Genomic DNA, 72,089 nt, shown 5'->3' on the forward strand with positions numbered 1-72,089 from the left:
TTCTAATAAATTATGGATACGCACCACGCTGCGCTTTGGTCCTCCTCTCCTTCTACCGACGAAAGCCATTACAATTACCAGGATGCCACCCAGGACACAAACACTTTGGTGGAAAGCTGCTGCCATCCCATGTGACAAAGCAGCATTGTGGCATCTCTACAAGAAATTCGATGACAACACTTGGTATGTAAAGCATAAACAACACGTTTTGATTATTTAATGGACCTCCAACATGATTGGCTCTACTTTTATTGATCTCACATTATTTTTGTGTTTTCCAGAGGCACGTGGAGCCGGGCTCTGTGTTATTAACTTCCAGTTTCCAAGATGATGTTTTTGTATGCAGTGCTGCTGCTCTGCACATTTGTAGGTAAGTGCAACTTACTTGATAATGATGCATTAAAAAATGATATTACGTTTTACGTTACATTTTCTTTTCATTAACTTGTCTTAATGTTATTTTGTTGTTTGCAGGTGCACTATCCTTCTGACCCTATGCAGCCAGGTTCCATCTAGTTTTTAACTCCTCTCAACTGCAGTGGCCAAAATAAGAACAAGTTTGTGCTCTGGTATTGTGCCTGGCGGACCATGCACAAGCTCCACTACAATCTGGACCTTCACTTCCTGATCACAGGCCACACCAAGTTTGCCCCCGACTGGTGCTTCAGCCTCATCAAGCAGTGCATCAGAAAGACCAGAGTGAACATTTTGTCTGAGATTGATGGTGTTGTGAAAGACAGCACTGTGACAGGGGTCACCATCCAACAGCTGGTTGGACTGGAAGATGGTACAGTGCTGGTAGAAAGCTATGGCTGGCAACAACACCTGACTCCGTACTTCAGGCCGCTGCCACAGTTCAAGCAGTACCAGCACTTAAGGTGAATATAATTTTCATTGCATTGTATGAGGTTATTCTTCTTATCTAAATTGATGTTGAATTGAATTGATGTTGTGCAAGGTTGTAATGTCTTCTCAATTTTTTTTGTTATTTCCTGTTTTACAGCTTTGATGCTCTGGAGCCTGGTGTTGTCGCCGCCAAGGAGTGTTCGGACTCAGTCGGGACCAGGTTTTTGCTGCGCAACGCTGACATCCTTCCTCCCATAGATGGTCTGCCTGTACAAGCACCACCTGGACTGAACACAGCTAGACAAATGTATGTTTTTGAGAAGATCAGGGAGTTTTGTGATGAAGAGGCTATAGACATCACATGCCCTGCACCAAGGTCAAGGGCAAGACAGAAACAGGCTCTCCAAATATAGATTCCCTTGTTGATGCGTGTTTCGCATGGACCAGTCATCAACACTATCTGCAGTGCCTCTATTCAAATGACTCTCTCCAAACACACGTTGCCGCTACTATTGTTAAATCCTGCTGTTCAGCCACTTTACCCCTGCTTGTATGCATATAACTTCCTCATCTACCACTGCTATTGTTATTGATATTGTTCTTGTACATACTGTATATTATTTTATTTATATTGACACTATCTATTTCTGATATTGCTACTATGCAAGTAACCATTTGGCTGTACCATTTACACCTTCTGTAGAGACCCATCCACATGGCAAGATGTGGCTGGGGGTTTTAGCATTTCTTTCACATGACCCATCAATTTAGACAAGTGTGTCTGGGTAAGCGTCATCTAATATTTATTAAATATTTTTTATCTGGACACTTTCTGTTTACCTGGAATTTGTCCTTATTGTAGGCTACTACTTTTTCCACTTTTAGTCTTAATCTTTACTACACTACTCAGCACATGACCTCACATCTGAATCCTTAAGGAGATGGGTGGGGCTGGCTTTGAAGAGGGTGTGAACAATGCTGAATGGGTGTAGACAAAGGAGAGCACTCCAGTAGGTACCAAAACATTTAAAGGCCATTTTCTCAAAAGTGAGTTTACAAGTTGATCAACTTTCAAAGCAGAATTACTTTCCCATTGTTCCTCAAAAATGCAGTGTATGATATACCATTTTGTAGCTTATGTAGTCTCTACTTTTATCCAATGTAAAAATCACAATTACAAATTTTGCTACATAAGACCGATTTGAGCCGGTTGGTCACATTTGTGTAATTTCTTTCCTTAACGTGTTTGAGCCAATCAGTTGTGTTATGACAAGGTACAGTAGGTAGTCACCTGGAATGCATTTCAATTAACAGGTGTGCCTTAAGTTAATTTGTGGATTTTCTTTCCTTCTTAATGCATTTGAGCATACCAGTTGTGATGTGACAAGGTAGGGGTGGTATACAGAAGATAGCCCTATTTGGTAAAAGACCAAGTCCATATTATGGCAAGAACAGATCAAATAAGCAAAGAGAAATGACAGTCCATTACTTTAATTACATTTTTCATAAACATTTTATATTTATTTCATTTTTATTTCACCTTTATTTAACCAGGTAGGCCAGTTGAGAACATTTTCTCATTTACAACTGCGACCTGGACAAGATAAAGCAAAGCAGTGCGACAAAAACAACACAGAGTTACACATAAACAAACATACAGTCAATAACACAATAGAAAAATCAATGTACAGTGTGTGCCAATGTGTAAGAGTAGGGAAGTTAGGCAAAAAATAGGCCATAGAGGCGAAATAATTACAATTTAGCATTAACACTGGAGTGATAGATGTGAGGAAGATGATGTGCAAGTAGAGATACTGGGGTGCAAAAGAGCATGAGGATAAATAACAATATGGGGATGAGGTAGTTGGGTGTGCTATTTACAGATGGGCTGTGTACAGGTACAGTGATCGGTAAGCTGCTCTGACAGCTGATGCTTAATGTTAGAGAGGGAGATATAAGATTCCAGCTTCAGTGATTTTTGCAATTGGTTCAAGTCATTGGCAGCAGAGAACTGGAAGGAAAGGCAGCCAAAGAGGAGTTGGCTTTGGGGATGACCAGTGAAATATACATGCTGGAGCGCGTGCTACGCGTGCGTGTTGCTATGGTGACCAGTGAGCTGAGATAAGGTGGGGCTTTACCTAGCAAAGACTTAAGATGACCTGGAGCCAGTGGGTTTGGCGACAAATATGTTGTGAGGGCCAGCCAACGAGAGCATACAGGTCGCAGTGTTGGGTAGTATATGGGGCTTTGGTGACAAAACGGATGGCACTGTGATAGACTACATCCAGTTTGCTGAGTAGAGTGTTGGAGGCTATCAAGGATCGGTAGGATAGTCAGTTTTACGAGGGTATGTTTGGCAGCATGAGTGAAGGAGGCTTTGTTGTGAAATAGGAAGCCGATTCTAGATTTAATTTTGGATTGGAGATGCTTAATGTGAGTCTGGAAGGAGACTTTACAGTCTAACCAGACATCTAGGTATTGTAGTTGTCCACATATTCTAAGTCAGAACCGTCCAGAGTAATGATGCTAGTCGGGCGGGCGGGTGAGGGCAACAATCGGTTGATGAGCCTCCATGTAGTTTTACAAGCATTTAAGAGCAGTTGGAGTCCACGGAAGTAGTGTTGTATGGCATTGAAGCTCTTTTGGAGGTTTGTTAACACAGTGTCCAAAGACGGACAGATGTAAACAGAATGGTGTCGTCTGCGTAGAGGTGGATCAGAGAATCCCCAGCAGCAAGAGCGACATCATTGATATATACAGAGAAGAGAGTCGGCCCGAGAATTGAACCCTGTGGCAGCCCCATAGAGACTGCCAGAGGTCCGGACAACAGGCCCTCTGATTTGACACACTGAATTCTATCTGAGAAGTAGTTGAGAAACCAAGGCTATTGAGTCTGCCGATAAGAATGCGGTAATTGACAGAGTTGAAAGCCTTGGCCAGGTCGATGAAGGCGGCTGCACAGTACTGTCTTTTATTGATGGCGGTTATGATATCGTTTAGGACCTTTAGCGTGGCTGAGGTGCACCCATGACCAGCTCGGAAACCAGATTGCATAGTAGAGAAGGTACGGGTGGGATTCGAAACGGTCGGTGATCTGTTTGTTATCTTGGCTGTCGAAGATTTCGGGGCAGGATGGAAATAGGTCTATAACCATTATGGATAGAGGTCTATGTAAGACATGAAGGTCAGTCAATCTGGAAAATTTTAAGAACTTTGAAAGTTTCTTTAAGTGCAGTCGCAAAAACCATCAAGCGCTATGATGAAACCTTCTCTCAGGAGGAATGCCACAGGAAAGGAAGACCCAGAGTTACCTCTGCTGCAGAGGATAACTTCATTAGAGTTACCAGTCTCAGAAATTGCAGCCCAAATAAATGCTTCACAGAGTTCAAGTAACAGACACATCTCAACATCAACTGTTCAGAGACTGCGTGAATCAGGCCTTCATGGTCAAATTGCTGCAAAGAAACCACTACTAAAGGACACCAATAAAAATAAAATACTTGCTTGGGTCAAGAAATACGAGCAGTGGACTGATGGAAATCTGTCCTTTGGTCTGCTGAGTGCAAATGTTAGATTTTTTGGTTCCATCCACCGGGTCTTTGTGAGACGCAGAGTAAGTGAACTGATGATCTCCACATGTGTAGTTCCCACCGTGAAGCATGGAAGAGGAGGTGTGATGTGTGGGGGTGCTTTTCTTGTGACACTGTCAGTGATTTATTTAGAATTCAAGGCACACTTAACCAGCATGGCTACCACAGCATTCTGCAGAAATACGCCATCCCATCTGGTTTGCGCTTAGTGGGACTATCATTTGTTTTTCAACAGGACAATGACCCAAGACACCTCTAGGCTGTGTAAGAGTTATTTGACCAAGAAGGAGAGTGATGGAGTGCTGCATCAGATGACCTGGCCTCCACAATCACCCGACCTCAACCCAGTTGAGATGGTTTGGGATGTGTTGGACCACAGAGTGAAGGAAAAGCAGCCAAAAAGTGCTCAGCATATGTGGGAACTCCTTCAAGACTGTTGGAAAATCATTCCAGGTGAAGCTGGTTGAGAGAATGCCAAGAGTGTGCAAAGCTGTCATCAAGGCAAAGGGTGGCTACTTTGAAGAATCTCACATATAAAATATATTTCAATTTGTTTAACACTTTTTTGGTTACTACATGATTCCACATGTGTTAATTCATAGTTTTGATATCTTCACTATTATTCTACAATGTAGAAAATAATAAAAATAAAGAAAAACCCTTCAATGACTAGGTGTGTCCAAACCTTTGGTCTGGGTGGGTTGGGAGGGAGACTAGGTCTGCATAGACTCTATGCCATAGAGAGACAAAGTCCCATGATTTGTGAATTTGTTTGAAACAGACAGCTAGAGCGACAGTTGAAATGGCTTTGCAAAAATATGATTTAAGCTATTTGGGAAAAGTATCTAAACAAATAAATACATTATGTCATTTACTAATCATGATCTATTTAATGTGGATTTACTGTTAATCGTATTTAATCCCGGCCCTAGTAAAACCCTGCTGTCAATAAACAGTGAAATCAATCTCCAATACTACCATCGGGAGGAGCCCTAGGGCCACAGTGGATGATTAGTACACATTGACAGGTACTCAGAGGATGCCCCAAAAAATTACCCAAGATTATATGTATTTTCAACCCCTTAAAATTTACACTGAGTGTACAAAACATTAGGAACACTTGCGCTTTCCATTACATTGACTGACCAGGTGAATCTAGGTGAAATATATGATCCCTTATTGATGTCACCTGTTAAATCCACTTCAATCAGTGTAGATGAAGGGGAGGAGACAGGTTAAAGAAGGACTTTCAAGCCTTTAGAAAATTGAAACATGGATTGTGTATGTGTGCCATTCAGAGGGTGAATGTGCAAGACAAAATATTTTAGTGCCTTTGAACGGCATATGGTAGTAGGTGCCAGGCGCACCGGTTTGATTGTGTCAAGAACTGCAACACTGCTGGGTTTTTCCACACTCCACAGTTTCCTGTGTATCAAGAATGGTCCACCACCCAAAGGACATCTAGCCAACTTAACACAACTTTAGGGAAGCATTGAGTCAACATGGGCCAGCATCCCTGTAGAACGCTTTTAACAATCTTGTAGTCCATGCCCCGACTAATTAAGGCTGTTCTGGGGGCAAAAGGGGGTGAAATGTAATATTAGGAAGGTGTTCCTAATGTTTTGTACATTCAGTGTATGTTAGAATTTAAGGAAGAGTCATCTGATCCTAGATCTGTTGTTGAAGGCAACTTCTACCCAGCTGGCTTGTTTTAATAGGATTAGGGGTATAGAATAGAAAGTGCTGACAGAGCAGGAGAGAGGGTTAAAGCCGGCCCCTACTGAGACTAAATCCTACTCCACTGTCTGTTCCCCACTGTTCAGGGACTCAAGGTGAGCTAACCAACACACAGGTGTGGTATAGTAACAGGCATGTTAAAGCAACCCAACCGTCTGGTTGGTATCATTTGTAAAGCCTGTGGTTTAATCTCAATACTTTTGTGTCCTCCTCTTAACTCCTTTCCTTCATCTGCCCTAAAATGAACTGGGAGAGCGAAAAGCACAGGCTCCTCGACGGTATCCGACACACAGATTTACCCTCTGTGTTTTCAAACAAAGGAAATAGGGCGGGGATAGGAAGCCACTTTAGACTATTGTGATGCCCCTTTGTGTATCAGCAGCAATCCCAGAGTTTCAAAACGTCACACCCCCACTGATGTTTTATTATGACAGCGTGAGAAGCTGTGAAAGGGAAGATCAATTTCTGTGTTTTGTGTATTGTATTGCTGGATGGATGAGGCAACTTGATGTATTTTATTATTTATTGTCAAATAAAATGCATTCATTCTGGAGTGGTGCCGCAAAGGGCTCTAAACATAGAAAGGGAGTGGAGGAGGGTGACCGCCCTGAGACTTTTCCACCACAGCCACTTTCATCCATCTCCATAATCCTCAAATCCCACTCAGGGTCAGGAGGACTCAATGACACCACTACTGCACCATGCTTATTTTGTATCCATTCATCAAATTAGCTGTATATCGGTGTGATATATAACTTGATAGGCTGTTTATCTATATTTACATTACACTTGGATTAAGTGTCTGTGTGGAGTGGGTACTATAGGACTGCTTATCTTGAGGTCTGTGATGACTATGGACAGTGCACTATGCTGACTAGACGTCAAGGTAAGGCTACATGAAACTGAATGTAGTATTTTATTCAGTAAACAAAGTTGTGGTCCTTGTAACTGGGATATTTTTTCATCTGTTGTCAAGATAAAACCATAACAACATTAGCAGTAATATATGGATGTCTAGTATGACTCTATAATTCACTTTAAAAAAAAAATCTACTTTGTTGTCAATATGTAAACCATGTTGTATTGAATACATTCATTATATGCAGTTTTACAATGCAAGAACATTAATGTTTTTGGCATAAGGACAATATGTCTCCATTTGCTTTGTGTTTGATAGGCTACCCAGATTGGCTGCCATGATCAGCACATCAAGCACTCGTCCGTTCCTGGCGGTTGCGCCTCGCATTTCTCCAAACATGGCCACAGACACAGAGGAGGACAGTGAGGATGAAATGTAAACAATACATACAGTTGAAGTCAGAAGTTCACATACACGTTAGCCAAATACATTTAAACTCAGTTTTTCACAATTCCTGACATTTAATCCTAGTAAAAATTCCCTGTCTTAGGTCAGTTAGGATCCCCACTTTATTTTAAGAATGTGAAATGTTAGAATAATAGTAGAGAGAATGATTTATTTCAGCTTTTATTTCTGTCATCACATTCCCAGTGGGTCAGAAGTTTGTATACACTCAATTAGTATTTGGTAGCATTGCCTTTAAATTGTTTAACTTGGGTCAAATGTTTTGGGTAGCCTTCCACAAGCTTGGGTGAATGTGGGCGCATTCCTCCTGACAGAGCTGGTGTAACTGAGTCATGTTTGTAGGCCTCCTTGCTCACACACGCTTTTTCATGTCTGCCCACAAATTTTCTATGGGATTGAGGTCAGGGCTTTGTGATGGCCACTCCAATACCTTGACTTTGTTGCCCTTAAGCCATTTTGCCACAACTTTGGAAGTATGCTTGGGGTCATTGTCCATTTGGAAGACCCATTTGCGACCAAGCTTTAACTTCCTGACTGATGTCTTGAGATGTTGCTGATGTCTTGAGATGTTGCTTCAAAATATCCACATAATTTTACTTCCTCATGACGCCATCTATTTTGAGAAGTGCACCAGTCCCTCCTGCCGCAAAGCACCCCCAGAACATGATGCTGCCACCCCCGCCGTTCTTCATGGTTGGGATGGGGTTCTTCGGCTTGCAGGCATCCCCCTTTATCCTCCAAACATAACGATGGTCATTATGGCCAAACAGTTCTATTTTTGTTTCATCAGACCAGAGGACATTTCTCCAAAAAGTACAATCTTTGTCCCCATGTGCAGTTACAAACCGTAGTCTGGCTTTTTTTAATGGCGGTTTTGGAGCAGTGGCTTCTTCTTTAATGAGTGGCCTTTCAGGTTATGTTGATATAGGACTCGTTTTACTGTGGATGTAGATACTTTTGTACCTGTTTCCTCCAGCATCTTCACAAGGTCCTTTGCTGTTGCTCTGGGATTGATTTGCACTTTTCGCACTAAAGTATGTTCATCTCTGGGAGACAGAACGCGTCTCCTTCCTAAACAGTAGGACAGCTGCGTGGTCCCATGGTGTTTATACTTGCGTACTATTGTTTGTACAGATGAATGTGGTACCTTCAGGCGTTTGGAAATTGCTCCCAAAGATGAACCAGTCTTGTGTAGGTCTACAATTTTGTGGCTGATTTCTTTTGATTTTCCCATGATGTCAAGAAAAGAGGCACTGAGTTTGAAGGTAGGCCTTGAAATACATCCACATGTACACCTCCAAATTGACTCAAATGATGCCAATTAGCCTATCAGAAGCTTCTAAAGCCATGACATCATTTTCTGGAATTTTCCAAGCTGTTTAAAGGCACACTCAACTTAGTATATGTACATTTCTGACCCACTGGAATTGTGAAACGGTGAATTATAAGTGAAATAAAAATGACTTGTGTCATGCACAAAGTAGATGTCCTAACCGACTTGCCAAAACTATAGTTTGTTAACAAAAAATTTGTGGAGTGGTTGAAAAACGAGTTTCAATGAACTTCCAACTTCTGTATAACTGTATATCTGTATACTTGTTGGTCCAATTGTAGTTTGATACTGAACTTTATTGATGTCGCCGTGTTTTTATTGGCTGTATTTAAAAAAATTGTTTGTTGTTTCCAGAGATGAAACTTCTCCTGGCCCAGGGCGTCTGTTCAATGTGAACAACAGTAACAACAATGAGGAGTGAGTCAGTCCACATATACTGTGTGTGTGTGTGTTGTGTGTGTGTGTAGTAGTGGTAGTAGTAGTTTTATTACATTACATGTTGGCCATAAATGGCAACTAAAAGCTAAATTCGTACCCAGCACGTACAAGTAAGCAAAAACAGTAAAAAAAATCAGGAAGTTTATTTATTATTTTACCTTTGTTTAACTAGGCAAGTCAGTAAAGAACAAATTCTTATTTACAATGACAGCCTATGAACAGTGGGTTAACTGCCTTGTTCAGGGACAGAAAGACAGATTTTCACCTTGTCAGCTCGGGGATTTGAGCTTGCAACCTTTTGGTTAATAGTCCAACGCTCTAACCACTAGTCTACCTGCCGCCCCAAAGTTAGGATGGGAGCTGAAGCAGTTTGTTTTTTAGCATCAATGTCCTCCTGAGTGGTGGGAGGCAGCATCACGGTCACAGGGATGAAGCATGGCGGTCACAGCCAGGGGGGAGTCGTCGGGACAGGATCAGATAGGTCCAGAGTCATTAAGCAGCGCACCCCGTAGCGTAGCCACTTGACTTTGGCAGCTACTCCTCCACTACCAAAAAGTAGCACCCACCTGGGTGATGTCGCTGGCGTCAGGAAGCTCACCCCTTATCAGTAGTGCAAAGTAGGCTATTACAGTCCTCAAGCCTCTGCCATCACCGCAAGCCATCTCAACTGTCCTTCCGCTTCGGACTTCTCCTCAACCTCAAGCCACGGCATTTAAAAATATAACACTGCTATTTAGTCAGTTTGCAAGCTAGTAGCTACCTGGCAAACTTCCACAATGGCACGATGTGGGTGAAAATATTGTCTCCGCGTAGGCTACCCACATTGGACATATGCGCCTTTGCTTATCGGCTCCACATTGGCCCCACAGCAGGTGGCCCCAAGGGCAGCCCTCACTTTGCCTGAAATAAGCCCACCCTTTTGGATCTCCTGCCTGTTACAATGTATCAGAAATTATTTACAGAGAGACAGCAGCACAGTCTGGTAGCCATTACGGCTGCCATGGCAACTCTCAGTGTGTGTGTGTGTGTGTGTGTCTGTGTGTGTGTGTCATAAGATGTGTCCTTTACCCCAGGGAGGAGAAGAAAAAGAAGAAAAAGGAGAAGAAAGAAAAGAAAGAGAAAAAAGAGTAAGCACCTAATTTGTCGCTCATTTCCATGAATACTGCATAGTTAGATATAACAGAGGTTACATGCACAAAAGCTTCAAAAACTTGTATTTGTTTTCTCAGGAAAAAGAAAGAAAAGAAGAAGCACAAAGAGCAGGAGGAGAAAGAAAAGGAGGAAAAAGAAAAGGAGGAGAAAGAAAAGGAGGAGAAAGAAAAAAAGGAAAAAGAGGAAAAGGAGAAAAAGGAGAAAGAGAAAAAGGAGGGGTGTGTATGATAGTAATATCTCACCCGAAGCGATATACTGATATCAGCATTGATATCTGTATATGACTATGTTTAAATGAAATATGAAGTATATTATTATCATTAGGTATAATGTATTAAGTATTAAGTATTAAATTAACTTCTCCATCTTCCTTTCCTTGCAGGCCCAAAGAAGTGTTTTTCATCAATCCAGCGGGCAGTCTGTACTACAACTGGCTGTTCATTATCACAATACCAGTCATGTACAATTGGACCATGATAATAGCCAGGTAAAAATGTACTGTTTAAAATATATAGTTTGTTTAAAATATATAGTTAGTTAGTAGCATGGAATGGATTCTGAGGTTATAAAACAATTCTGAGGTTATAAAACAAGTTTTTAAGTTCTTTTTTTACAAAGTTTCCCCTTTTATACAGTACCAGTCAAATGTTTGGACACACCTACTCATTCAAGGGGTTTTCTTTATTTTTACTATTTTCTACATTGTAGAATAATAATGAAGACATCAACACCATGAAATAACACATATGAAATCATGTAGTAACCAAAAAAGGGTTAAACAAATTGAAAAATATTTTATATGTGAGATTCTTCAAAGTAGCCACCCTTTGCCTTGATGACAGCTTTGCACACTCTTGGCATTCTCTCAACCAGCTTCTCCTGGAATGCTTTTCCAACAGTCTTGAAGGAGTTCCCACATATGCTGAGCACTTTTTGGCTGCTTTTGTATCACTCTGCGATCCATATCATTCCAAACCATCTCATTTGGCTTGAGGTCGGGTGATTGTGGAGGCCAGGGGCCTCATTTATAAAACTGTGCGTAGGTTTCACGTCAAAAGGTGGCGTACGGACGAAACACAAATTGCTTACACACAAAAATACTCTGATTGATAACAGCACACACACACGTCCCACGCTGGTTTCCCTTTATAAATCATAATCAACTCGAAATTTGGCGCAAGCGAGCGAGCGTCTTGTCCCACCTTTTTAACTCCCATAGTTGCCTATAAATAGTCAGTGAAACACCCCTAATTAATATTCATCCATACTGACTGCATGACGACAATGACGGCAAATCCCGACAGAAAGGCTAAAAAAAGAAATTTCACCCAGTGTGAAATGGAAGTTCTTGTAGGGGAAGTTGAACCAAGAAAAATTATATTGTTTGGTGTGGGCATTACAAATGCCAAAAATGCATTAGAGTTGTAGCATGTGGCGGGTGCTGTGAATGTTGCTGGCTCAGAAGGTCGGATCCTCTCAGAAATAAGAAGTGGTCCGACATAAAAGTGGAGGCCAAAAGGCCTTACACAGACAAAGTGTTTGTGCCACAGGTGGGGGAAAGAGGACACCGGAGCTCAACCCCCTTAATGAGCGACTTGCTGGTATTATACGGGAATCCCTCCTGGGTGGAGTAGTGACTGAGGTGGAGGGGGACATGGGCATGCAAGATACGCAAGATGCACCGGATGATCCAGGTATGTAATTAGTATTCTCTTGTTTGTATAGAGTAAACCAAATGCATTGAAGTTGGTGTTTAAACATTTATTTACACAAACAATTGCCTTTTTTTTTTTTTTTTGTCACTGCGTGTTCCAGTGGTGCTGGTGGTGCTGCAGCTGAGCAGGAGCTGAGTGCGCCCAGCCTAGGTGTCTCCACTGCACCTCGTGCGTCACAACCCTCCAGCGGCCGTGTCCTCGCAGATGCAGTCCTGCAAACGCAAAGAGACACCATCGACGCTATTAATGAGGTTGCCAAAGAGTTGAAGTGGGACAGGCGCGGCTTGGTTTCTGCAGGTCCTTCTCTGTAAAGCTGGGCCCACTACAGCACAGAGATCCAAGAGAACAGCGCTTGGTAATCGGAAATGGCTCATAAGCCACTCATCATCATTGGCCAGTTAATCTTAGTCTCTGGAAATTCGCTCTCTCAGAGTTCTTCCATTCGCCAAATCTTCCAACAGTGCCAAAACAGCCATTGTGCGTCATTACGCATTGTAATTGCATGCCTTTTTAATACCCACTCATTTGATTGTCAAAGCTACCCAATTGCGTAACACCTTCAGGTGTGGTAATTACCCTGATTGTAACTGACAATGACAGGGCCATTATCACATTGACAGTTCTGCGCAACAAACATGTGAAAACAATATGAAACTGTGCACTCGTATCTGCCCGCCTGAGGCATCGAAAACGGCATCAGTTTAAACTTAATCTGTCCTACTGTTCACCTTATTATTTATTAGAATACATTTCATAACATACAAGTATTGTTTAATAATTACATATCCAATTAGTTATGAATCCCGATTAAACTGTACAACATATTAGGGGTTATTTTGCAAAAACATATCTCCGTTTGTATGTATTATCCTAAATCATGTTTTTTTTGTGCACTCCAGGGAACTCTTCATATATAATATGTGAGAGGTAACATTTAGATTTTTTTTACACAATGGTATCAAATTCAAAGCGTTTCTCGAGTTTCATTCTCCTGGCCTCAGAGTCGCAGTTTCTCATTTCTCCAGTATGGGTCAAAGTGTCCGTGAAGGACCGCACATTCTCTGTGTAAGGGTCAAATAGCCCTTACACAGCCTAGAGGCGTGTTGGGTCATTGTCCTGTTGAAAAATAAATGATAGTCCCACTAAGCGCAAACCAGATGGGATGGCGTATCGCTGAAGAATGCTGTGGTAGCCATGCTGGTTAAGTCACCAGCAAAGCACCCTCACAACATCAGACATCCTCCTCCATGCTCCACTGTGGGAACCACACATGCAGAGATCATCCGTTCACCTACTCTGCGTCTCACAAAGACACAGTGTTCGGAACCAAAAATCTCAAATTTGGACCAAAGGACAGATTTACGCTGGTCTAATGTCCATTACTCATGTTTCTTGGCCCAAGCAAGTCTCTTCTTCTTTTTGGTGTCCTTTAGTAGTATTTTCTTTGCAGCAATTCGACCATGAAGGCCTGATTCACACAGTCTCCTCTGAACAGTTGATGTTGAGATGTGTCTGTTACTTGAACTCTGTGAAGCATTTATTTGGGCTGCAATCTGATGTGCAGTTAACTCTAATGAACGTATCCTCTGCAGCACAGGTAACTCTGGGTCTTCCTTTCCTGTGGCGGTCCTCATGAGAGCCAGTTTCATCATAGCGCTTGAAGGTTTTTTGCGACTGCACTTAAAGAAACTTTAAAAGTTCTTAACATTTTCCGCATTGACTGATCTTCATGTCTTAAAGTAATGATGGACTGTCATTTCCCTTTAATTATATGAGATGTTCTTGCCATAATATGGACTTGGTCTTTTACCAAATAGGGCTATATTCTGTATACCACTCCTACATTGTCACACCGCAACTGATATGCTCAAATGCATTAAGTTCCCCAAATTAATGCAAAATTCCCCAAATTAACTTTTAACAAGGCACACCTGTTAATTGAAATGCATTCATGAACCTGGTTGAGAGAATGCCAAGAGTGTGCAAAGCTGTCATCAAGGCAAAGGGTGGCAACTTTGAAGAATCTCAAATATAAAATATATTTCAATTTGTTTAACACTGTTTTGGTTACTACATGATTCCAAATGTGTTATTTCATAGTTTTGATGTCTTCACTATAATTTCACAATATAGAAAATAGTAAATATAAAGCTTTTCCAGTAAATTCTTTTTTTGTGTAACTTCATATTATCTTCTTACTCACCTGCAAGTAAATTCCCACTTGAAGTACTGAGTGCATTTCCTTTTAAAGACTGTCACAATTTGTTTGAGATGCTTGTATTAAAGCATGGTTGAGCATCTAACAGTTTTCTCTGCTCTGTCTCCTGTGTGTCAGGGCCTGCTTTGAGGAGCTGCAGCATAATCACCTAGTCACCTGGATGATTCTGGACTACATCTCTGATGTCCTCTACCTGGCTGACATGGCCTTCAGGACCAGGACAGGTGTGTGTGTGTGTATGAGTGTGTTTTAATTTCCTTTCATTTTATGTTTTATGTCCGCTCTTTCAAATTTATACATCGCATGTCGCAGTTCTATTATTACGCATGATACTTTTATTATTTCTTACAATATATTTTCTCAGCCTACCTGGAGCAAGGCCTGCTGGTCAAAGACAAGAAGCTGCTGTGGGAGCGTTATATCAGCAGCCTCCAGTTCAAGCTGGACGCCGTCTCCATGCTGCCCACCGATGTGTTTTACATCTACCTGGGGATCAACTACCCCGAGATCCGCCTCAACAAGCTCCTCCGAATCACGCGTATGATGGAGTTCTTCACCCGCACCGAGACCAAGACCAATTACACCAACCTTTTCCGCATCTCCAACCTGGTCATGTACATCATCATCATCATCCACTGGAACGCCTGCCTCTACTACTCCTTCTCTAAGGTCTTTGAGTTTCTCAGCTGCTGGATGTATTTATTGTGATGTCGATATCTGCTCATCATATGCATTTCTTAGACCTGTTTTGTCCTATGCCCAATAATACTTGTTTAATGCTTTCATTTCTTTGTGCTTTTATGGTGTACATTTATTATACAAAAATCGGGTAATCAATTAATCAATGAATCTAGTCCATCGGCTTCGGCTCTGACCCCTGGGTCTACCCGGACCTGAATGACCCAGAAGAGCCAGAGTTCGGCGAACTGGGGAGGAAGTACTCCTTCAGTCTCTACTGGTCCACGCTGACGCTGACCACCATCGGCGAGACGCCATCCCCGGAGCTGGACTCAGAGTTCTTCTTCCATGTGCTGGACTTCCTTGTGGGTGTGCTTATCTTCGCCACCCTGGTGGGCAACATCAGCTCCATGATCTCCAACATCAGCGCCGCGCGGGTCGAGTTTCAGGCACGCATCGACAACATCAAGCAGTACATGCAGGTGCGTGTGTGGGGTTCGTAATGGAGCCATCAAAGTACTGAGGATTTGTTGACTCAAATGTTGGTGCACTATTACACTTTATAGAAATTATGTTAGCGCCCATTGTGGGGTTGGAAGGGCAAGTGGTGCGTCACAACTGTAGGTAGTTGTCTTATATATCATGAATACGAGTCAATTTCTCCCTATAACACCTCTACAGAAGTGGAAGGTGGACAAGGAACTGGAGCTGCGAGTCATCACGTGGTTCGACTACCTGTGGACCAACGACAAGGCTCAGGACGAAAGGGAGACGCTGCGGTACCTGCCCGATAAGCTCAGGGCCGAAATTGCCATTAACGTCCACCTGGATACTCTCAAGAAGGTCCGCATCTTCGCTGACTGTGAAGCGGGCCTGCTAATTGAGCTGGTGCTCAAGTTGCAGCCCCAGGTCTTCAGTCCTGGCGACTACATCTGTAAGAAGGGCGACATCGGCCGTGAGATGTATATTGTCAAGGAGGGCAAGCTGGCGGTGGTGGCTGATGATGGCGTCAAGCAGTTCTGCGTGCTGGGAGACGGCAGCTACTTTGGGGAGATCAGTATCCTAGCGATAAAGGGTTCTAAGGCAGGGAACCGGAGGACGGCCAACATCCGCAGCATTGGCTACTCAGATCTCTTCTGCCTGTCCAAGGATGACCTGATGGAGTCATTGAACGAGTACCCGGAAGCCAAGGGCATGCTGGAGGAGAAAGGTCGTCAGATCTTGCTGAAGGACGGCCTGCTGGAACTGGACCCTTCCAAAATTATCCCCGAAACCACAGAAATCGAGGAAAAGGTTGGAACTTTTAAAACTTGCCTTAAAAAATATTTGCTTTACGTAACTGCCTTTTTGTAGAGTTCTCTGTTTCTTGTTTTTAGTATTTTAATGCACAAACTGTAGGACTTTAAAAATGTTGTACAACGTAAAGTGCATTCTAAATGTGACATTTTATTATTATTATTTTTATTTAAGGTGAACCGCATGTACAGCAACCTGGAGTTGATGCAGACCAAGCTGAAGAAGCTGCTGGGAGACTACAGCATCAGCCAGAGGGCCACGAGGGAACGCATCGCTGAGATAGAGCGGCTGACTGGAGAGGTTGTAGCCGAGGAGGACCTAGATGAGGAGGAGAAGGAGGGAGGGGAGGAGGAGAAAAAAGAAGGGGAGGCAGAAGAGAAGAAGGATGAGGAGAAGAAAGAGGAGGAGGAGAAGAAGTAGAGTTTTTGTGAGGAAAAAACAAACACTTTTTTGTGTGGTCTTAACACGATTTGAGCTAACTGGATATAGACTATTAGAAAAATTAAAACTGCTTGAATTGAAGTCTGCTTGAATATTGGTCAAAACAAAAGGCTATTTTTGCTTGTTGAAGGGTTTTCAGCTTTTGGGAAATCTATGATTATTGAAACCTGATGGAACAGACTTATTACACTCTTTTTATTAAGATAATTCAACTACTAGAGGGCACCAGAGGCCATAAAACTACATGTATCACTTTCACACTGGTCTTTTTTCAATGTTTGGACCCCATGTGTAACGCACAAATTGACCACATGAAGAAAGTATATGATATGAATTGGCAAACTGCCAGTCGGAAAGAAATTACTGCCCAAGCTTGACTATTGTGCTGTAGTTAACTCTCAAACTACTATCAATATTTTTTAGCCCAAAGTTAGTTTATTAAATTCTTCAAATGTTTCATGACTTTGTCAATCAATGTTTTCTTAATACATCTACGTATATCATTAGTTAGTGTTTCTTTATCAATATGGACTTTAAAAAAATGCTAGTATTTTGGGGTAATTTCGACCCCAGCCAAAAACAACTAATTCCACCTATAGTAATTTGATAGATAGGACCTTGTTTGGAATCTAGGTTTATCTGTAGATATAATAACAAGTTATCAATAACACCAGAGGTTGGAGGGGGACCTGTATCAGTGATTTTTACAGATAGACAGATCATCTGCAGAGATGTAGCTCCCCATGTACTCACCTAAGAATGTACTTTTCTATACCACTGTCACGCCCTGACCGTAGAGAGCTTTTTATGTCTCTATTTAGTTAGGTCAGGGTGTGATTTGGGTGGGCATTCTATGTTTTGTATTTCTATGGTTTTGGCAGGGTGTGGTTCTCAATCAGAGGCAGCTGTCTATCGTTGTCTCTGATTGAGAACCATACTTAGGTAGCTTCTCCCCACCGATGCTTTGTGGGTAGTTGTTTTCTGTTTTTGTGTCTTCACCAGACAGAACTGTTTCGTGTTGTTACATTTTGTTATTTTGTCTCAGTGTTCAGTTTTTTAAATAAATAATCATGAACACTTCCCACGCTGCGCTTTGGTCTGCACCTTCTTCATACGACGGCCGTTACAACCACATATCGCGTACAAAGCCAAGATTAACGTATCTTTGTGCATATAAAAATCTGACAATGGTATACAAAGTCTTCCAATGGTATATACTGTATAATTGATAGAACTGCAGTACAGAACTCGAATACGCTCTGAATCTACACAGAGAGCTGTATTGATGTGTATTCTCTGAAAACTATTCCTATAATACCCTTCAACATTCTATATATGAAACTTGTTATGGTATTTTGGTTGCTATAACATTTGGTTTAAAGTGACTTTGAGGATTTGGGCATGCTTTTTGAAGCTTCCTGCCATAGACCATACTACTCCCATTGCTTCACTAGCAGTAAATAAAGAAAACTAAGAGATATATTTGGTCATTGTCTCGAGGGATCAATAAAATTAGGTGTATTTAAAATGTTGGTGTACCGCCCCTTTGTACCACATAAATATAACAAATTGTGTTTTTACAACAAAATTCTAAAAACTAAATGATACAACAATCAAATGATGGTAAATCTTCTTTATAGTACTTATGTGGATTCTACTTTGGAAAAAAGCTGCACATTATATAAAAGAAAAATATATATTTCATTTGACAGAATTCATTTGACAGAATTTTTCTAAAATAACTGTGTATTTTGGTAAATTTTTATTTTAGATGACATTATTTACATGTCTAATGATGTTTTGATAAGAATTAAGTTGATCATTTTGCTATTATTGTTGCTTTTTCCAGTAATTTCTTATTGTGTGTGCGTGTTAGATCGAACGACCTTCTATAACTCCTCAACTCACATTTTCAATCTGATTTTAATCTCAACCCCTCCCAATGGTTTCCTCTTATAATTGTGAACTGGGCTGATGTTATTGAATTTAATATACAGTGCCTTTGGAAAGTGCCATTTTTCTAAATGTTGTAATGTTACAGCTGTATTCTAAAATGTATTCAATCGCTATTTCCCTCATCAATCTACGCACAATACACACAATACCCCACAATGATTACCCCACAATGATTTAAATTTTAGCAAATTTATTACAAATAAAAATGGAAATATCACATTTACATAACTATTCAGACCCTTTACTCAGTACTTTGTTGAAGCACCTTTGGCAGCAATTACAGAATCAAGTATTCTTGGGTATGACGCTACAAGCTTGGCACACCTGTATTTGGCGAGTTTCTCCCATTCTTCTCTGCAGATCCTTTCAAGCTGTGTCAGGATGGATGGGGAGCATTGCTGCACAGCTATCTCTGGCTGGGCCACTCAAGGACATTCAGAGACTTGTCCCGAAGCCACTCCTGCGTTGTCTTGGCTTTGTTCTTAGGGTCGTTGTCCTGAGCGCTCTGGAGCAGGTTTTCATAAAGGATCTCTCCGTTCATCTGTGCCTCAACCCTGACTAGTCTTCCAGTCCCTGCCACTGAAAAACATCCCCACAGCATGGTGCTGCCACCACCATGCCTCACCGTAGGGATGGTGCCAGGTTTCCTCCAGACGTGATGCTTGGCATTCAGGCCAAAGAGTTAATTCTTGGTTTCATCACACCAGAGAATCTTGTTTCTCATGGTCTGAGAGTCTTTAGGTGCCTTTTACAGAGGAGTTGCTTCCGTCTGGCCACTCTACCATAAAGGCCTRATTGGTGGAGTGCTGCAGAGATGGTTGCCCTTCTGGAAGTTTCTCCCATCTCCACAAAGGAACTCTAGAGCTCTGTCAGAGTGACCATCGGGTTCTTGGTCACCTCTCTGACCAAGGCCCTTCTCCCCCTATTGCTCAGTTTGGCTGAGCCGACAGCTCTAGGAAGAGCCTTGGTTCGTTCCAATTTTTTTCTCCATTTAATGATGCAGACCACTGTGTTCTTGGGGACCTTCAATGCTGCAGAAATGTTTTGTTACCCTTCCCCTGATCTGTGCCTCGACACAATCCTTTCTCGGAGCTCTACATACAATTCCTTTGACCTCGTGGCTTGGTTTTTGCTCTGACATGTCAACTGTGGGACCTTTTATAGACAGGTGTGTGCTTTTCCAAATCATGTCCAATCAATTTAATTGACCACAGGTGGACTCCAATCAAGTTGTAGAAACATCTCAAGGATGATCAATGGAAACAGGATGCACCTGAGTTGAATTTCGAGTCTCATAGCAAAGGGTCTGAATACTTATGTAAATAAGGTATTTCTGTTTATTATTTTTAATACATTTGGTAACATTTTAAAAATACGGTTTTCACTTTGTAATTATGGGTTATTTTGTGTAGATTGCTGAGGATTTTATTCTATTTAATCCATTTTAGAATAAGGCTGTAACAACAAAATATGGAAAAAGTCAAGGTGTCTGAATACTTTCCGAAGGCACTGTATATGCTGCTCGAATAGCCTCACATTTTACTGTAAATCACATAGTATAATGACCTCTACCTTATGGTAATGCTTCCATTGTTAGTGTAACTATCCCCAGCTCCACATCCTTTTACTGTCATGCTGTATTTGGCCATTAACTTTAATGTGTTTAGAGGCAAGAACTGATAGTTGGGAGAGAAGAGAGGAGAAAAACAATTACCCATGATGACAGGGCATTAGGTCCTGCCTCACATCTCATGGGAAGCCCCAGGATGAATCTCATTAATTAATCTATATTCTTCCTCAATTGCCTTATCATTATTCATAGAAACCAGAGAAAGCCCTTTGGTTCAAATAATTGTCTTGTTAAAGTTTACATAGTAATGAAGAAAGGGAAAAAACTGGTGTGTGCATGCGTGTGTGTGTGTGTGTGTGTGTGTGTGTGTGTGTGTGTCTGTATGTGTATATTATTTTGCACTTCACATGAATGTTTAAAACCATTTCCCCCAGCAAAAAACATGTACAAGTACATTGCTTTATGTGGTGACACCCTGGCTGCATTCTTTCCTGTTCAAGGAAACATTTGATTGTTTATTCTAGCCTTGGTGTAGGCCAAATGTGTGTGTGTATGTTATCTGTGCAGATTTGTGCAGATGTGTACATTGCTTTTGTCATTAGACAAGTGTAGGAAAATACATTTACAATTCTGAGTTTGTTACAGACATGTGTAGGTAACTTCAGGACAAAGACTATGAAAGAAAACAGAAAGAGTCATTACATCTCCCACCACCACTGTGGTAAAAACACAATTTTATCAGAGATGGCATCGCACTTCTGCTGCACTACCCAGGAGGTCCAAGCCATGGGACCGAAAAACTAAACAGATGGCGACAGAGCATAAATTGACAATAAACATACTTGCATTTTATCTATGGTTATTTGACTGCACAGAGAAACCGTGACGAGATCCTGAGGCCTATTGTCGTGCCATTTATCCGCCGCCATCACCTCATATTTCATGATAATGCACGGCCCCATGTTACAAGGATCTGTATACAATTCCTGGAAGCTGAAAATGTCCCAGTTCTTCCATGGCCTGCATACTTACCAGACATATGAGCATTGAGCATGTTTGGGATGCTCTGGATCGACGTGTACGACAGCGTGTTCCAGTTCCCGTTAATACCCAACAGATGCATATCTGTATTCACAGTCATGTGAAATCCATAGATGAGGGATTATTGACTTGATTTAAGATGACTGATTTTCTTATATGAACTGTAAAATCTTTGAAATTGTCGCATGTTGCGTTTATAATTTTGTTCAGTATAGATAACGGTGGCCGACGTGAGTGCAGCCGAGCATTGACTATGAGAGAAAGAACGCCTATTCTATTTAACAGCCTTTTTGGACATTCATCCCTGATTTCTCGGTGGCTCGAAGTGAGACTCCACCGACAGAGTCCCTCTGCAGCAATCAGACTGGTGATAGCGGCGTCAAGCAGATAGTTTTAAACTACCAATTTAGCTCTTGCTTTGAAATATCTCATATCCCCGTAATGATACAGACAGGAGACAGACCGTAAGGGAGCATACAACAATCTCCACTCACCAATGTAGCATTTTAGCTTCCTAACTGAGCCACAGTAGTCCTAATAACTAAGCACAGCAGGACATAATGAGAAGTAGGCTAGCCTAGGCTAAAGGTACGGTAATGAAACAGACAGGAAAAGGAGCATACACACAGGGACACTCATTTCATTCCACAAATGTATCGTTTGGGGTCGTTTGAGACGCAGTAATAACCACAGAAGCACGAAATGAAAAGCAGCCTAGAAGGGAGTCTTAAGATCAGAAGCACGTTTCATTTGGGGCCAAGTGCGGTTCACATAGTTCTCCGAGGTGCCATATCCATGTGGATTGCAGTAGCTTGTTATGTGAATTAATTGTATTCGGAGAGAGTTGTTATCTCGGACTAGGCTAATTCTTCATCTGTCTTTTCTTTTGTGTCCAAATTATATTTTAGTTAACAAGAAAATACATTGAAAGAACGTTTCAACCGTATCTATCTGCATGGATTGGATGCCAGTGTCATTATCCTAATTCTTTTCAAGCTCAACGCTGCATTAGGAAGACCTGACCTAGAGGCCACCTTTAGATTGAGTGTATGTGGTTCCTGGAAGACCCATATGCCTCCACTGAATTTTTTTATTTAACCAGGCATGTCAGCTAAGAACACGTTTTTATTTACAATGAGAGCCTACACCAGCCAAACCCAGATCACGCTGAGCCAATTGTATGCTGCCCTACGAGACTCCCAATCACAGCCGGTTATGATACAGCCTGGAATCGAACCAGGATGTCTGTAGTGATGCCTCAAGTACTGAGATGCAGTGCCTTAGACCGCTGCGCCACTCGGGAGCCCAAAGTGTGGTGTTCAGTAAAAGCAAAACTTTTTAAGAATAAAAAACGATTTCTTAGTCCAGGTAGTCCCTCCCTATTACAGTCCGCTTTCTGAGGAACACAACCTTATGCTTGACTACTTCTTTAATATAGAACCAAGGCTCTCATAGATACTGTATGTAGGCTTACAACTGGGCTATACAGTATACACGCCCACATAAAGTACACACAATATAGAAAGAGGTAATTAGTTGGCTCTGTTCTAGCCTATTCTTCGGCCCTTATTCTCATCGCGTTAAACTACTTTTTTTCAGCCCTATAATTCTGCATTGGTGCAAAGGACCCAAACCATTTAAATACTTTTGTGTGTTGGTTAGTTAGCTAACATTGTTTCGTTCGCACACTCCTTGTGGAAAGGAACAGTAGCCTTTGTGTTGGTAATAGGGACGGCAGGTAGCCTAGTGGTTCGAGCGTTGGGCCAGTAACTGAAAGGTTGCTAGATTGAATCCCTGAGCTGACAAGCGAAAAATCTGTCGTTCTTTCCCTGAACAAGGCAGTTAACCCACTGTTCCTAGGCCGTCATTGTAAATAATAATGTGTTCTTAACTGATTGAGAAATGCCCCTGTGGACACAAATCGATTCAACCCTAATCATGGCTTCTCTAGAGTGTGGATAGGATAAATGGTATGCACAAGGTGATTTCCCAAAGGAGACCTAATTGTGTTCTCCTACAGTATGGATATGATTGGGTGTTGTGTCTAGAGCAGTAGCACACTGTTGAAATATCTGCGAGAAAACCAGAGTTAACACACACCGCTGCACAATATGGCCTTAGGAGTCTTAAATGTATTGAATGAATATAACATGACCGTAGCATTTTGGAAGTGGACTGAAAATCTGACTTTTGTAGTGGGGTGCAAGACCAGTTAAGCCTTTTTCACACTGCAGGCCTTAATGCTCAAATAAGTTTTGTTTTTCAAACACATTTTGGAATACTGACTGTCCAAACAGCAAGTTAAAAGTGACCAAATCAGATTTATCTGGGTTCAGACAGTAGTCATTGCCGACATGGCTACGCTAGTTGTCATAGTAACAACGGGTGTTTGCGCAGTGGTGTAGGCTGATTGGTGGTGGTGCTCATGCTTCCTATCACTCAGAAGCTATGTAGCAAGCTAAGGTGACAACAATGCCTGCCATGGACTTTTCCCAGTAGCTTCGTATGTTCAAAACCATAGTGTAAAAACACTTTTAAAGCCTCAAAGGATAAGATGATCCAACTTTAAAAAATATTCCTTTTTGGCTAGCCACAGTCAACTAACTATCTAGGTAGATGTTTTGCTTTCTAGCACATTGACTTATTTGTTTGTAAACAATTAATAAGCTAGTTTAGCTATCACATGTTCTTGTCAAAACTGTCAACTATGCTAAAACCACTTGAGGGGAAATAAATCTGTTTTTGACTGTTCAGACACAAGTCACAAGGCCAGGAATCAGATTTGTATCTGATTTCAAACCACCTACGAAGGTGGTTTGAAATGTGGCTTGAAATATCTGATTCCATGTGCTTTTTGGCTGTTCAGACTGCAGAAAAAATAACAGATTCTTATCAGATTATTGTATTGTCCCTGCTATACGCAAGTACAGCATGGCTTCTTCCAAAGGACCGGGTCCTTTATGGACTACACATTGACCCAGAAGGCATGGGTTTAAACCCGACTGCGCCACTGCAGCAAAGTAAGTGGATATTAGATCAGGGGGATTTAAGCAATTATTCTCCTAACTCCCCTCCACTTTGGCAATATCCATTTTGGGCAGTCAGTGCGTAACGAACGAGACAGGGAGGGAGAAAACTCTTCGCCTCATCAGAACCCGAGTGACAGCCATGAAATCTCTGCCAATGCCCCTGTCACTTGCATTTACCAGAGCGTTTCTGAAAGGAGGGGAAGTTCCCGCCGCGACCTGCTCGGCATAAGCCTTTGCACACAGGTCGTCATGGCGTTAAACCTTCCACCCGACGAGTCCCAGCCAGCGCAGGTGCGCTGCTTTACTAAAGTGCTTGATGATTGGTTTTCCTCTTACAAATCGTGTAGCTTATTGTTCAAATCATTACCATCGAACTGGTCGAAAAGACATTTGAGCCAGTGAAACATTGATCCCTCTTGTGCAATCATTCAATTTATGTGAGCATCACTCCTGGTATGCTAAATCTGAGATTGTAATTAGGGTAGGCTACTCAGTAATTGCATTAGAAAACAGCTGATGCATTTTTTATGAATTCATTAAGTCTGATTTAGGTGAAGTGGGTAGACCCTATTCTGTTCATCAATTTATTGGTTCTGATCTGTTGCACCCTCTACAACTACTGTGCTTATTATTTAACCCTGCTGGTCATCTATTTATGTTTGAAAATCTTGAAGAGCAATCTAGCCTTTTTAAAATGTATTTTAAATTTAACCTTTATTTAATGACCATGTACTCTTATAATCTCCAACCAGCACAGTCAGAAGAGGACTGGCCACCCCTCAGAGCCTGGTTCCTCTATAGGTTTCTTCCTAGGTTCCAGCCTTTCTAGGGAGTATTTCCTAACCACCGAGCTTCAACATTTGCATTGCTTGCTCTCTGGGGTTTTAAGCTCGGTCTCTGTGGAAGCACTTTGTGACAACTGCTGATGTAAAAGGGGCTTTATAAATACATTTGATTGACTGATTGATTGGTGGTGAGAGAGAAGGCGGGAAGAAGAGATGGAAGTAACAGTACATTTAATATGCTCGACTTCAGATACAGAAATAGGGATACGTAGGCAATATGATATGTTCACTCCCTACCAAACCCGATGCCCTCCAGGCTACAAAATAATGTCCATACCTGCATAGACCTACCACATAGAACGCAGGGTCCAATACATTGCTTCACTCCAAGGCAGTGGTATTCAAAGTTGGGATTGTGGGGGAACAGCAGTGAGGTCACCAAAATATAAAAAATATAACATTTTATTCATTACATGTATTTATTGGTTTGGTTTCTTTTCATTTTGATAAGAGATGAAAATGCTGTGACAGCATGGGCAGCGCCATTGAGGCAATCTCATTTTATAGTATTCAATGTTCTTCTTCTTCATTGGCCCATTGCTCCCAACACATAAGAATCCCCACCCAGTTGACTACTTTAAAATGGTGAAAGCCCTCAATGGCAATGTCCATGCAAAAAAATGGGTGTGCCTGTTGTCATAAAGATAGATAAGTTATATGCATGATGAGTCCTCTATCTGTCTCTATGACAACAGGCACAACCCCGATATAATGCAAATTTTTTCAAAGTTGCCGAAATGCCACGTGAGTCCACTTATATCAGTGCATTTCTAACAATCTAACCATTACGAAACTTCTATTCGATCAAATGAGCCTCACGTAGCAAATGAGCAATTACATTTTTTGTTGACCAAATTCGACACTCTCTTATTGACCTCACTTCGTGGGCTTATTTTGGTGCACAGATTTTGGGCGGAGTAAAACATCTCACCACTATATGCCTGTAGTGTATGCATAACCGGTTTATGTTTTGATTAGACAGCCCCTACCACTGCCTAGATAATGGAGCCCCAAAGGTGTTGTTGTAAATCATCTTCTTCTTCTTCTTCTTATTATTCTTAGCTCACCAACTTTCTCCTAATTTCCAATTGTCTTTTCGGTGACACTTTACTTGACACCCAGTGTCATAGCATGTTAAGACACAGTCATAACCATGTCATATGTCATAACAGCTGACATAACTTGTCATAACATGTCATATTTTGGTCATCAGACTGTCATGACACATTCAGTTGAAGTCGGACGTTTACATACACTCAGGTTGGAGTCATTAAAACTTGTTTTTTAACCACTCCACAAACTTCTTGTTAACAAACTATAGTTTTGGCAAGTCGGTTAGGACATCTACTTTGTGCATGACACAAGTAATTTTTCCAACAATTGTTTACAGACAGATTATTTCACTTATAATTCACTGTATCACAATTCCAGTGGGTAAGACGTTTACATACACTAAGTTGACTGTGCCTTTAAACAGCTTGGAAAATTCCAGAAAATGATATCATGGCTTTAGAAGCTTCTGATAGGCTAATTGACATAATTTGAGTCAATTGGAGGTGTACCTGTGGATGTATTTCAAAGCCTACCTTCAAACTCAGTGCCTCTTTGCTTGACATCATGGGAAAATCAACAGAAATCAGCCAAGACCTCAGAAAATAATTGTAGACCTCCAGAAGTCTGGTTCATCCTTGGGAGCAATTTCCAAACTTCGGAAGGTACGACGTTCATCTGTACAAACAATAGTATGCAAGTATAAACACCATGAGAGCACGCAGCCGTCATACCGCTCAGGAAGGAGACGCATTCTGTCTCCTAGAGATGAATGTACTTTGCTGCGAAAAGTGCAAATCAATCCCAGAACAACAGCAAAGGACCTTGTGAAGATGCTGGAGGAAACAGGTACAAAAGTATCTATATCCATAGTAAAACGAGTCCTATATCGACATAACCTGAAAGGCCGCTCAGCAAGGAAGAAGCCACTGCTCCAAAACAGCCATAAAAAATCCAGACTACGGTTTGCAACTGCACATGGGGACAAAGATCGTACTTTTTGGAGAAATGTCCTCTGGTCTGATGAAACAAAAATAGAAATGTTTTGCCATAATGACCATCATTATGTTTGGAGGAAAAGGGGGATGCTTGCAAGCCGAAGAACACCATCCCAACCGTGAAGCACGGCGGGGGTGGCAGCATCATGTTGTGGGGGTGCTTTGCTGCAGGAGGGACTGGTGCATTTCACAAAATAGATGGCATCACGAGGCAGGAAAATGATGTGGATATATTGAAGCAACATCTCAAGACATCAGTCAGGAAGTTAAAGCTTGGTCGCAAATGGGTCTTCCAAATGAACAATGACCACAAGCATACTTCCAAAGTTGTGGCAAAATGGCTTAAGAACAACAAGTCAAGGTATTAGAGTGGCCATCACAAAGCCCTGACCTCAATCCCATCGAAAATTTGAGGGCAGAACTGAAATAGCATGTGCGAGCAAGGAGGCCTACAACCTGACTCAGTTACACCAGCTCTGTCAGGAAGAATGGGCCAAAATCCACCCAACTTATTGTGGGTAGCTTGTGGAAAGCTACCCGAAACATTTGACCCGAAGTTAAACAATTTTAAGGCAATGCTACCAAATACTAATTGAGTGTATGTAAACTTCTGACCCATTGGGAATGTGATGAAATAAATACAAGCTGAAATTAATAATTCTCTATTATACTGACATTTGACAATCTTAAAATAAAGTGGTGATCCTAACTGACCTAAGACAGGACATTTTTACAACGATTAAATGTCAGGAATTGTGAAAAACGGAGTTGAAATGTATGTAAACCTCCGACTCCAACTGTATATTTTGGCCTGTTGTGACATATATTGCATTGTTTTATGGCTGGTTATGACACCTACATAAGAGTGGAAAAACCAACAAAACCTACTACACAAGGCAAAACATTATTACACCATAGCCTACTTGTCAACACTATGTTTATGTTATATACAATTCTGAAATTTACCATATTAAATTATCATTGTAATTGCGCAAACATTGATGGAATTCTGGATTAGTACCTCTTCTGTTAGTGAGAAAGCCATTTGAATATGTATGCTGGTATTGCTTTGAATTTTTATATTTTATTGTTCTCAGGCTGCTGGGGTATGCTCCTTAATGTCACAGTAAGTCATACAATTCCTCAGAGAGAAAAGCAGGAGTGTCACGTTCGTCATAATGAGTTGACCAAGGCGCAGCGTGTGTAGAGCTCCACATATTTTAATGAATAGAAACTCACTAAACAAAACAAACAAGCACAAACGAAACACTACTGGTGTGCACACAGGCAACTACCTGTAGACAAGATCCCACAAAGCACAATGAGGAAATGGCTACCTAAATATGATCCCCAATCAGAGACAACGATAAACAGCTGCCTCTGATTGGGAACCATATCAGGCCACCATAGAAATACAATTCACCTAGATGACCCACCCTAGACACTATCACGCCCCAACCAACATAGAGAATAAACAGCTCTCTATGGTCAGGGCGTAACAAGGAGATTCAGGTATGAACAGGGAATAGTATTACTTTCATTGTAAATGTACCTCAAAGTCACAGCATGGTTACTGTAATATACTTTATTGTCAATAGGAACAGATAACACTCATTTAGTGGAGAAGCACCTATACTGTGTCTGGACTGGTGTACATCTTATGTAATTCTAAAGTACAAATGCATTATCTGTTTTCAGAGGGAACAATTATGCAATTAAGTTAACTGCACCAGTTAATTGCATAGGCCCACAGGTTTTTGGGACACTAATGTGAAGTGTGACTGAAATCCACAATAAGAGAAGATTCTGCTCTTTCAGAACCAGATTACAGAAACTTCACATGCACGCTCGTATGCACATTCACGCTCGCATGCACATGCATGCACACATTCCTCACCTGGCATAGTTGCACTACTCTTCTAAGGATTACTCTTGGTTGAGTTTGTGTTCAGTATTCACACACCATCAAACATTATTTTGGGTTTCATGATCAGGCAATTTAACAGCAAAACCCCATTGATTCAGTACATCATGAGCAAATCTTCTGGCATCAACTATTACTATGTCTAAACCTGGGTTCAGATAGTTATTGTTTTCTTTCAAACACTTTATCTGTGCTTGATTCAGTTTGCCTGGTGCAATGGAACCAATGCAATCGTCCCAACAGTGCAAACCCCCCATCTGGCTTTATAGGCAGGCATAATTTACCCACATCCCAGCGGGCTTGACCGGAGGCATGGAGCCAGGCAGACAGTGAAGGAAATGCATTCCCGTGATACACAAACATTTCAGTTTCAATTCAATTCAAGGGCTTTATTGGCTTGGGAAACATATGTTAACATTGCCAAAGCAAGTGAAGTAGATAATAAACAAAAGTGAAATAAACAATAAAAATGAACAGTAAACATTACACTCACAGAAGTTCCAAAAGAATAAAGACATTTGAAATGTCATGTCTATATAGTGTTGTAACTCTCGTCCTTAATTATCCTCGGGTAGCTAAGCAGCAGAGTCGCCTTGGTTGTGTTGTGTTGAGGGGCCAATAGAAGGCCAACTGGGATGTTGACACTTGACAGACAGGTCAACTCAACAGTTTGAGTTTAATGTTTTTGCCCTTACACAAAACATCACATGAAACAATCACATGTGAAACTTAAAAAAAATCTCCAGATTTAAAATAAATAAATACGTGTGGTTTTCACATGTATCTTTCACATAAAAAATCACATATCAATTTCGCTCAATCTCAGAATATTGACTGTTCAATTCAAGTTAATCTTCTTGTAGAAAGTATTTGTTTACATTCACTCCAATAGAAAACACATTCATACATTTTAAAATACATTAAAATAGGCATGTGCATTAAAATCAATGGACAGCTAACAATATCAGAAGGTAAAAAAGCTAGCTCGACAACATGGCAGGCTAGCTAGTGGTTAGCAATTAGCATGCAACCATTAGATAAAAATTCCATAAAATTAACCTTCGAAAATAAATATATAAGAAGAGTGTAAAGGCAAATAAATACACACTATGAGCCCTTGTTGGTAAAAAAAATAAAACCAGCTGCATTTGACAACGACATTTCACACACGCACTGATATTTAACCCTTCCTCCTGAGTCTCCTCCTACACATCTGAACAGCCAACACATCTCTGTTGCTAGACAGAACCTTAGTGATATCTGTTCTTCCTCACTTCATCTGACCTAACTTCTACCCCAAAGTGCTCACTCCTCCCCAACTCACGGCTGTCATGATGCCTGGTCCCAGACTGTGTCTCTTCTCCTCCGGGAGGATCCCTCCCATAGGATCCCTGATGGCTAACAATAACATATCCTGACATAATGTAAACGTTATACATTACCCTCTCACCCTCAGTGACATGCATAAGTATATTTCATATTCTCAGAACCCAACAATACATACTGAACGTAGGACAAGTCATCAGAAATAGGAGTATTGTAAAGCAGTTGGCTACTGTAAAAACATAACACAGTGTTGTATGCCATTTCTGCCCTGTGCAACATTGTACAATATCCCCTTTTCTACATGTCAACTGATGCAGTATAGCCTGTCTCTCTGCTTGAAATTCATTTCATTTCAGTACACCACACTATAATTCCAACACCATCTGGTCTCCCATCCAGGAAGCAAGCAGGACCAACCCTGTTGAGCTTCAGAGGGAAGTCAGCAGTGGGATGCAGGGTGGTGTCAAGCCTACTCCTGCTCCCTCCCTCTGGCGCTTGGCGTTGCCGGTCTACTAACCAAAGGTTCTGGCAACCATCATTGCGCACACCTGCTCACCATCATTAAGCACACCTGGACTTCATCACCATCCAGTCATCAGGCAGTATTGGTTTTGGCTATGTTCAGTACGCTTCTCCTGTTTGGGATTTTCGTCGTGTTTATTATTACTTTCTGCTTCCTGACTCCCTGCGTGTACGTTACAGGTGGTATGCTGCTGGCATATACTGTATGGATGTAGTATTTACTGCCATATCCATATATGATTTGGTTTTACCTTCCAAAATAAATTATGCCAAATTGATACATTTATGGTAAAAATATAGACATTTACAGTGTTCAGAAGTTATCAAACTAGATATGTTAACTAGGCACTACATTTTGCTTTAGTAGTTATACATTTTGAGCAGTTTGATTAAGTGATAGTTAATTGTATTGTTAACATATCGAAAGTAAAGGAAATATTGCATTTTGAAAAGCAGACACTACTAGCCCAGTTTTTTAAATATATTTTTCACTAATTGGTCTTTTGACCAATCAGATCAGATCTTTTTCCAATAATTGAAAAAAAGTTCAGATTTGGGCTTCCAGTGTAAACACAGCCTATTATTGAATATATATCCAAATTGAAAGAGTGATATGGTGCAGTGAAAAAGTGACTTTGTGAATTCGTTTGATGCCATTTTGTTTCGATTTTTGTGCTTAGAGTTGTGAAAATGTATCACATACTTGTAAAAAATTACACCAAAATGATTGAAAAGAACCGTAATATGTCTAAACCTGGGTTCAAATCGTTCTGGTTATCTTTCAAACACTATATCTGCATTTGGTTGAGCATGCCTCCTGCAATTGAACCAGTTGAATCCTCCCAAAAGTGCAAACCCCTCCCATCTGGCTCTACAGGCAGGCTCATTGAAACTCTCTAAGTATTTTAAAGAAAACAAATAACGACTTGAACCCAGATCATATTCATCACGTGCACTCAAACCTTGTGATCCTAAATCAGACCCCCCCCCTCCCATATCTGCTCTGTTGGACCTCTTGATGATGTTGGAATAATCCTGAGTAATTGACCCACAACCCAGCGGGTTTGACCAGAGGCATGCAGCCAGGCAGACAGTCAAGGAAATGCATTCCTGTGATACACAAACATTTCAGTTTTTCTCAACCTTAATTAGCTTCCTGTAGCTAAGCAGCAGAGTGGCCTTGGTTGTGCTGAGGGGCCAATCGAAGGCCAACTGGGATGTAGACACTTGACAGACAAGTCGACTGTCAACTCAATAGTTTGAGTTTAATATGTTTTGGGTGCTGTGCATGCACTGAAATCTGTTTGATCTATGAGTTTTTTATTGAGCTGCCTTCTTGGCCAGGTCTCTTGTAAAATAAGTATTCTGACCTCAGTGTGACTGAGTATGCATCCTTATGCAGGCCTGTATATACAAGAGGAGACTCTCAATTGCATTTCCTTGATTCCTCGCATCCTCTCTCCTCGTCTCCTCAAAACCCATTGGATAAGAAGGTCAGAGGTTCCTTCCTTTTAAAAACTACACAGCTAAGAAATACACAGCTAAAAACTACACCTCTATATACTACACATCTAAAAACGACACCCCTGCCGTAAGTTGGAGAATTTCACATTTTTCAAACACCGGAACCAGCATCTAGATCCATAATCATTATGCTGAATTCTATGTCAGAAATATGTTTATTTTTCTGTATATCTAAGCATACCTCTTGAGCTGTCTGTATCGTCCTGACTGGTGGTCATTTTTTGGGAGAAACTAAACATGCTTCTCTGCATCTCTGCTAAAATATGTTTAAAATATTGAAAGGAATGTGACTCTTATTCAGTATAAAAAATATATAATTTAGCAGATGCTCTTATCCAGAGCGACTTACAGTAGTGAGTCTACCAGCAGTAAGTCTACCAGTAGGCATGCCAGCTAAGATAGTTATACAAGCTAGCTACTCTAACTTGATTGATAGCCTGAAATTACTTATTGGTAGCTACTTTAATCAGGCCCTACACCCAAACAAGGGCACTGCGTTCATCCACCTCTGGCCTGCTCGCCTCCCTACCTCTGAGGAAGTACAGTTCCCGCTTCAGCGCAGTCCAAAATGTTCGCTGCTCTGGCACCCCAATGGTGGAACAAACTCCCACGACGCCAGGTCAGCGGAGTCAATCACCAACCTTCCGGAGACCCTGAAACCCCACCTCTTTAAGGAATACCTAGGATAGGAATAAAGTAATCCTTCTAACCCCCCCCCCCTTAAAAGAGTTAGATGCACTATTGTAAAGTGTTGTTCCACTGGATATCATAAGGTGAATGCACCAATTTGTAAGTCGCTCTGGATAAGAGCGTCTGCTAAATGACTTAAATGTAAATGTAAATGTACTTATGAGGTTGGGAGATTGGGACCCTATCTGGGCTAGCTAAAGCCAACTTCATAAAATTGCTAGGTGGATAGTAATAGTATTATAGTAGTATTACAGAGAAATGACAACAAAAAATATATACATACTGAACAAAAATATAAACATGTAAAGTGTTTCCTGAGCTGAAATAAAGATCTTAGAAATTTTCCTTCGCCTCTTCATCCGAAGAGGAGGAGCAGGGATTTGACCAAAACGAGCGTTGTCATAGGACATAATGAATTTATTGAACAAGACAAAAAACGAACTATACTTGAATAACTAACAAAATAACAAACGACGTAGACAGACCTGGACATGCGAACTTACAAACAACGAAGAACTCACGAACAGGAAAATGACTACACAAAGAACGAACGTACAAACAAACCGAGAACAGTCCCGTGTGGCGCGACAAACACAGACACAGGAGACAACCACCCACCACAATCAATGTGAAAACACCTACCTTAATATGGCTCTCAATCAGAGGAAATGAAAACCACCTGCCTCTAATTGAGAACCACATCAGGTCACCCTATACCAACATAGAACACACATAACATAGACTGCCCACCCAAACTCACGCCCTGACCGACTAACACATACAAAATAACAGAAAACCGGTCAGGAATGTGACATAACCCCCCCTCAAGGTGCGTACTCCGAACGCACCACCAAAAGTCTAGGGGAGGGTCTGGTGGGCGTCTGACCACGGTGGTGGCTCAGGCTCTGGGCGAGGTCCCCACCCCACCATAGTCAATCCCAGCTTACGTCTCCCCCTTCGAATGACCACCCTCATATTACACCCACTTAATTTAAATGGTAACCTTAAGATAAGGGGCAGCACCGGGACAAGGGGCAGCACCGGGATAAGGTAGCTCAGGACAGAGAGATAGGTCAGGATAGAGAGGAAGCTCAGGATAGAGGGCAACTCCGGACTGAAGGGCAGCTCGGACAGAGAGACAGCTCTGGACTGAGGGGCAGTTCTGGATTACTGGCAGCTCCGGGCTGGCTGACGGCTCTGGACGCTCATGGCTGCTGACGGCTCTGGACGCTCATGGCTAGCTGACGCTCTGGACGCTCATGGCTAGCTGACGGCTCTGGACGCTCATGGCTGGCTGACGGCTCTGGACGCTCATGGCTGGCTGACGGCTCTGACGCTCATGGCTGGCTGACGGCTCTGGACGCTCATGGCTGGCTGACGGCTTGGACGCTCATGGCTGGCTGACGGCTCTGGACGCTCATGGCTGGCTGACGGCTCTGGCGCTCATGGCTCACTGACGGCTCTGGCAGATCCTGTCTGGTTGGCGGCTCTGGCAGATCCTGTCTGGTTGGCGGCTCTGGCAGATCCTGTCTGGTTGGCCTCTGGCAGATCCTGTCTGGTTGGCGGCTCTGGCAGATCCTGACTGACGAATGGCTCTAGCGGCTCCTGACCGACTAACGCTCGGGACAGATGGGCGGCTCTAATGGCTCGGGACAGACGGATGGCTCAGACGGCACTGGGCAGACGGATGGCTCAGATGGCGCTGGGGAGACGGATGGCTCAGATGGCGCTGGGGAGACGGATGGCTCAGATGGCGCTGGGGAGACGGATGGCTCAGATGGCACTGGGCAGACGGATGGCTCAGATGGCACTGGGCAGACGGATGGCTCAGATGGCACTGGGCAGACGGAATGGCTCTGGCCGGATGAAGCGCACTGTAGGCCTGGTGCGTGGTGCCGGAACTGGAGGCACCGGGCTAAGGACACGCACCTTCAGGCTAGTGCGGGGAGCAGGGACAGGGCACACTGGACTCTCAAAGCGTACTATGGACCTGGTGGTACCGGCACTGGTGGTGGTACCGGCACGTGGTACCGGCACTGGTGGCACCGGGCTGAGGGCACGCACATCAGGACGAGTACGGGGAGAAGGAACAGTGTGTACAGGGCTCTGGAGACGCACAGGTGGCTTAGTGCGTGGTGCCGGAACTGGAGACACTGGGCTGGAGACACGCACCATAGGGAGAGTGCGTGGAGGAGGAACAGGGCTCTGGAAACGCACTGGAAGCCTGGTGCGTGGTGTAGGCACTGGTGGTACTGGGCTGGGGCGGGGAGGTGGCGCCGGAAATACCGGACCGTGCAGGCGTACTGGCTCCCTTGAGCATTGAGCCTGCCCAACCTTACCTGGCTGAATGCTCCCCGTCGCCCGACCAGTGCGGGGAGGTGGAATAACCCGCACCGGGCTATGTAGGCGAACCGGGGACACCATGCGTAAGGCTGGTGCCATGTATGCCGGCCCGAGGAGACGCACTGGAGACCAGACGCGTTGAGCCGGCTTCATGACACCTGGCTCAATGCCCAATCTAGCCCTACCAGTGCGGGGAGGTGGAATAACACGTACAGGAGACACCGTGCGCTCTACTGCGTAACACGGTGTCTGCCCGTACTCCCGCTCTCCACGGTTAGCCTGAGAAGTGGGCGCAGGTCTCTTACCTGCCCTTGGCCCACTACCTCTTACCCCCCCCAAGAAATTTTTGGGGTTTCTTCGCGGGCTTCCAGCCACGTCTCCTTGCTGCCTCCTCATACCACCGCTCTTGGGCTCTCGCTGCCTCCATCTCCTCACGAGCGCGGCGATATTCCCCAATGTGAGCCCAGTGTCCTTTTCCCTCCAATACTTCCTCCCAAGTCCACGAGTCCTGATTACTTGGTCGCTGCTCGTAGTCCCGCTGCTTGGTCCGGGTTTGGCGGGTGGTTCTGTAACGGCATTCCTCCTCCTCTTCATCCGAAGAGGAGGAGCAGGGATTTGACCAAAACGCAGCGTTGTCATAGGACATAATGAATTTATTGAACAAGACAAAAAACGAACTATACTTGAATAACTAACAAAATAACAAACGACGTAGACAGACCTGAACGTGACACTGGGGACAATTAAAGGCCTCTCTAAAATGTGCAGTTTTGTCACACAACACAATGCCACAGATGTTCCAAGTTTTGAGGGAGCCTGAAATTGGCATGCTGACTGCAGGAATGTCCACCAGACCTGTTGCCAGAAAATTGAATGTTCCTTTCTCTACCATAAACCACCTCCAATGTTGTTTTAGAGAATTTGACAGTACGTCCAACTGGCCTCACAACCGCAGACCACATGTAAATATGCCAGCCTAGGTCCTCCACATCCGGCTTCTTCACTTGCGGGATTGTCTGAGACCAGCTGATGAAAATGTGGGTTTGCACAACTGAAGAATATCTGCACAAACTGTCAGAAAGCATCTCCGGGAAGTTCATCTGTGTGATCGTCGTCCTCACCAGGGTCTTGACCTGACTGCAGTTTGGCGTTGTAACCGACTTCAGTGGGCAAATGCTCACCTTCGATGGCGACTGGTATGCTGGAGAAGTGTGCTCATCACTGATGAATCGCAGTTTCAACTGTGGCGGGCAGATGGCAGACCGTGTATGGTGTCCTGTGGGCGAGCGGTTTGCTAATGTCAACATTGTGAACAGAGTGCCCCATGGTGGCACTGGGGTTATGGTATGGGCAGGCATAAGCTACCGACAATAAACACAATTGCATTTTATCAATGGCAATTTGAATCCACAGCGATACTGTGATGAGATCCTGAGGCCCATTGTCGTGCCATTCATCTGCCGCCATTACCTCATGTTTCAGCATGATAATACACAGCCCCATGTTGCAAGGATCTCTACACAATTCCTGGAAGCTGAAAATATCCCAGTTCTTTCAAGGCCTGCATACTCACCAGACATGTCACCCATTGAGTATGTTTTTTGGGATGTTCTGGGTCGACAGCGTGTTCCAGTCTCCGCCAATATCCAGCAACGTTGCACAGCCGTCGAAGAGGAGTGGGACAACATTCCACAGGCCACAATCAACAGCCTGATCAACTCTATGTGAAGGATATGTATCATGCTGCATGAGGCAAATGGTGGTCACACCAGATACTGACTGGCTTTCTGATACACACCCTTACATTTGTTTAAGGTATCTGTGACCAACAGATGCATATCTGTATTCTACATCATGTGAAATCAATAGATTAGGGCCTAATGAAGGTATTTAAATGTACTGATTTCCTTGTATGAACTGTAACTTTGTAAAATCTTAGAAATTGTTGCATGTTGCTTTTACATTTTTGTTCAATGTATACTGTATATATTTTGTAAACAGGACACATCTAATGGGTGTACGTGCCCCTATGCCCCTTGGGGCATGACACCTCTGCCTTGGCCATTATGCCAATAGATCCAAACCTCATGATGATGTCACTAGGTGTTGGGTTAAGGTTGCAACAATATCCAAACCTCTTGATCAGTGTTGCCCCTCACCTTGTTATACATGTATATTTTTGTTTTAGAGACATACAAGAAATACACAGAATGAATGCAAAGAACTGCATTTTGGCATCTGGGCCCCTTCACATCTTTTGGTGCATGACGCCACTGGGTTTAACATTCCTAAAGGAACAATTACGTACTCACAAAGTTAACTGCTCTAGTTAATTGCAGAAATTTCATAGGCTCAAATATATTTGTGAAACTAATGTGAAGTCCTAGATTAGAGAAACTTCATACTCGAATGTGGAGGACACACCAACTCATTCAAGGGTTTTTCTTTATTTTTACTATTTTATACGCTGTAGAATAATAGCGAAGACATCAAAACTAGGAAATAACACATGTGAAATCAAGTAGTGACCAAAAAAGTGTTAAACAAATCAAAATATATTTTATATTGGAGATTCTTCAAAGTAACCACACTATGCCTTGATGACAGCTTTGCAAACCCTTTTTTAAACAGATTTTTCAGGGGGTGCTGCAGCTATCCTAGTAGAATGGGAAGCAGTTTAACATAACATAAAACATATTAATATAATTTAACTAATATATGAAATATGCATGTACTGTATCTTTAGATAGTCTCGTGCCAGAAGAGCACATCATTTACTGTGCCGGGTAAAAGTATTGCCCCCTTTCGGATTTTCTTTATTTTTGTATATTTTTATGCTTAATGTTATCCAATCTTCAACCAAAACCTAATATTAGATAAAGGGAACCTGAGTGTACAAATAACAAAACAAATGGATACTTATTTTATTTATTTAATTAACAAAGTTATGCAACACCCAATTTCTCTGTGTGAAAAAGTAATTGCCCCCTTACACTTAATAACTGGTTGTGCCACCTTTAGCTGCAATGACTGCAACCAAATGCTTCCTGTAGTTGTTGATCAGTCTCTCACATCGCTGTGGAGGAATTTTGGCCTACTCTTGCATTCAGAACTGCTTTAACTCAGCGACTTTTTCAAGCATGAACTGCTCGTTTCAAGTCCTGCCACAACATCTCAATTGGGATTAGGTCTGGACTTTGACTAGGCCATTGCAAAACTTCAAATTTGTTAGTTTTTAACCATTTTCATGTAGACTTGATTGTGTGTTTTGGATTATTTGTCTTGCTGCATGACCCAGCTGCGCTTGAAATTCTCCTGTAGAATTCTCTGATACAGAGCAGATTTCATGGTTCCTTCTATTAAGGCAAGTCGTCCAGGTCATGAGGTAGCAAAACATCCCCAAACCATCACACTACCACCACCATGCTTTAACATTGGTATGAGGTTCTTACTGTGGAATGCAATGTTTGATTTTGGCAGACATACTGGGACCCATTTTGTCCAAAAAGTCGACTCAAGTTTGACAAAAAGCACCTGGATGATCATCAAGACTCTTGGAAGAACGGTCTATGGACAGATGAGTAAAAAGTATAACTTTTGGACGACATGGGTCCCATTATGCCTGGCGAAAAGTGGTGTAAAAAAGTGGTGCACTGCATCGCAGCGCTAGAGGCATCACTACAGATCCGGGTTCGATCTCGGGCTGTGTTGCTGATGGCCGTGACACAGGTCCAGCGTCATCCGGGTCAGGGGAGGGTTTGGCCGTCTAGGATGTCCCATCGCGCTCTAGCGACTCCTTGTGGCGGCCGGGCGCATGAACGCTGACTTCTGTGGCCAGCTGTATGGTGTTTCCTACGACACATTGGTGCGGCTGGCTTCCGGGTTAAGCGAGCAGTGTGTCAAGAAGGACGCATGGCTCTCAACCTTTGCCTCTCCCGAGTCCATATGGGAGTTGCAGCATGGAACAAGACTGTAACTACTAATTTGATATCACGGAATTTAGGAGAAAAAGGGGTAAAAAGTACCAAAAAATAAAACAGATACCAGCATGCTGGTGTTAGTGTGATAGTTTGGCAATGCCCGCACTTGTCCATGATCTCACATCCTCTGTCTTGCAAACACGTGACTGCCCGCTTCACAACGTCTTCGCCACTAGCCAGCTGCGCCACCAAAAAGATAGCTATTCCATAGCACAGGTGGAGACATTTCAAGCTTGGGAGTGAGGTTACGATTCCTGACTACTAAAGATTCTCTGTTCCAATGGTAAAACATTATTGGTAGCACTTTACCATGAGACTTAGTGAGTCCATAATATTCATACCTACACGGAATTGAGCACTGAGAAACACGTTTCAAAATGTATAATCACAGCCCTAATCATTGCCTTGATTATCATATTCATAATAAATCTCCCCTATTATTTCCATTATTTTAATAATTCTAATCATACCCGTTTCAAACCATTGGCGACAACCTGAACCAAACTGTGCTGGCTTGGGTAATTTCTTTTCACAGTATCCTTTTGTTGTATTTTGTGTTTTGTCTGTAATACTGTATGTCATACAGGACCTAATCCTAATTAAATCAGCTAACTGTAGCACATGTTGCTCACCTGTTGTTCACTAGTAGTCGATATCAAATGTGTTGTTTTTACCAAACTACTACTGAACCTACACACTGAAGAGACTTGTTAGCCGCAACGTCCGTGTATGCTATCCCCCTGCAGTAAAACATTATTTTACAAATCAAAAAGAAACAAAGAGCTTTGTAAATCTATACACGCTAGTTGTACTAACCCTTTGGGAGATTGTGATGGTTTACTTTTGATTATAGGCTTGATTATTAAGTTTTTCAGCACAGTTTCAGCAACTACGGTGGATGCATAACCAGACCAGCCCATAGGCCAATTATTACCTAACTTTTACGCTACAAACTGTATTTTCTTTATGCCATGCCCATGTCCTTTTGCTTTATGTGTTAGTTGTTTAATTAGTCTGACAGATATTGGATTTGATATATCCTTTGCCTGGGGAAAAGGCGACACGAGAGATACAATGAGTATACCAAACATTAGGAGCCCCCCCCACCCCCTCCCCCTTTGCCCTCAGAACAGCCTCAATTTGTCAGGGCATGGATTCTACAAGGTGTCGAAAGCGTTCCACAGGGATGCTGGCCCGTGTTGACTCCAATGCTTCACACAGTTTTTTCGAGCTGGCTGTTATGTTAAATCTTTTGTCTTGCCCATTCACCCTCTAATTTCACACAATCCGAGTCTCAATTGTCTCAAGGCTTAAACATGCTTCTTTAACCCGTCTTCTCCCCTTCATCTTGAAACCCTTGTTAGTGAACAGCTAAAATAGTTTTTATATAGTAACTCTATTTATCAATGTACCAATCCGGCTTCAGGAAGAAGCATTGCACAATTACAGCAGCCATGAAGGTTTTACATGATATCACTGATGCCCTTGACAAAAAACAGCACAGTGTCTCACTTTTTATTGATTTTGATACAGTTGATCATGTTATACTGAGGCAGAGATTGTCAAGCGTAGGTCTTTCGGAGCATCCGGTTGCATGGTTTGATTGAAGTGGATTTAACAAGTGACATCACTAAGGGATCATACCTTTCACCTGGATTCCCTTGGTCAGTCTATGTCATATGGAAGGAGCAGGTGTTCTTAATGTTTTGTACACTTAGTTGATATGCAAATTATATTCAGTTCCAGCTGTTGCTGTGGTGTTGGTAGTACCAAAGGGCACATAGGTGGTTGAGTGAGACTGAGCTGGTGTGAAAGGTTGATGTGTCTAGAGGGGACTCTGTCAGGTTGTGCCGGTTGACGCTGACATGATGCTTCCTCTCTCAGGGAGATGCAGTACTACAGCTTAGTTTCCACCCTGAATATTGCTCTGTTTAACTACTGTTTCACTTCATTTGCTGATTGAGTCTGGAGTAGGTTGTGCAGGTTGGAGCTTTCAGAATCCTTACTCTCTCAGGGAGGTGCAGTAATATGGCCTGGTTTCCACCTTGAATATCACATGTTTTACTATTGTTTTACTTCATTGACTGATTCAATCTGGAGTCAGGTTGTGCAGGTTGGAGCTAGGGGTGTGCCGAGTAGTCAGACAAAATTTGTATCGTCACGGATGTGGGCAATTTTCTGGATTTGATTATTACCTGAATATTTTTGTAATTATCCATGATGGAGAAAAACATTTATTTCTGGGTGAAAGCACGCAGCTTTCTCATGTCAGTGCGAGGCTCTACGTGATCTAAATAACTCAACTGGCTAATTTGCCTGTCTGTAAACAGAAGGGCGGGCTGTACGTTGATGCTGCTGCTCTGATTGGAAAGGAAAGGAAAGGGAAAGGGGGATACCTAGTCACTCTGCCAACCCGGATGTCTTAGCCGTGTCTCAATCCTGGCTTAGGAAAACCACCCAAAACCCTGAAATCTCCATCGCTAACTATAACATTTCCCGCCAAGATAGAAGTGCCAAAAGGGGCGGTGTTGCAATCTACTGCAAAGATAGCCTGCAGAGTTCTGTTTTACTATCCAAGTCTGTACCCAAACAATTCGAGCTTCTACTTCTAAAAATGCACCTTTCCAGAAACAAGTCTCTCACTGTTGCCACTTGCTATAGACCTCCCTCTGCCCCCAGCTGTGCCCTCGATACCACATGTGAATTGATTGCCCCCCATCTATCTTCTGAGCTCATGCTACTAGGTGACCTAAACTGTGACATGCTTAACACCCCGGCCATCCTACAATCTAAGCTTGATGCCCTCAATCTCACACAAATTATCAATGAACCTACCAGGTACAACTCCAAATACGTAAACATGGGCACCCTCATAGATGTCATCCTAACTAACTCGCCCTCCAAATACACCTCTGCTGTTTTCAATCAGGATCTCAGTGATCACTGCCTCATTGCCTGCATCCGTAATGAGTCTGCGACCAAACAACCACCCCTCATCACTGTCAAACGCTCCCTAAAACACTTCTGCGAGCAGGCCTTTCTAATTGACCAGGCCGGGGTATCCTGGAATGACATTGACCTCATCCTGTCAGTAGATGATGCCTGGCTATTCTTTAAAAGTGCCTTCCTCACCATCTTAAATAAGCATGCCCCGTTCAAAAAATGTAGAACTAGGAATAGATATAGTCCTTGGTTCACTCCAGACCTGTCTGCCCTTGACCAGCACAAAAACATCCTGTAGCGTACTGCATTAGCATCGAATAGCCCCAGTGATATGCAACTTTTCAGGGAAGTTAGGAACAAATATACACAGGCAGTTAGGAAAGCTAAGGCTAGCTTTTTCAAACAGAAATTTGCATCCTGTAGTACTAACTCCAAAAATTTCTGGGACACTGTAAAGTCCATGGAGAATAAGAGCACCTCCTCCCAGCTGCCCACTGCTCTGAGGCTAGGAAACACTGTCACCACCGATAAATCCACTATCATTGAGAATTCCAATAAGCATTGCTCTACGGCTGGCCATAATTTCCACCTGGCTACCCCTACCCCGGTCAACTGCCCGGCACCCTCCACAGCAACCCGCCTAAGCCCCCACCATTTCTCCTTCACCCAAATCCAGATAGCTGATGTTCTGAAAGAGCTGCAAAATCTGGACCCCTACAAATCAGCCGGGCTAGACAATCTGGACCGTCTCTTTCAAAAATTATCTGCCGAAATTGTTGCAACCCCTATTACTAGCCTGTTCAACCTCTCTTTCATATCGTCTGAGATTCCCAAAGATTGGAAAGCTGCCGCGGTCCTCCCCCTCTTCAAAGGGGTGACACTCTAGACCCAAACTGCTACAGAGATTTATCAAATCGCGTCAGTGGATGGCCGATGTCCTTCCATTAGTTCATGCGCGCAACACTGGTAGCTAGACATTTTCTTTCTCTCCAGTATTGAATAGTTTACAGTCCGGTTGAAATATTATCGATTGTTTATGTTAAAAACAACCTGAGGATTGATTATTAAAAACGTTTGACATGTTTCTACGAACTTTATGAATACTATTGGAATTTTCGTCAAGCCTTGATGACCTGCCTAAGGCTGTGGAATACTGAACATAACGCGGCAAACAAATTGAGTTTTTTTTATATAAAAATAATCTTTATCGAACAAAAGGAACATTTATTGTGTAACTGGGAGTCTCGTGAGTGCAAACATCCGAAGATCATCAAAGGTAAGCGATTAATTGAATTGCCTTTCTGACTTTCGTGACCAATCTACATTGCTGCTAGGTGTTCTTAATGTTTTGTCTAGTACATTTACATTTACATTTAAGTCATTTAGCAGACGCTCTTATCCAGAGCGACTTACAAATTGGTGCAATAGTGCATCTAACTCTTTTAAGGGGGGGGGGGTTAGAAGGATTACTTTATCCTATCCTAGGTATTCCTTAAAGAGGTGGGGTTTCAGGTGTCTCCGGAAGGTGGTGATTGACTCCGCTGACCTGGCGGCGTGAGGGAGTTTGTTCCACCATTGGGGTGCCAGAGCAGCGAACAGTTTTGACTGGGCTGAGCGGGAACTGTACTTCTCAGAGGTAGGGAGGCGAGCAGGCCAGAGGTGGATGAACGCAGTGCCCTTGTTTGGGTGTAGGGCCTGATCAGAGCCTGAAGGTACGGAGGTACCGTCCCCTCACAGCTCCGTAGGCAAGCACCCTGGTCTTGTAGCGGATGCGAGCTTCAACTGGAAGCCAGTGGAGAGAGCGGAGGAGCGGGGTGACGTAAGAGAACTGGGAAGGTTGAACACCAGACGGGCTGCGGCGTTCTGGATGAGTTGTAGGGGTTTAATGGCACAGGCAGGGAGCCCAGCCAACAGCGAGTTGCAGTAATCCAGACGGGAGATGACAAGTGCCTGGATTAGGACCTGCGCCGCTTCCTGTGTGAGGCAGGGTCGTACTGCGAATGTTGTAGAGCATGAACCTACAGGACCGCCTTGTGTTAGTTGAGAACGACAGGGTGTTGTCCGATCACGCCAAGGTTCTTAGCACTCTGGGAGGAGGACACAATGGAGTTGTCAACCGTGATGGCGAGATCATGGAACGGGCAGTCCTTCCCCGGGAGGAAGAGCAGCTCTGTCTTGCCGAGGTTCAGCTTGAGGTGGTGATCCGTCATCCACACTGATGTTCTGCCAGACATGCAGAGATGCGATTCGCCACCTGGTTATCAGAAGGGGGAAAGGAGAAGATTAATTGTGTGTCGTCTGCATAGCAATGATAGGAGAGACCATGTGAGGATATGACAGAGCCAAGTGACTTGGTGTATAGCGAGAATAGGAGAGGGCCTAGAACAGAGCCCTGGGGGACCAAGTGGTGAGAGCACGGGTGCGGAGACAGATTCTCGCCACGCCACCTGGTAGGAGCGACCTGTCAGGTAGGACGCAATCCAAGCGTGGGCCGCGCCGGAGATGCCCAACTCGGAGAGGGTGGAGAAGAGGATCTGATGGTCACAGTATCAAAGGCAGCCGATAGGTCTAGAAGGATGAGAGCAGAGGAGAGAGAGTTAGCTTTAGCAGTGCGGAGCGCCTCCGTGACACAGAGAAGAGCAGTCTCAGTTGAATGACTAGTCTTGAAACCTGACTGATTTGGATCAAGAAGGTCATTCTGAGAGAGATAGCAGGAGAGCTGGCCAAGGACGGCACGTTCAAGAGTTTTGGAGAGAAAAGAAGAAAGGGTTACTGGTCTGTAGTTGTTGACACGGAGGGATCGAGTGTAGGTTTTTTCAGAAGGTGTGCAACTCTCGCTCTCTTGAACGGAAGGGACGTAGCCAGCGGTCAAGGATGAGTTGATGAGCGAGGTGAGGTAAGGGAGAAGGTCTCCGGAAAGGTCTGGAGAAGAGAGGAGGGGATAGGGTCAAGCGGGCAGGTTGTTGGGCGGCCGGCCGTCACAAGACGCGAGATTTCATCTGGAGAGAGAGGGAGAAAGAGGTCAAAGCACAGGGTAGGGCAGTGTGAGCAGAAACAGCGGTGTCGTTTGACTTAGCAAACGAGGATCGGATGTCGTCGACCTTCTTTTTCAAAATGGTTGACGAAGTCATCCGCAGAGAGGAGGAGGGGTGGAGGGGGAGGAGGATTCAGGAGGGAGGAGAAGGTGGCAAAGAGCTTCCTAGGGTTAGAGGCAGATGGTTGGAATTTAGAGTGGTAGAAAGTGGCTTTAGCAGCAGAGACAGAAGAGGCGAATGTAGAGAGGAGGGAGTGAAAGGATGCCAGGTCCGCAGGTCCGCAGGGAGGCGAGTTTCCTCCATTTTCGCTCGGCTGCCCGGAGCCCGTTCTGTGAGCTCGCAATGAGTCGTCGAGCCACGGAGCAGGAGGGGAGGACCGAGCCGGCCTGGAGGATAGGGACATAGAGAGTCAAAGGATGCAGAAAGGAGGAGAGGAGGGTTGAGGAGGCAGAATCAGGAGATAGGTTGGAGAAGGTTTGAGCAGAGGGAAGAGATGATAGGATGGAAGAGGAGAGAGTAGCGGGGGAGAGAGAGGGACGGCGCGATACCATCCGAGTGGGGCAGGTGTGGAAGTGTTGGATGAGAGCGAGAGGAGGAAGGATACAAGGTAGTGGTCGGAGACTTGGAGGGAGTTGCAATGAGATTAGTGGAAGAACAGCATCTAGTAAAGATGAGGTCAAGCGTATTGCCTGCCTTGTGAGTAGGGGGGAAGTGAGAGGGTGAGGTCAAAAGAGGAGAGGAGTGGAAAGAAGGAGGCAGAGAGGAATGAGTCAAAGGTAGACGTGGGGAGGTTAAGTCACCCAGAACTGTGGAGAGGTGAGCCATCCTCAGGAAAGGAACTTATCAAGGCGTCAAGCTCATTTATGAACTCTCCAAGGGAACCTGGAGGGCGATAAATGATAAGGATGTTAAGCTTGAAAGGGCTGGTAACTGTGACAGCATGGAATTCAAAGGAGGCGATAGACAGATGGGTCAGGGAGAAAGAGAGAAATGTCCATTGGAGAGATGAGGATCCCAGTGCCACCACCCCGCTGACCAGAAGCTCTCGGGGTGTGCGAGAACACGTGGGCAGACGAGGAGAGAGCAGTAGGAATAGCAGTGTTATCTGTGGTAATCCATGTTTCCGTCAGTGCCAAGAAGTCGAGGGACTGGAGGGAAGCATAGGCTGAGATGAACTCTGCCTTGTTGGCCGCAGATCGGCAGTTCCAGAGGCTGCCGGAGACCTGGAACTCCACGTGGGTCGTGCGCGCTGGGACCACAGGTTAGAGTGCAGCGGCCACGCGGTGTGAAGCGTTTGTATGGTCTGTGCAGAGAGGAGAGAAGAGGGATAGACAGACACATAGTTGACAGGCTACAGAAGAGGCTACGCTAATGCAAAGGAGATTGGAATGACAAGTGGATCGATAAACTCACACAAATGCTTGGATTGCTTTCGCTGTAAAGCATATTTTCAAAATCTGACACGACAGGTGGATTAACAACAAGCTAAGCTGTGTTTTGCTATATTGCACTTGTGATTTCATGAATATAAATATTTTTAGCAATTATTTTTGAATTTGGCGCTCTGCAATTCAGCGGTTGTTGATGAAAATGATCCCGCTAAAGGGATCCGTGCGTCAAGAAGTTTTAACATCACCTTTTCTTATGTGAGGAGAATCACATGTTTGATTCTCCTCAATGTGAAATTGCAAGTTCACGTGTGTAAAACAATCACGTGAAAATCACATTTGCAGTTTCATTTGCAGTTTCATTTGCAGTTTCCATATGAAAACCTCACGTTCACATGTTATTCTTGTTTTTTATCCTGTTTTCCGGTTTGTGCATATGATTACGTTTTAAAAATCTATATATAGCATGTTTAACTAAACTGTGTTGAGTTTCCTGGTCATTTTGGTGTATAACTTATTTGTTTCCACAGGGTGAAAAAATTGTCAGATTTTCCCATTTGCAGTGCATTCAGAAAGTATTCAGACCTCTTGACTTTTTCCACATTTTGTTACGTTACAGCCTTATTGTAAAATGTATTAAATTGTATTTTTTACTTATCAATCTACACACAATACCCCATAATGACAAAGCAAAAGCGGGTTTTTAAACATTTTTGCAAATGTATTAAAAATGTAAAACTGTAATATAACATTTACATATTCAGACCCTTTACTCAGTACTTTGTTGAAGCAACTATGGCAGCGATTACAGTCTCGAGTCTTCTTGGGATATGACGCTACAAATTTGGCATACCTGTATTTGGGGAGTTTCTCACATTCTTCACAACAGATCCTCTCAAACTCTGTCAGATTGGATGGGGAGCGTCGCTGCACAGCTATTTCAGGTCTCCAAGTCCCTACCTCTGAAAACATTCCCACAACATGATGCTACCACCACCATACTTCATCGTAGGGATGGTGCCTGGTTTCCTCCAGACGTGACGCTTGGCATTCAGACCAAAGAGTTCAATCTTGGTTTCATCAGACCAGAGAATCTTGTTTCTCATGGTCTTAGTCCTTTAGGTGCCTCTTGGCAAACTCCAAGTGGGCTGTCATGCCTTTTACTGAGGAGTTGCTTCTGTCTGGCCACTCTACCATAATGGCCTGATTGGTGGAGTGCTGCAAAGATGGTTATCCTTCTGGAATGTTTTTCCATCTCCACAGAGGAACTCTGGAGCTCTGTCAGAGTGACCATCGGGTTCTTGGTCACCTCCCTGATCAAGGCCCTTCTCCCATGATTGCTCAGTTTGGCCGAGCGGCCAGCTCTAGGAAGAGTCTTGTGGTTGAAAAACTTCTTCCATTTAAGAATGATGAAGGCCACTGTGTTCTTGGGGACCTTCAATGCTGCAGAAATGTGTTGCTACCCTGCCCCTGTCTTGGACGTCTACGTACAATTCCTTTGACCTCATGGCTTGGTTTTTGCTCTGACATGCACTGTCAACTGTGGGACCTTATATAAACTGGTGTGTGCCTTTCCAAATCCTGTCCAATCAATTGAATTTACCACAGGTGGACTCCAAGTTCTAGAAACGTCTCAAGGATGATCAATAGAAACAGGACGCACCTGAGCTCAACTTCGAGTCTCATTGCAAAGGGTGTGAATACTTACACTACCGGTCAAAAGTTTTTCTTGATTTTTACTATTTTCTACATTGTAGAATGATAGTCAAGACATCAAAACTATGAAATAACACATATGAAATCATGTAGTAACCAAAAAAGTGTTAAACAAATCAAAATATATTTTATATCTGAGATTCTTCAAATAGCCACCATTTGCCTTGATGACAGCTTTGAACACTCTTGGCATTCTCTCAACCAGCTTCATGAGGTAGTCACCTGGAATGCATTTTTCTTAAGTTAATTTGTGGAATAACACTTTTTTGGTTACTACATGATTCCATATGTGTTATTTCCTAGTTTTGATGTCTTCACTATTATTCTACAATGTAGGAAATAGTCAAAATAAAGAAAAACCCTTGAATGAGTAGATGTTCTAAAACTTTTGACCGGTAGCATATATAAATAAGGTATTCTAAAAACCTGTTTTCACTTTGTCGTTATGTGGTATTGTGTGTAGATTGATGAGAGAAAAAAGTATTTAATACATTTTTTAATAAGGCTGTAACGTAACTAAATGTGGAAAACGTCAAGTGGCCTGAATGCTTTCTGAATGCACTGTACTTGAGTGTAGCTACGCTAACTAGCTAGCTCACTTTTGTATGAGTGTATTTACATGTGCACATATGAACCACGCTAATGATATGTATTTTAGAAGGTTACTTTTTAAGAAATGTGTATCTAGTGGTCGTATGCTAATTGCTAACTGCTAGCTAGCTTTGTGATAGGCGACGGCTAGTCTTCCATTTCGTCCAGGCTAGCTATTTTTAGCTTCTGTTATTGTTAGCTATCCATTGTTTTTTTTGTTATATTTAATATTCAGGCATAAAATGGATTTGAATGTATTTGAAAATGTGTGTTTGCTACTGGAATTAATGTGACAGATACTTTTCTACAAATAAATAATTTTGAATTATGGCTGTCAGAATTAATCTGTTAATTCAAGTTAGTTAGTGCTAAGCGATAAGTGCTTTTTGAAGTCGGCCCGGTTTCGGTTCGATTAAAAGAAAATAAACACGGTATTCACATTTTTTTTTTTTACATTAAATGCCCTATGCATTACGTGGGTTGAATGCTGCAACATCACATAATGTCACGTTCTGACCTTTATTTCCTTTGTTTTGTCTTTATTTAGTATGGTCAGGGCGTGAGTTGGGGTGGGCAGTCTATGTTTGTATTTCTATGTTTTCCTATTTCTGTGTTTGGCCTGATATGGTTCTCAATCAGAGGCAGGTGTTTTTGTGTTGTCTCTGATTGGGAACCATATTTAGGTAGCCTGTTTTGTGTTGGGTTTTGTGGGTGGTTGTCTTCAGTCTTCGTGTGTCTGCACCAGACAGAACTGTTTCGGTTTTTCACATTTGTTGTTTTTGTATTTTGAGTGTTCACTTTTATTAAACAAGATGAACAATTACCACGCTGCACATTGGTCCTCTCCTTCTTCCACCGACGAAAGCCGTTACACATAATAAAACTATTATTAACAGTCCCATGATGGTAGTGACTGCACATTACTGTCTGCTTATCAACCATCATTTATTCAGATGACTTTACTTTAATAAAAAATGTCAGTTGTGTATATTACATTTGTTTTAGGCCTGTTTGATGACGTTATTTCATTCCAAGTCATCATCTCATCTCTATAGAGATGCTTCCTATGCTGCCTGACAAAAATGTCCTATTTTAGTAGTTCTTTAAAGGAAATACTTTTATGACTGCTGAATACCAACTATCATTTTTAGATCAAGTCATTTCAGGTAGAGATACCTCACGAAGCAACTATTCTATCCCTCTCGATTGAGCTTCTTCTCTCTGTCTCAGACTGGACAAGTAGGGGCGCAATGGATTATGGTCATTGTAATTACTTGCTCACATTGTATATAGACTTATTTTTCTACTGTATTATTGACTGTATGTTTGTTTTACTCCATGTGTAACTCTGTGTTGTTGTATGTGTCAAACCGCTTTGCTTTATCTTGGCCAGGTCGCAATTGTAAATGAGAACTTGTTCTCAACTTGCCTACCTGGTTAAATAAAGATGAAATAAAATAAATAAATAAAATAATTACTTACCATGTTTTCTGGGCTAAACTATGTAGAATATTGGCCTTTTGGAAACTACAACTCCCTACTACATCGCACAGTTTGGGCTTGATCTGATTTATCTCTTGAGAAACTGCGCATTGCGGTCACTGAAAAAAAAACTAGCGAAATGGAATTAAAATAATAGAACCGACATCGGTCCATTAGTTGTTTAAAAAACAAAAAATAACCAACATTTCGGGTAATTGCTCAGCACTCAATTTTAGTGCACTCTTTTTTTTATCGTGATTAATCACATGGTCTGAAAGCATTTAAAAGACACTGAAAACATCCAAAATACATAATCTATAGAGCAAAAAACAATGATGCAATGGATTTTTTTTTGACATTGAGTCTAAAGAAAGTGTGCTTTATCAATTTACCAAAATTTGCAAACAGATACTTTACACAAAATCAAGACATATTCTTGTAATGCTTTTGATATAAAAAAATCTTAATTACAGCTCAATTCGAGCAAATTCTGAATTTGGAATTAACTCCATTAATTAACTCCAATACAGTACATTGGAAGAGAAACCCAGTGGGAGACCTGGGTGCTAATCCTGCCATTTACAAAGCACATACAGTATGTCAAATTTAGAATATCACATGTGAAATGTTGGGAAACAACCTCTGAGTCATGTGAAACTTCACAGGTGTCCAAAAATCATCTGTCTGATTGGTGACATTTTTCACATGTGATTTATTCAAACATATGTGTTCATACCTGTATCTGAAAACCGCATGCATTTTTTTCCTGCTGATTTTGTTGACGTTATTTTTGTAAGGCTTGGGCTACATCAACCTAACATGAGATGCATGCCATCATGCCATGGTGGAAACATTTAAGGTATATGACTAAAAGGCTACTGTTTGCACTTAAACATTAAACATATCTCTCAAAAGTAAATATTTGCAAAGATATCAGTAACAAATCAAAGCCCTAATTGTTTGACAGAATTGATCAACTGTGGTAAGAAGATAAAACATGAAAAATATGGATATGCTGTCTGATATTTGAATGCATGCGGGGGATTCCCAAATATTCAAACATCATGTTGTCACTGGGGATTGTGTTTTTAGGTTTACTGAGTGTAGGCAGACGCCTGATCCGACCTATTTGTCCCGCACCGAGTTTAAAATTAGCAGTGCCAGAATCAATCGAGTTTTCTAGCCTATTTGTGCCAGCTTCTACTGGTGGTACGTCATTATATGCGCGCACAGTTTATACTGCATATGCTTGGGGGCCCCGCGGTGCCATCGCGCTCACATTCAACAGGAGGCAAGTGGTGGATGCGGATGGAAACTTATACTTCGTATTTGCCATCTTCACCGAAGTAGAGGCATGCACTCAAAGCTAAAATTCTAAATGGGATGCGTTCAGGCGACTGCGGTGGAGTCGAAGCTGACAGGTCTTTTTATTCAAAGTTGAGATAATTTTTACTGGCGTATTGCGGAGAGGTGCGTTGCGCGCGGTGGTGCAGCTATCTAATCTTCTCTAAATATCTACTCTTCTCTAAAGATTTCAAGGACACAGCCTGAAAAAACTACTTATTCCACAGTAGGAAGTGACAATTGAAGTCACAATGGCAGCCGTGGCACTCAATGGATCGAACATAACAACGGGGAACTTTACGAATCAGTTTGTTCAGCCGCCTTGGCAAGTTGCCCTGTGGTCGGTCGCCTACAGCTCCGTTTTGGCGGTGGCTGTGTTCGGAAACCTCATTGTCATATGGATAATTCTCGCCCACAAACGAATGCGGACAGTCACCAACTATTTCCTTTTGAACTTGGCATTTTCGGACGCATCCATGGCCGCCTTCAACACATTAATTAATTTCATATATGCTGCCCACGGAGACTGGTACTTCGGAGAGGCTTATTGCAGGTTTCACAACTTTTTCCCCGTCACCTCCGTGTTCGCAAGCATCTATTCGATGACTGCAATTGCCGTTGATAGGTAGGCAACTGATGCTGATCATGCCTACTTTTTAAATCAATAATGGTATTTATGTATTATGATTAATTATGAATTATTATGATGGTGATCTATACACTTTATTATTCAGCACTTCTCATGATTCTTTACAAGCATTTTCCACCAGTAAAAAAAACATAGGATTCACTCTTCATGGTGATGCTGATGAGGTTGTAGGGGACTGGTATTCTCCCCCCACCCTCCCTCCCCCATCTCCCTCAAGTAGTTATTGAATGGAGATCACACACCATGGCTGCATTTTGTCCAGTTTAAGGAAATGTATGTTTCTTTGTTCATTCTATCTAGGCAGTAGGTTGTGTGTGTGTGTGTGTGTGTGTGTGTGTGTGTGTGTGTGTGTGTGTGTGTGTGTGTGTGTGTGTGTGTGTGTGTGTGTGTGTGTGTGTGTGCACACCTGCATGTGTAGGATGACAAGTGTGTTGTGTGAGATACAGTGTGTGTGTGTGTGTGTGTGTGTGTGCATGCCTGTGTGTGTGTGTGTATGCCTGTGTGTGTGTGTGTGTAGGGTATATATTGTGTGTGAGCGTGTGTCTGTGCATGCATGCATGAATGTTAATTTGTGTGTGTGCATGCCTACGTGTGTCTATGCTGGGGAGGGCAGTCTATTGCATGTGTAATCATGAGTTTGCGTGTGTCCAATGATGCGTGCCTGTGTGTCTGTGTATGTGGATGCCTGCGTACATGCATGTGTGTACATTTATGCCTTTGAAAAGTGAAAAAATGAAAAGATAAAAAAAGATTAGTAACCGTGAAATTAGCAATGCTTTTCATCTTCTTGATGGAGGTCAGGGGAGGTGAAACATATTCTTAACTTACCTTGGCAGTCATATCAAGAGACATGGAATATCCAGACTACTGCCACCTATCCAGACCATCAGAGCACAGCTGTATTACAGGTTCTATGTTGGAAATGTCCTTGTGATTCACACTGTAAATCTAGACGGAGCCGGTGTCAGGTTTCTGTAGCGTGTTCTGGCATATCAGTAACTGCAGGTTTGTCTGCTACACTATAGCCATCGTGCATCTGGTATTGCCGTCAGTCATCAGCCATTGGGGGAATGCTTCCTTTGAAATCACTGAAAGCTGCTATACTGTCCATGTTGTGCTCGCGTTGCGTCACGTCCAATGGCAGCGTCCAAGCTCAAGAATCTCTGAGGTTCAGTTCTCGATGGCTGACACACGTGTTAATTCTATCTTGTGAATCATCATTAGAAATAAAGTTGATTTTGGTTGCATATGGCCTCCACTAGACACCATTGGTTATTTTACTAAGATTTATGAAGCCAAGAAGATACTGTCGAGAAGAAACTCTAGCTAGCTACATAGATTACTTTTCACATTGTATACAAAAGCAACTTGTGTAATTAGAGGATCATTTAGTACAACCACTAGCAACAATTTAATGAGTACTTGTGAGAAACTGGACTAAAGCTATTGCATATAACTTATGCATAATCAATGAATATGGTACGATAAGGAAAAATGGAATAAGGACGCTCTTCCCCTCTTCCCCTCTGCTCCTCTGCTCTCAAAACAACACGCTCTGTGTAGCAGGTAGAACGTCACATTGACACAACACTGATGGCCTGCTTGCATGTGGGGTGGCAGAGTACTGTGTGTGTGTGTGTGTGTGTGTGTGTGTGTGTGTGTGTGTGTGTGTGTGTGTGTGTGTGTGTGTGTGTGTGTGTGTGATGTGCATGCCTGCGGTGCACGGGCGATCATATGCTTGCAATCTGTGTAGGGTGTGGCAGTTTAGCGTGTGTTTGTGTGTGTAGGTATGACAAATAGAAATACAGAAACGCCAGTACCACTCTTCACTGGGTTTACTTACACTCGAGGAAAATAAAACCTACATTTGGACAACACCCCTAATTACAGTCGTTTGACAAATTGGCACAAGCCCGCACTATTATTGGACATTTTCAGACACTAATATCTTATTTATGGCGTCTTCAGGGGGTGGTCACTGGGAAGCTCACACATCCATTCCGGTGATGGAGGTGCCTCTGAGGGTTGTGTTAGTGTGCATCCACTTCACATCAGTTGACCGTTCAGAGAAACGCTACCCATTAGATAAATGTGTAGTTAAATATTGATAGTATGCTTGGATCTGCGCTGCCTTGCCAACTCCTATGGTCATTATTATGCCTTGTCATGCCAATACATGGCTTGATTATGATCATAGGAGCTGGCTATAAGCACAAACGAATCTGGTGTTAACTATGAAGTGCATTGATATACTGTGTATGCACTGTATACATAGAGAGTCATCTCGGCTCTCTTATTTCTATAAGAAATTGATTGGTTGATTGGTTGCAGTGAATTTAAATGATTCACTAATTTGACAGCAGATTGATTGGAATTGGCATTTTAACTGAATAGTATTCATCAACGGGTGTCAGTCAAACACTATGAGTTGCTGTCCTACTGTTGACACCATTCTCCGATAGTCTGCTAAAGAGATGAGACAGACAAGACAGGACTTGTTGTTTTGACCTCAAAGTGAATTGTTTCCCGACACCACAGGCCTGAAGGGTTTGTTATACCCTAGTCAAAGCCAGATGCCAGACTTGGTTGTAAAATAACACACACACGCATAGACACACACAAGAAACACACAACACACACACACACTACCACAACACACACACACACACACACACACACACACACACACACACACACACACACACACACACACACACACACACACACACACAACACACACACACACACACACACACCAACGCACCTTCCATAAAAGGCATGCATGTACACACACACACCCTTGCATCAAACACAAGTGGCTTGGCACACACAAAACACAGACACACACACATCCCCCAATGACTCTCTTGTCACTTAATGAGATTATCATTTCAAATGGGACTCTGGCTGATTTGATATTGATCAATATCCCCATGTTACATTATATACTGTAGAGCTATGGTGTGATAATGGAGGAGAAGTAGTGAGTGTGAGCCACTGGTATCTCCTGCAGGGCTGCGACAACACAAAAGGAGCACCCTTTAGGCTCTGCTCTCCATGACCTTCCTGCAGCCGAGGCAGACAATTCCATATTTTTAGGTGTCCCTTCAATTTGATCACCCCATGCCAGAGATGAAGAGAACAAGAGGACCAGAGAACATAGATTTGACCCAGATTGAAAGACATAACCTCCAGTCCTACTTGTTGCATGGCTGAACTGATGTGCAGCGCAATTCAGACAGTCTGTCGCATTGGAAATGGCACAGGGTTGCAATGTGGTGGCCAACCGTAAATGTGCCCCCCTTCTATTAAGGGCAGAATGTGCCCCCATTCCACCCCTCCATCCCTATTTCATGTGGAAGTAAAACGAATTTCCTGTGTGAACAGCACTTCAGATAAGACTCCTACACACACCTATTAAAATAAAAACGGCAAGACATCTTCCCACACACACTCACGTTTAGCGGGAAGAGTGTGACGAGGTGCCAGTCTGTCAGCGAGTGTATTCTTTGAGATGGGACTGATTAGATTTACCATTGTTGGTAGTTGACACTCTTCAAGCAAGTCCCTCACTTCATTATTTTTCGTTATTCTTAGACGGTCATGTTAGGCACAGCAGCCCATAACTGATGTTACCGGCTGAGACTATGCAAGTTACAAAATCATTAAAGTTCCAATGCAGACGTTTTTATCTCAATATCAAACAATTTCTGCATAAAAATTAAGTACCTTACTGTGATTGTTTTCAATTAAAATAGTCAAAAAGAAACAAGAATAGCTTCTTAGGAAAAAGCAATTTCTCAAGTACGTTAGCTGGCAGAGAGGTGGTGTCACCAGGCAGGATAAAACTCCATCCCACCAAAACAGGCTGAGTTTAGGCGATCTTTTCAAACAGCTCTTACACTTAAAGGTCATTATCATAATTTTCACAATTTCACAGTATCATTCCAACCTCATAGTGTGGAAATATATATAGAACACAGATAAATCCAGTTTTTGACTGCACTGGGCCAACTTCTTTGGGAGTGGGGGGCAGTATTGAGTAGCTTGGATAAAAAGGTGCCCAGAGTAAACTTTCTGCTACTCAGTCCTAAAAGCTAGAATATGCATATGATTAGTAGATTTGGATAGAAAACACTATGAAGTTTCTAAAACTGTTTGAATGATGTCTGTGAGTATAACAGAACTCATATGGCAGGCAAAAACCTGAGAAAAAATCCAACCAGGAAGTGAGAAATCTGAGGTTTGTAGTTGTTCAAGTCATTGCCTATAAAATATACAGTGTCTATGGGGTCATATTGCACTTCCTAAGGCTTCCACTAGATGTCAACAGTCTTTAGAACCTTGTTTGATGTTTCTACTGTGAAGGATGAGGGAATGAGAGCTGATTGAATCAGGGGTCTGGCATTAGCTGATCACGCGTGCTCACGTGAGAGTTAGCTGCATTCCATCGCATTTCTACAGACAAAGGAATTCTCCGGTTGAAACATTATTGAAGATTTATGATAAAAACATCCTAAAGATTGATTCTATACTTCGTTTGACATGTTTCTACGAACTGTAATATGACTTTTCGTCTGAACCTTCGCCTGGACTTGCCCGCGCCTCGTGAGTTTGGATTGTGTACTAAACGCGCAAACAAAAAGAAGGTATTTGGACATAAATTTTGGACTTTATCGAACAAATCAAACATTTATTGTGGAACTGGGATTCCTGGGAGTGCATTCTGATGAAGATCATCAAAGGTAAGTGAATATTTATAATGCTATTTCTGACTTCTGTTGACTCCACAACATGGCGGATATCTGTATGGCTTGTTTTGTTGTCTGAGCGCTGTACTCAGATTATTGCATGGTGTGCTTTTTGTAAAAATCTGACACAGCGGTTGCATTAAGGAGAAGTGGATCTAAAATTCCATGCACAACACTCTTTTAGCAATGTTTATTATGAGTATTTCTGTAAATTGATGTGGCTCTCTGTAAAATCACCAGCTGTTTTGGAACTATAGAACATAACGCGCCAATGTAAACTGAGATTTTTGGATATAAATATGAACTTTATCGAACAAAACATACCTGAATTGTGTAACATGAAGTCCAATGAGTGTCATCTGATGAAGATCATCAAAAGGTTAGTGATTCATTTTATCTCTATTTCTGCTTTTTGTGACTCCTATCTTTGGCTGGAAAAATGGCTGTGTTTTTCTGTGACTAGGTACTGACCTAACATAATCGTTTGGTGTGCTTTTGTCGTAAAGCCTTTGTGAAATCAGACACTGTGGCTGGATTTACAACAAGTTTATCTTTAAAATGGTGTAAAATACTTGTATGTTTGAGGAAATGTAATTATGGGATTTCTGTTGTTTTGAATTTGGCGCCCTGCAATTTCACTGGCTGTTGTTGAGGTGGGACGCTAGCGTCCCAAATATCCCAGAGAGGTTTAATGAATGAAATGCTCAAATTCTTTCATTGCCAATTTTGTGATGCAAAGGGAGAGTAAGACATTTTGGAAGACTGATGTGTAGGCTACTGCAGGATTTTCACCCTCTACCCTTTTCATGCATTACTTCCACCCTTTATTCCTTTTATTGCCTAAAGAAATTACGAAATGCTTCATTGCAAGTATCAATTTTGGTCTTGGCGGCCCTTGGGTATTGCTTTCGCCTAAGAAAAGACCTCAGGAAAACACCATAATGAGATGTCTGTGATGAAATACAATGAAGCCCTGAAAGAGCAGACCCCTGCGTAGTTCGGCTCTTTTAATCAACCAGTAGCACTGTACGTACACACGCACACGCACACGCACACGCACACGCACACGCACACACACACACACACACACACACACACCTGGACTACTACTGAAGTTAAATTGACAAATTCTGAATTCCTCTCATCTCAATACCAGGGCCCAAGTGCCACTCAGACTAAATGCCAAGTGATTACAGACGAGTTAAGGGACTGCACGGACTGCTCTCTAGCGACGGCCCTTTGGGGGATTTCGGACTGTCATTGAGGTGGCAGCCAGGGCTCTGAAAGTTATCAGAAACAGAGTCCTGAAGGGAACTTGTCTGTTAGCGAGGCGCTTCATTCAAGGATAGGAGATGATAATTAGCATTAGCATCAACGAGCCGTGGCTCTCAGTAATGGACAGTCATAAAGCGAGGCAAATCAGAGGACACAGCAGCATAATAAAGTGTGTCCCCAGGCTTACAGTGTGTTTAGAGTAATCTCCCACTAATTTGGACGATCCATTGTTTCAACTTTGTCCGTGGCTTTGTTCTAAAGCATCTGGTTGGATATGAATGAATCCATGTTACAATAGAGACCGCCAGACCTCAAGTGGAACATCTTTGTGTTTTGGAAACACAGAAGACCAAGACAGGAGCAAGGTTGCAGTCAATTCCTTCTCAATTCAGTACAGGAATTGAATTAAATCATTCAAATTGCATGTCAAACATGTTATATAACCTTCACACATTCATTTATGTAATTTGCCACTACAAAAACTAAATTAATGAATTGGACTTCCAATTAATTCCCTGACTCCTAAATTAAATTAATGAGCGGACTTCCTCTGATTCAGAGGGGCTGGGTTAAATGCGAAGACACATTTCAATTGAATGCACTCAGTTGTACAACTGACTAGGTATCCCCTTTCCCTTTCCTTATGTTTGACCTTCAACCCCATTTCGACATCTTGATCCCTGCAGGTACATGGCCATCATCCACCCTCTGAAGCCACGGCTGTCGGCCACAGCCACCAAGGTGGTGATCTTGTGTATCTGGGCGCTGGCTGTGGTGCTGGCCTTCCCCCTCTGCTTCTACTCCACCATCCGCATCCTGCCCCGCCGGACCATCTGCTATGTGGCCTGGCCCCGCAAGGAGGACGACCCCTTCATGTGAGTAACGGCACCTTTAGCCCAGTAGCCTCCTTTGTAGACTAGCCTCCTTCAAGCCTAATACAAAATATACAGTATATACAGTTGAAGTCGGAAGTTTACATACACCTTAGCCAAATACATTTAAAATCAGTTTTTCACAATTCCTGACATTTAAGTCCTAGTAAGAATTCCCTGTCTTAGGTCAGTTAGGATCACCACTTTATTTTAAGAATGTGAAATGTCAGAATAATAGTAGAGAGAATGATTTATTTTTCAGCTTTTATTTCTTTCATCACATTCCCAGTGGGTCAGAAGTTTACATACACTCAATTAGTATTTGGTAGCATTGCCTTTAAATTGTTTGACTTGGGTCAAAACGTTTCGGGGAGCCTTCCACAAGCTTCCCACAATAAGTTGGGTGCATTTTGTCCCATTCCTCCTGACAGGCTGGTGTAATTGAGTCAGGTTTGTAGGCTGCATGCTCACACACACTTTTTCAGTTCTGCCCACACATTTTCCATAGAATTTAGGTCAGGGCTTTGTGATGGCCACTCCAATACCTTGACTTTGTTGTCCTTAAGCCATTTCCCCACAACTTTGGAAGTATGCTTGGGGTCATTGTCCATTTGGAGACCCATTTGCGGCCAAGCTTTAACTTCCTGACTGATGTCTTAGAATGTTGTTTCAATATATCCACATAATTTTCAATCCTCATGATGCCATCATTTTTGTGAAGTGCACCAGTCCCTCCTGCAGCAAAGCAACCCCCAAACACAATGCTGCCACGCCCATTCTTCAAGGTTGGGATGGTGTTCTTTGGCTTGCAAGCCTCCCCTCTTATTCCTCCAAACGTAAACGATGGTCATTATGGCCAAACAGTTCTATTTTTGTTTCATCAGACCAGAGGACATTTCTCCAAAAGTACGATCTTTGTCCCATGTGCAGTTGCAAACCGTAGTCTGGATTTTTTTATGGCTGTTTTGAAGCAGTGGCTTCTTCCTTGCTGAGCGGCCTCTCAGGTTATGTCGATATAGGACTCGTTTTACTGTGGATATAAATTACTTTTGTACCTGTTTCCTCCAGCATCTTCACAAGGTCCTTTGCTGTTGTTCTGGGATTGGATTTGCACTTTTCACACCAAAGTATGTTCATCTCTAGGAGACAGAACGCGTCTTCCTTCCTGAGCGGTATGACGGCTGCGTGGTCCCATAGTGTTTATACTTGCGTACTATTGTGTGTACAGATGAACGTGGTACCTTCAGGCGTTTGGAAATTGCTACCAAGGATGAACCAGACTTGTGGAGGTCTACAATTTTTTTTCTGAGGTCTTGGCTGATTTCTTTTGATTTTCCCATGATGTCAAGCGAATATGCACTGAGTTTGAAGGTAGGCCTTGAAATACATCCACAGGTACACCTCCAATTGACTTAAATTATGTCAATTAGCCCATCGGAAGTTTCTAAAGCCATGACATCATTTTCTGGAATTTTCCAAGCAGTTTAAAGGCACAGTCAACTTAGTGTATGTACATTTCTGACCCACTGGAATTGTGATGCAGTGAATTATAAGTGAAATAATCTGTCTGTAAACAATTGTTGGAAAAATTACTTGTGTCATGCACAAAGTAGATGTCTAACCGACTTGCCAAAACTATAGTTTGTTAACAAGAATTTTATGGAGTGGTTGAAAAATGACTTTTAATGACTCCAACCTAAGTGTATGTAAACTTCCGACTTCAACTGTATCTTTAAAGTTTATTTGTTTATTGGATAGAGAGAGATAGAGGTGAAAGGTAGGAGAGAGAGTGCTGAAAAAGCAGTAGGTCAGATTTGAACTCATGTTGGCCGCGGTACATCGTACCAGGCCACCTCATTCTAGACGTCTATACGACTACTTCATATGAGACACGTTTAACACCCGTTTAACACCAGTTTTACATGGTTACACTTTATGGTAGCTTATGCATTATGGGATGCATGAATTGAGGAGCCAACTGAAGTGAGGAGGATATTCAACAACTCTTGGAGGACAGTGGAAGTTGATAGAAAAGCGTATTTATTGTTATTTCAGCCCGTGGCCTTCTTCAGGGATGCATATGGCAGCATTATGATGCATTATGGCAGCCATATTGTGCCGGAGCGCTCATCACACATTGGCTGTGACAATGGAAAGATGTGACTGTACCAGTTGAGATAGAGATGATTAGCTTGCCCTCTCTAGGCTAGCTTAGCATAGCCCTTCTTTTCAATCGTCTCTCTACCAGTCAATGTGTTATCTCACCTCATTCCTTTTGTTGTGTTACAGTATAAACGCGTCATCCTATTAGCACCTACAGTTGGCTTTTCTCTCTTCCCTTTGCTTTTGTCCTCTCTGGAAGTGCACACTGGTACTCTCTCTCTCTTTCTCTATCGCTCTCCTCTCTCTCTCTCTCTCTCCTCTCTCTCTCTCCTCTCTCTCCCTAACTCTCTCTCTCTCTCTCTCCACTCTCTTTCTCTTTCTCTCTCTCTCTCCTCTCTCTCCCTAACTCTCCCTCTCTCTCTCCTCTCTCTGAGATTTGAACTGCTCTTTTTATCATGTCTAGTTTACCTAACCCTTATTTTCCTCCCTCCTCTCATCCCTTACTTCTCTGCCCGCATATCCTCTTTAAAAATGGGCCAGAGCCATTTTGCTCATTGTTGTTTCTAATCAATCATCTTTGTTTACATTCTGGTTTTCTTCTTCTCCCTGTCGTGCCCAGGTTTCATATCATTGTGATGCTACTGGTTTACCTACTGCCCCTAATGGTAATGGGCATCACCTACACCATCGTCGGGGTGACGCTGTGGGGGGGAGAGATCCCGGGGGATTCATCTGACAACTACCACGGCCAGCTCCGGGCCAAGAGGAAGGTAAATCCAGAGCAGACCCTGGATAATAACCCACAACACAACAAACACAATGTATTTACGATGCTCTGTCAGTACCACTGACCCAGAAAAGGCATCTCTGGTTCTGGGGTGACAGCGCTTCAGGTCTCATGAACTTTAAGGCAGTAGCAATGCTATATACGCCATCCACTAGGATTTTCACAGACAGAGAGATTAATTATTGTGTAATGAGTTTTTGACTGTATCTTCAAAGTGCCCAAAAATCACTCAAGTGAGTTGGCAAAGGGTTAGTGTACTACGGCGACATACAATACATCAAAACACACATACTACACACATACTGTACTATGGGGACAAACTCAGAGTGTGTTTATAACACGATAATGGAGGATTTACTGTGTCTTTATGTGTTTCGACATTCACAATAACTATTACGTTACAGTCTGGGTCACCTAATCCGGCACATTGGTCAATCTCCGCAGAGGAAAACCTAGCAACACAACCTAATCGCTGCAACACAGCACAGACCTTTAAGTCTATGAAAAACGAATTTGAGACGTTAGTTTTTTCTGACTCGTGGTCGCCGTTCCTCCGTCGACCTTGTTTTTTTGACGTAGTTGCTTTTTGACATGCAGCGCTAGCTTTGAATGCTAATGGACTCCCGAGGCACTGTGAGCTTGGCCCGCCATCTCGTACTGATGTCAAAAGTCAACACTTGGATATACTCTCCGGACTGTCTACTCTGTGAGTCACAGGCATACTCAGACAGTCAGAACAGTTGACTTGTCAGTGTTGTTTTCTGGTTTTGAGAATAAAATGTGCTTCCTAAGAAAGTAGTTGTGTTAAACAGAAACCGGAAAAATTTATTGGAAACTGTCCCAGATTGTTGGTACACACTCCAATAAACAGATTACATTTTCTTTGGGATTTTGACCCATTTTCTCTCTAGAAATTTGTGCCAATGCGATTCAGTATCGACCACAGTGGGTGGATCAGGCCCTGTCCATCCTGGCACTAAGACTAAGAGGCTCCTTAAAGGGGGAATCTGGGATTCAAACAACAGCAAAGCTGTCACCCTACCACTTTTTTGCTAAACGGCTAAGGTATGGGGCTGGATAAATGTAACCACTCTCAAATTCATGGATGAAGATATGGATGCAAGAACTGGCCATCCATTTGAGTTAAAACATGTTTGTACTAATTCCAGATTGCCCCTTTAAACTGGGAGCCCTGCTGGGTAAATGGCCTTAGGCCGACAGGAAATATGGGAGATGCACCTCCACTGGGAATTAATATGAGTGATAAGGATTGGACTGGAGGCACTAGAGTGTCCACACTCTACAGACCACAGAGACAAGAGAGATGGAGTGTGAAGTTGGCTAAAACACGAACGGACTGGAGCACCATGCTAGGCTATTGTATGTGAAGAGACCTTTCTATGTATCAGAACAATACCTCTGGATAAACCATAGAGTTTCAACAGTGAGAAGGTCACCTCCACCCCCAGGCCCATATTCATAAAGCATCTCGGAGTTGGAGTGCTGATCTAGTATAAGTTTTGCCTGTAAGATCACAATGAACTACATGGTAACTTTACATGAAGTAAAGTAGTTGGGCTTGATTTAGCTCTTTAAAAGTATTTTTGTGGTAGTGGAAGAAGTTTTACTTTACTATTTAAAGCAAAGCAGTTACTGTACATATAGTCAAAGTTAAATGTAGAAAAATAATTGGTCTGATTACTTTGATATACTACTATATATCAATCGTATTACTTTGGACTGTGCGGCAGTTAGATCACACATTTAATCAGAAATAACTATACTAGGACTACTACACTTGTATACACTCTGCTACTAGAACACGACAGTATATGTAAACTGTAATAATAGAACACAGAAGACAATGAGGCATTGCTTAAGTTTTATACAAATAAACCCCCCAAAAATCACTATGTATTTGGATGACAGTCCTCTCTGGACTGGAGGGAGATCAGTTGGAAGAGGGACCCACTGGCCAGAAAAGGGGAACCCCTTCCCTCTGAGCAGCTTTAAACCCAAGGGGGACACACATGTTAACTGAGCATAGCATACATAGGGCCCTATAAATCTATTTTATTTTTTGCCTGATTCGTCTTGTTTCTTCCCATATTCCGTCTTCTCCAATTAGTTTTTTCAGGTTTAATTTCCCCCCCATTTTTTTGTAAGTTTTTGCTCTCAAAACCACACTTTGTAAAGAGAAAAACAACACAATTGGATGTTCTAAGTCCACAACAATGCGTAAACCACATCAAGGGCTGCTTTTGAGGTCTGGAAAAAATATACATTTAGATTTTGGGTGTGTTTTGCAAGAGTTTGCTAAACAAATGGCCATTAGATTGATATCATTCTACCAGGTACAGTATGCATAGGCCACCTCGTAGTTAACATTTCATTGAAAAGGTTTTTCATTTCCACCAGAAGTAGTTTATCATTAGCATCATCACTATTGGCTACACAAAGTGTAGTCACACACACACACACACACACACACACACACACACACACACAACACACACATCACACTAGCAACACACACACACACACACACACACACACACACACACACACACAAGGGACATTCCTGTGCCGTTTCAGAAAGTTGCAGGAAAATACAAATCACTGATGCTGACTGACTGAACCGAACTCTCCTTCATATTAAAATGTCTATGTTGACCCGTGTAAAAACTGAAAGAAGTTTTCACACGCAATAAAAAACAATGGATTTTTTCCCCCCCTTTAGCCTAAGTATCAGATTCTAGTGTGTTGTTATCCATAAATTGACAGTTGATATTCGTGAAAGGAAAAGTGTTTTATTATGCCTAAATAGATGTTGGAAAAATATATATCTGCAGGTTTATAGAACAAAACAGCTGCAGATTAGCAGCAGCATGCGGATGTGTGTGTGTGACTGTGTGTCTTGTCCTCCAAACTTGGAGGGCAAGCTGGCAGACAAGTTTGCTGTCACTCAGTCCGCATGCAGATCAGCGTTTCTTCTTCTTTCCCTACTCTCACTTCGCTTGTTAGATACAATTCACATTGGTAGCTGCTAGCAAATGTCCTCGCCTATTGATTTATCATAGTAGCAGGCTGACAGGCCGCAGTAATTTAAATGATTAGACCGACACATGCGATCAGAAGTGATTAGGTGAAATATGAAGCGAGTGAACGGAAATGGCTTCCATCTATCCAATCAGGGTAGCAGGATCAATGTACAAACCACTCTTCTCTTTAAAGACAGGAAAACTAGCCAGTTGAGTAGCATGGTGTACGATTCTGAGAAGGAAGACGACGCGCTCTTGGCTTGGCTGCCTCCTTGTAGCTTATTTCTTGGTGTTCACAATTCTTCATCATCATTACACTATTGTTCTAAATTCAATCACTCTCTTCACCCTCCTCATGGTTTTTGCCTTCGCTGTCCCATGGGCTCCTCTGTGTGTGTGAGTATTAATAGCAACGGCTCTGTTTGGGACCTCAGTGAAGAGACATGAGAGAGCTGTTAGCTGACGTTAGCTAGCTACTTTACATCACTTTAAACTCCGACAAACTGCTGTAACTTTTGATTGTTAGCAGATATTTTTGTTCCGATTTGAATAGTAGAGAAGTAGTGTAAGATTTCATATGTTCTAACTTTTTGTCGAACTTGTTGGGAAAGTGGGTGTCACGTAAACGTCTCTCAGACCAAAGATGTTAAATTGAGGTGAAGGAATGGTTCTCTCATCTTTCAAGTAAAAAACAAACATGGCGGCGCGCACAAACTACCCATCGTCGGATAACTTTAGATTACTACAAAGTGTTTTACTCAATTATTTCGATCAATGGTGAGCTCACCCGTGACGTGATGAATTATAAATAGTAATTCCTATTGCCTAATTCATATTGTGGTTTCTGTCAGCCGAGAGTTATCTAAATATGACTGCTGGTGTTATGTTAATCTTTTCTCAGTTAGCGCTAGAACAAATGTAGCCTACATTTTGCGGTTTGGAGGAGTGTGTAAGGCTGTCTCTACTTCTCTGAATGTCTGAACATTACATCCCAAAATAAACTGGTCACATTCAGGACATAACTTTGTAAGGACTGTGTTCGTGCAAAATGTTTCTGTGAAAAAACAGTGTGGCCAGCTCAAACTCTGACTGTTGCATCAATCGAAACTGGACTTCTAAAGAAGCATTCTAATCACACCGGTTTGAGCGTACGCTGCAGGGACCACTGTAGAATGATCACACCTGTTTGTTGGTACGTGTGAAAAGGTTAAAAAGTATAAAATATATTTTGTTTATTTAAAAAAGTATAAGATCAGCACTCCTACTCTGAAACGCTGTATAAATACGGGCCCAGGTGAATGGGGTTCAGATAAGGTTAGGTGCTCAGAGACAGTCTGAATAGGGCGTTAGTGGCCTCAGGTACTGTTCTGCTCTGTCAGGCCACACTGAGCCTAGCTTAGCGCCAGCACTGTTTTCCTATAACTTTCTTATTTTCCTGTTTTCCAAAATGAAATCAAAATTTGCTTGAGGAGTAGAGAGCACTGTATTGTCATAATCTGGATCCATTTGATGCGTACAGACTGTATTATCTTTACAAGCTTAAGGTACTGTTAGGCGAATGCCTGAATCATGAAAAATTGTGGGTGCACCCATGGTGGTGATCAATAGGGACTGTGGATGTTCTTTGGGCATAAAACATATATTGAATTGAACTGGCGCGGTCTAAAGGACTCCTCTATTCTGGGTCATTCTCTAGCTAGAGGACTCCTGATATCCAGGATTGATAAGTATAATTTTTGTCTTTATATTTTGTTGTCTGGTACTGTCTTTTTTTAACTGTCGTTCTGCTTTAAGTGCTGCCTGTCTTCCCAGCAGCCTACTTGGTGGTTAACGTGCAGATGATTGTTGACACATCAACTAGGATTAAGGGGCAGGGCAATTTGTGACTGTTGTTGTTTTGGTAATCAGTGGATGTATTAGAGGGGGAGTGGTTTCTCCTCTCCTAGGCAATTCGTACCGACTAGGAGGTATGGTCTTCACCTTTGCAAGGCAATTAGCAATTAGTATTAGTTCTCCAGTCTCCCCTGTTTCCTCAGCGGCAGCTGAAACCGATGATCTCGTTGCAAAACTAAGACCATCACCGAAACAAAGACGGTTCTGCAGAGTTGTTTGAGGTAGGAAAGAGAGGAAGGCTCCACACCACTCTCTCACTTGAGTATCTTACCTAGTTATTTTCAGACGTGTGTGTTTTTTTTATACCTGTTCACTCATCTCACTGTAAGCTGTCCAGATCCTCCCCACCCCTTGGCTGCAACCCTTCAAATTTAGTGTACCCTGTGTGCACAACCCATGTGGAATTCCTGGTCTCTGCCGATCTGCTGTCAAAAACGCGGAGTTCATCTCAGCCTATTGTGCCCTTCAGTCCCTTGACTTTTTGGCCCTGACGGAGACATGGATCCCCACAGAGAATACTGCTACTCCAGCTGCTCTCTTCATCTGACTACGTTTTCTCTCATAGTCTGAGAGATTCTGGTGGTGGCACAGGGCTACTCATTTCTCGTGGAGGTTTTTTATTTTCTCCCTCGCTCATCTACTCATTTGAATGCCATGCTGTCACTGTAACTTGTGCACTCAAGATTGACATTGTTGTCATCTTTCATCATCAATGAGCTTGACACCTTGATAAACTAATTTCCTGACAATGGTCACAGCTCTTTGTACTTGGCGACTTCAACCTCCCGACATCTGCCTTCAAATAATTTATTTCTTACTCTTTCTTTCCCCTTCTTGCCTCTTCTGACCTCACCCTTTCCCAGTCCCCTTCCATTCACAAGGCAGGTAATACGCTTGACCTCATCTTTACTAGAGGCTGTTCGGCACTCCCTTCCTGCTTCGTGGCTGAGTGACTAATTGCGAGCTTACAGAACAAGGTTGCGGGCAGCTGAGCGAAAATGGAGGAAAACAAAACTTCCAGAGGACCTATCAACCTTTCACTCCCTCCTCTCTACCTTCTCTACCTCTGTATCCACTGCCAAAGCCGCGTTATATCACTCTAAATGTCAAGCTTCTGCCTCTAACCCTAGGAAACTATTTACCATCTACTTGGTCACCTCCCTGATCAAGGCCCTTCTCACCCGAGTTGTAGAAACATCTCAAGGATGATCAATGGAAACAGGATAAACCTGAGCTCAATTTCTAGTCTCATAGCAAAGGGTCTGAATACTTATGTAACTAAGGTATTTCTGTTATTTCAACAAATTGGGTATTGTGTGTAGATTGATGTGGTAATTTTTTTATTTAACCCATTTTAGAAGGCTGTAATGTAACAAAATGCGGGAAAAGTCAAGGGGCCTGAAAACGTTCCGAATGCACTGTATTTTTTATTTATTTTTATTTTTTATTTAACCTTTATTTAACCAGGTAGGCAAATTGAGAACACGTTCTCATTTACAATTGCGACCTGGCCAAGATAAAGCAAAGCAGTTCGACACATACAACAACACATAGTTACACATGGAGTAAAACAAACATATAGTCAATAATACAGTGAAAAAATAAGTCTATATACAATGTGAGCAAGTGAGGTGAGATAAGGGAGGTGAAGGCAAACAAATATATGTATAAATAAATAAAAATATAAAAAGGCCATGGAGGCGAAGTGAATACAACACAGCAAGTAAATAAAAACTAAAAACACTGGAATGGTTGGTTTGCAATGGAAGAAAGCGCAAAGTAGAGACAGAAATAATGGGGTGCAAAGGAGCAAAATAAATAAATAAATAAAACAGTAGGTAAAGAGGTAGTTGTTTGGGCTAAATTATAGATGGGCTATGTACAGGTGCAGTAATCTATGAGCTGCTCTGACAGCTGGTGCTTAAAGCTAGTGAGGGAGATAAGTGTTTCCAGTTTCAGAGATTTTTGTAGTTCGTTCCAGTCATTGGCAGCAGAGAACTGGAAGGAGAGGCGTCCAAAGGAAGAATTGGTTTTGGGGGTGACTAGAGAGATATACCTGCTGGAGCGCGTGCTACAGGTAGTGCTGCTATGGTGACCAGCGAGCTGAGATAAGGGGGGACTTTACCTAGCAGGGTCTTGAGATGACCTGGAACCAGTGGGTTTGGCGACGAGTATGAAGCGAGGCCAGCCAACGAGAGTGTACAGGTCGCAGTGGTGGGTAGTATATGGGGCTTTGGTGACAAAACGGATGGCACTGTGATAGACTGCATCCAATTTATTGAGTAGGGTTTTGGAGGCTATTTTGTAAATGACATCACCGAAGTCGAGGATGGTAGGATGGTCAGTTTTACAAGGGTATGTTTGGCAGCATGAGTAAAGGATGCTTTGTTGCGGAATAGGAAGCCAATTCTAGATTTGACTTTGGATTGGAGATGTTTGATGTGAGTCTGGAAGGAGAGTTTACAGTCTAACCAGACACCTAGGTATTTGTAGTTGTCCACATATTCTAAGTCAGAGCCGTCCAGAGAGTGATGTTGGACAGGCGGGCAGGTGCAGCAGCGATCGGTTGAAGAGCATGCATTTAGTTTTACTTGTATTTAAGAGCAATTGGAGGCCACGGAAGGAGAGTGTTATGGCATTGAAGCTCGCCTGGAGGGTTGTTAACACAGTGTCAAAAGAAGGGCCAGAAGTATACAGAATAGTGTCGTCTGCGTAGAGGTGGATCAGAGAATCACCAGCAGCAAGAGCGACATCATTGATGTATACAGAGAAGAGAGTCGGTCCAAGAATTGAACCCTGTGGCACCCCCATAGAGACTGCCAGAGGCCCGGACAACAGACCCTCCGATTTGACACACTGACTCGATCAGAGAAGTAGTTGGTGAACCAGGCGAGCAATCATTAGAGAAACCAAGGCTGTCGAGTCTGCCGATGAGGATGTGTGTGATTGACAGAGTCAAAAGCCTTGGCCAGGTCAATGAATACGGCTGCACAGTATTGTTTCCTATCGATGGCGGTTAAGATATCGTTATAGACCTTGAGCGTGGCTGAGGTGCACCCATGACCAGCTCTGAAAACCAGATTGCATAGCGGAGAAGGTATGGTGGGATTCGAAATGGTCGGTAATCTGTTTGTTGACTTGGCTTTCGAAGACCTTAGAAAGGCAGGGTAGGATAGATATAGACTGTAGCTGTTAGGGTCAAGAGTGTCCGCCCCCTTTGAAGAGGGGATAACCGCAGCTGCTTTCCAATCTTTGGGAATCTCAGACGACACGAAAGAGAGGTTTGAAGAGGCTAGTAATAGGGGTGGCCACAATTTCAGCAGATAGTTTAGAAAGAAAGGGTCCAGATTATCTAGCCCGTGCTGATTTGTAAGGTCCAGATTTTGCAGCTCTTTTAGAACATCAGCTGACTGTATTTGGGAGAAAGAGAAATGGGGAAGGCTTGGGCGAGTAGCAGAGGGGAGGGCAGTGCTGTTGTCGGGGTAGGGGGTAGCCAGGTGGAAAGCATTGCCAGCCCGAGAAAAAAATGCTTATTTGAAATTCTCAATTATAGTGGATTTGTCGGTGGTGACAGTGGTTCCCCTATCTTCAGAGCGGTTGGAAGCTGGGAGGAGGTGTTCTTATTCTCCATGGACTTTACGGGTGCCAGAACTTTTTGAATTTGTGGTTGCAGGAAGCAAATTTCTGCTTGAAAAAGCTAGCCTGGCTGTTCTAACTGCCTGTGTATAATTGGTTTCTGGCTTCCCTGAAAAGTTGCATATCACGGGGGCTGTTCGATGCTAATGCAGAACGCCATAGGATGTTTTTCTGTTGGTTAAGGGCAGTCAGGTCAGGAGAGACCAAGGGCTATATCTGATCCTGTTCTAAATTTCTTGAATGGGGCATGCTTATTCAAGATGGTGAGGAAGGCATTTAAAAAAATGTCCAGGCATCCTCTACTGACGGGATGAGATCAATATCCTTCCAGGATACCCCGCCAGGTCGATTAGAAAGCCTGCTCGCTGAAGTGTTTAGGAGCGTTTGACAGTGATGAGTGGAGTCGTTTGACCGCTGACCCATTACGGATGCAGGCAATGAGGCAGTGACGCTGAGAGATCTTGGTTGAAAACAGCAGAGGTGTATTTGGAGGGCAAGTTTGTTAGGATGATATCTATGAGGGTACCCGTGTTTACGGAATTGGGGTGGTACCTGGTAGGTTCATTGATAATTTGTGTGAGATTGAGGGCATCAAGCTTAGATTGTAGGGTGGCTGGGGTGTTGAGCATGTCAAATTTAGGTCGCCTAGCAGCACGAGCTCTGAAAATAGATGGGGGGCAAATCAGTTCACAATAGTGTCCAGAGCACAGCTGGGGCAGAGGGTGGTCTATAGCAGGCGGCAATGGTGAGAGACTTGTTTTTAGAGAGGTGGATTTTAAAAGTAGAAGTCAAATTGTTTTAGGAACAGACCTGGATAGTAAAACAGAACTCTGCAGGCAATCTTTGCAGTAGATTGCAACACCGCCCCCTTTGGCCGTTCTATCTTGTCTGAAAATCTTGTAATTGGGGATGAAAATGTCTGAATTTTTGGTGGTCTTTCTAAGCCAGGATTCAGACACGGCTAAAACATCCGGGTTGGCAGAGTGTGCTAAAGCAGTGAACAAAACAAACTTAGGG

The 72,089-nt window shown here is 42.6% G+C and overlaps 2 protein-coding genes across 2 annotated transcripts in view; both read left to right on the plus strand.

Moving 5' to 3' along the window:
* Positions 1–6,834: 6,834 nt before the first annotated feature.
* cnga1a (cyclic nucleotide gated channel subunit alpha 1a) lies at positions 6,835–17,029 on the plus strand. The gene is made up of 11 exons (XM_023998515.2): positions 6,835–7,059; positions 7,351–7,467; positions 9,185–9,247; positions 10,342–10,395; positions 10,498–10,638; positions 10,803–10,907; positions 14,471–14,577; positions 14,718–15,022; positions 15,208–15,513; positions 15,713–16,324; positions 16,502–17,029. The coding sequence occupies exons 2-11, from the start codon at positions 7,370–7,372 to the stop codon at positions 16,745–16,747; spliced, it is 2,037 nt and encodes a 678-aa protein (XP_023854283.1). The 5' UTR covers positions 6,835–7,059; positions 7,351–7,369; the 3' UTR covers positions 16,748–17,029.
* A 34,977-nt stretch (positions 17,030–52,006) lies between these two features.
* Positions 52,007–72,089, plus strand: part of tacr3a (tachykinin receptor 3a) — a 34,551-nt gene continuing 14,468 nt past the window's right edge. The window contains exons 1-3 of the mRNA XM_024147390.2: positions 52,007–52,690; positions 59,427–59,615; positions 62,335–62,485. Coding sequence (XP_024003158.1) covers positions 52,317–52,690; positions 59,427–59,615; positions 62,335–62,485 — 714 coding nt within the window. The 5' untranslated portion in view covers positions 52,007–52,316. The remainder of the gene's footprint in view (positions 52,691–59,426; positions 59,616–62,334; positions 62,486–72,089) is intronic.

Source organism: Salvelinus sp. IW2-2015, linkage group LG13 (assembly GCF_002910315.2).
Source record: "Salvelinus sp. IW2-2015 linkage group LG13, ASM291031v2, whole genome shotgun sequence".
In the NCBI taxonomy this organism is placed as follows: Eukaryota; Metazoa; Chordata; class Actinopteri; order Salmoniformes; family Salmonidae; genus Salvelinus; species Salvelinus sp. IW2-2015.

What these genes read in the sequence shown, in the direction of transcription:
- cnga1a (XM_023998515.2), top strand. Translation starts at nt 7,370, where the DNA reads ATGATCAGCACATCAAGCACTCGTCCGTTCCTGGCGGTTGCGCCTCGC. An exon ending in GGCCTTCAGGACCAGGACAG is followed by an intron (nt 14,578 to 14,717) that starts GTGTGTGTGTGT and finishes ATATTTTCTCAG; the next exon opens with CCTACCTGGAGCAAGGCCTG. An exon ending in ACATCAAGCAGTACATGCAG is followed by an intron (nt 15,514 to 15,712) that starts GTGCGTGTGTGG and finishes ACACCTCTACAG; the next exon opens with AAGTGGAAGGTGGACAAGGA.